Genomic DNA, 71,658 nt, shown 5'->3' on the forward strand with positions numbered 1-71,658 from the left:
CAGAATCACCAAGGCGAAACTCTGGCCTTCATTTTCCCAAGTGTTTGCTGCACAGTGAGTGTGAGTACACAGCTCCGGTGTGGGAGAGTAACCGCGTATGGACGGCACCTCCTGTGAACAAGGCAGGACAGCTCTTTTCCATCTTGCAAGATGGCGGGCGAAAAAGCCAAGAAGCCGGATACTAAGGAGAAGAAACCTGAAGCCAAGAAGGCTGATGCTGATGGCAAGGCAAAGAAGGGTAACCTCAAGGCTAAAACGCTAAAGAAGGGGAAGCCCCACTGCAGCTGAAACCCTGTCCTAGTTAGAGGAATTGGCAGATATTCCCAATCGGCTACGTATTCCAGAAAAGCCATGTACAAGAGGAAGTATTCAGCAGCTAAATCCAGGGTTGAAAAGAAAAAGGAGAAAGTTCTAGCTACTATTACAAAACCAGTTGGTGGTAATAAGAATGGTGGTACCCGAGTGGTTAAACTTCGCAAAATGCCTAGGTATTATCCTTTTTTTTATTTATTTTTTTTAATTTTTTTTTCCTAGGTATTATCCTACTGAAGATGTGCCTCGAAAGTTGTTGAGCCATGGCAAAAAAACTTTCAGTCAGCATGTGAGAAAGTTGCGAGCTAGCATCACTCCTGGGACCATTTTGATCATCCTCACTGGGCGCCACAGAGGCAACAGGGTAGTTTTCCTGAAGCAACTGAGCAGTGGCTTCCTACTTGTGACTGGCCCTCTGGCCCTCAACCGAGTTCCTCTGCGTAGAACACACCAGAAATTTGTCATTGCCACTTCTACCAAAATTGATAAGAGCAGTGTGAAAATCCCCAAACATCTCACTGAGCCTTATTTCAAGAAGAAGCAGCTGCGTAAACCCAGACACCAGGAAAGGGAGACTTTTGACACAGAGAAGGAGAAATACAAGATTACAGAGCGGTGCAAGGTTGATCAGAAAGCTGTGAACTCGCAAATTCTGCCAAAAATCAAAGCTGTTCCTCAACTTCAGGGCTACCTCCGCTCCGTGTTTTCTCTCACAAATGGAGTTAACCCTCACAAATTGGTGTTCTATATTTCTTACAAAGAACCTAATTAAACAACTGATCCATTAAAAAACAAAAAACAAAAAACAAAAAAAAACAAGGCAGGACAGTGGCTCCCTAGGAAACCCCCCAACAAGACAGGAAAACACAGAGTATTCAGTCGGTTCCCTACCCGAGCGCTGCTTCCTCCAGATCACAGCTCCAATCACCCCAGCACCACGAGAACCAGAGCAGCAATGCTGACGATGAGAATGCTGGACAGAGGGGAAGGCTCTGGAAAGGGGAGGGAGGATGAGGGCCCAGCCTCTGGCTTGAGTCCTGACTCTGCTGAAATTCTCCAGAAGAGCTCCACTTGCCCTGAGGAGAAGCTCTACCCTGAGGCCCTCCTTACCCCATCTCCGCGTGACAGGCTCTGCCAACCCCTCATGCTGCACGTGGCTCGTGTATCTCTGCTCCTGTCCAGAGGGCACCACCACGGCCGCCCACTTCTGGAAGGTCCCATCTCCTGCAGGCCTGGTGTCCACAAGCTCTGTGTCCTGGGTCTGGTCCTCCCCATCCCGCTGCCAGGTCAGGGTGATCTCCGCAGGGTAGAAGCCCAGCGCCCAGCACCTCAGGGTGACCTCATGGTCAGAGACGGGGTGGCGGGTCACACGTGTGCTGGGGGGTTCTGAGGAAGAAGAATTAGAAAATCCAAACTTTGGATTTTGCATGAAGCCTGCTTCTCCCTCTGCCTGTGTCTCTGCCTCTCTCTCTCTCTTTCTCTCTCTCTTGTGTGTGACTATCATAAATAAATAAAAGTTTAAAAAAAAGGGTTTCAGGTTTTCTCTGTGTGACATGTCAAGTTGCCAGATGGTTTCGAATAGATGATCCACCTATAGGACTTCTCTTAGAAGCATCTTGTGTGCAGCTGTGCAGAATTGAGAAGTGCAGTTACTGGGGATGCCACTTCCAATAACATGGTAGACAAAGTATTAAGGCTTCCTCTCCCCTCAAAACAATGAAAAATGATAGAAAAGATATAATAAATATTCAAGAGTATAGTAGAACAATCAAGAGAATAATCATTTAGGCCATAATATAAATGTGGCAATAAGCCAAAGAGAAAAGCTGTTCTGATCCTTAGGGCATTTTTCAAATGTAGATAATCTTAGCTTGGTTTTTCAGGTTCATGAGCTTAGTAGACAAGAAATGATGCCCAGAGATTATTCATGTGAGGATCATGAAAGACCCCCTCCCTGAAAATCTGGGAAACAGGTTCATATCCTCAGAAAAGAATGAAACATATCAAAATCTGATCTAACTTCAAATAGAAGAGTACTCTAAGGAAATTTGCCCTTGAGCCAGCAAAAAGTGAGCAAACAACAATTTCAAAGCATTTGCAATCATAGACTGACTAATCCTTCTGTGATCTGTAGTCCAAATTTGCTCCACCATTGGTCGTTGGGCCAAAATAACTTCATGTCATTAGTTTAGTTTGTAATAGTCCTGAAGTGGGAAGCCCTGGTGGCTCAGTGGTTTAGCACCACCTTCAGCCCAGGGTGTGATCCTGGAGACCCGGGATCGAGTCCCACATCAGGCTCCCTGCATGGAGCCTGCTTCTCCCTCTGCCTGTGTCTCTGCATCTCTCTCCTTCTGTGTCTCTCATGAATAAATAAAATCCTTAAAATATATATATATAATAGTCCTGAATTGATGGTGACCCCAAAATTGTAAGAAAGAAGCAAATTTCTGGGTAGCTGACTGGTGGTAAATGGTAGGGCAGGTAACTCTTGATCTTGGGATTGTGAATTTAAGCCTCATATTGGGCATATAGCTTACTTAAACTTTTTAATTTAATTTAATTTTTAAAAGAAATTATTAAAAAAGAAATTTCTCTAGATAAATCAATTTTTCTTATGTGTCAAAAAGTTTACACAAATAATTGCATAAAATAAAAGAGCAACTCATAGAAGAATAGTAAAGTACAAATAGAAAAAAGACCGATTGAGTAATGAGAAAGAATTAGTGGTAAAAAAAAAGTTTATGAAATCTAAAAATTGGAATCCTAAGACATAAAATATAGCATAACCAGGATTTGATGTAAATACACAAATATATAGCATTTGAATACATATTATATGTATGATATAAAGAAGAAATCACAAAATTGAAAACATAGGGGTGCTTGGTGCCTCCCTTGGTAGAGAGTGCGACTCTTGGTCTTGGGGTCATTAGCTGGAGCTGCACGTTGAGTGCAGAGATTACCTAAAATAAAACCGTTATTAAAAAGGAAGAAAGAAAGAAAGAAAGAAAGAAAGAAAGAAAGAAAGAAAGAAAGAAGAAAGAAAGAAAGAAAGAAGAAAGAAAGAAAGAAAGAAAGAAAGAAAGAAAGAAAGAAAGAAAGAAAGAAAATAAGAGAATGTAGAAAAGTGGCAAAAGCAAAAGCACCTTTTAGGGGACGCCTGGGTGGCTCAGCAGTTGAGCATCTGCCTTTGGCTCAGGGCATGATCCTGGAGTCCAGGGATCGAGTCCCACATCGGGCTCCCTGCATGGAGCCTGCTTCTCCCTCTGCCTGTGTCTCTGCCTCTCTCTGTGTCTCTCATGGGTAAATAAATAAAATATTTTTTTAAAAAGCACCTTTTAGAAAAATAACTACAAAGTATAGTGATCAATCATTAAATAATGAAAATATTCACTTAATAAGTAAAAGTGGAATGAGTGGTGGCATGAAAAAAAAAACAAAAAGTAAAATGGCATCATAAATCCACCTGTGTCAGTATTAACATTACATGTAAATGCTTAAATAAGTCAATCAAAGCACAGATTGTTAGACTGAAAACAAAACAAGATCCAACTATGGAGTCTGTGGTGGACACACTCAAAAATCAATTACAAATAGATAAAATTAAAAGAACAGAAAAGGCTGTGCCAGATAAACAACCATGAGAAAGCTAGAGTGGATACACTTAGTAAACAAAAGGGACTTTTAAAATGTTAGTAAACATAAAGAGGATCATTTTATAATGACAAAAGGGTCAAGTCATCAGGAAGATGAAACAATTGTAAACATACATTCACCTAATAACTCACCACCAAACATATGAAAACAAAACTGACAGAAATTGAAAAACATGAGGAAGATTTGAACCATCCTATAAACCAACAGTATAAATCTGACATTTATACAACACTCCACCCATCAACAGAATATACATTCTTTCAAATGCATACGAAGCTTTCTTGAAGATAAACCATATGCTAAACCAGGGTAAAAATAATACAAAATATGTTCTGTTATCATGCTCTGTTATCACAGCGGCATGATATGAGAAATCAATAATTGGAAAAATTTTGGGAAACTCACGAATATGCATAACTAACACACTTCTACATAAGCAAAGGGTCAAAGATATAAAAATAAAAAAATAGAAAATACTTTTAGATTAATAGAAATGAAGACAGAGCATACCAAAACCTAGAGAGTCCTACTAAAACAGTGCTGAGAGGGAAATACACTTTATGAAAAAGCAACATCTCCAATCAATTCCCTAAACTTCCACATTAAGTCAAAGAAGAAAAAGGAGTAAACTAAACCAAAAACAAGCAAAAGGAGGGGGAAAGTACAGATTATAGTGGAAACTAATAGAGAATAGACAACAAAATAACAATACATAAACTACTTAAGTCACATGTGATTCTTTAAAACAAATCAACAAAAGTGACCAATCTTCAACTAGACTCAAAAAAAAAAGAAAAAAGAAAGAAAGAAACCTCAAGCTACTAGGATAGCAATGAAAGAGGGGATATTGGGATCCCTGGGTGGCGCAGTGGTTTGGCGCCTGCCTTTGGCCCAGGGCGTGATCCTGGAGACCCAGGATCGAATCCCACGTCGGGCTCCCGGTGCATGGAGCTGGCTTCTCCCTCTGCCTGTGTCTCTGCCCCTCTCTCTGTCTCTCTGTGACTATCAAAAAATAAATAAAAATTAAAAAAAAATGTTTAAAAAAAAAAAAGAAAGAGGGGATATTGTGCCTGAACACACAGAAATAAAGAGAATTCTGTGACAATATGATGCCAGAAATTAACTTACCTAGATAAAATAGACAAATTCATAAAAAGATACAAATATGAAAGTTGACTCAAGAAGAAATGGACAATCACTTCTACCTATAACGAGGTTGAAGATCGAGTCTATTGTCAAACACTATTCTTTAAAAAAGCCCAGTTTCAAATGGCTTCGCTTGTGAATTATACCAAATGCTAAAAGAATAACAATTCTTTACAAACCCTTACAAAAAAGAGAGTAGGGAACAAGCATTCTATGAGACTAGGGTTATTCAGATACCAAAACCAGACAAAGATATCACAAGATAAGAAAACTATAGACCAATATCTCTTATGGATATAAATGATAAATATATAAATACATAAATAAATAAAATATCACCTCAACAAAATGTAGCAAGTCAAATCCAGCAACATATAGTTACATGTCATGACTACATTGAATTTCTTCCAGAAATTCAAGATTGATTTAATAGCCATATAAATCAATGTAATACACTATATGAACATAATAAAAAACAAAAGCCACACACTTATCTCAACAGATGGACAAGAAGCATTTGACAAAATTAGACACCTTCTCACTATACAAACCAAAGAAACCTAGTAACAGAAGGGAATTTCCTCAATCTGATTAAAGGCATTTATGAAACCCTTAACCTAACATCTTACTTAATGGTGAAAACTGGTTGTTTTTTAGCTAAGATCTGCAACATCAAAAGAATGCCCACCCTCGGCACTTCTATTAAACATTGTGCTTCTGGGGCAGCCCCGGTGGCGCAGCGGTTGGTGCTGCCTGCAGCCCAGGGTGTGATCCTGGAGACCTGGGATCAAGTCCCACATCAGGCTCCCTGCATGGAGCCTGCTTCTCCCTCTGCCTGTGTCTCTGCCTCTCTCTCTCTAATACTAATTAAAATCTTAAAAAAAAAAAAACATTGTGCTTCTATTAAACAACGTTATAGAGAGAAAATAAGATAAAGTGCATCCTGATTGGAAAAAAAAGTAAAATTATTTCTATTTGCAAATGACATGATCTTGTACTTAGAAAATCCTAGAGAGCCAACTAAAAAGCTATTAGAATTAATAACGATTTAGTAACAAGTTCAGCAAGGTTGCAGGATATGAGGTCAATATATAAATATCAGTTATATTTCCATACACTTTCAATAAACAAACATTGATGTTAAGAAAACAACTCCATTTACAATAGCATCAATATGAATAAGATACTAGGAACACATTTAACAAAAGAAGTGCAAAACATATCATCTGAAAACTACAAAACATTGAAAGAAATTTAAACACATCTATGTAAATGGAAAAATGGTCACGGATCAAATGACTTAATGTCGCTAAAGTGGCCATATTCCCCAAATCTATCTATAGGTTCAACACAATCCCTGTCAGATATCTAACTAGCTCCTTTTTAAGAACTGACAAACTGATTCTAAAGTCACAGGAAAGGGCAGCCTGGGTGGCTCAGCAGTTTAGCGCCTTCTTTGGCCCAGGGAGTGATCCTGCAGTCCAGGGATTGAGTTCTGCATGGGCTCCCTGCATGGGGCCTGCTTCTTTCTCTGCCTGTGTCTCTGCCTCTCTCTCTGTGTGTTTCTCATGAGTAAATAAATAAAAATCTTTTAAAAAATAAATAAATTCACAGGAAAATGTAAGGGACTTAAAATAGCCAAATTAAAAAAGGAGTCCAAAGTAGTAGGACCCCCAAATCTCAATTTCAAAACTTCTTGCAAAGCAACAGTAATCAAAGATGGTGTCTGGGGATGTATTCCAGATGGCAGCTTAAGAAGAGCCTGAACCCATCTCCTTCCAGGGACCCAACAGATTTACAACTACATATGGAGTAATCTCCTCTGCAAAAAAACAGCCTCCACAACAGAGGATAAAAGGGCAGCATCACAACAGGTAAGAGAGGCAGAGACACTCTTGCCAAAACCCAAACCAAAAACCCAACCCAGGAACAAGAATCCAAAATATGGTGGAAACTCAAAATTACAAAACTTCGCTGAGAAGCAAGGGCTCTGAGCTCCACACCAGGCACTAACCTTGGGTCCTGCACAGGAGAGACGAGCTCCCCATGTGCCTGGCTTGGAAAACCAAAGGGATCGTATTCAGGAAAGCCACACAACTCTAGGAAATGAAGAAGTCACTCTTAAAGTTTGTGTGCAGTCTCACTCACCTCTGACTCAGTTTAAACAGCAGTGGGAAAAGTGCCTCAGACATATGTGAAGGACACCCACTCACTAATCTTTGTTTTGTTTTGTTTTTATTTTAGTTCCAGCATAATTAGCATAGTGTTACATTATTTTCAGGTGTATAATATAGTGATTCAACAATTCTATATATTACTCACTGCTTGTCAGCATTAAGTGTACTCTTGATGCCCTTCACCCGTTTTACCCATCAACACTGACCCGCCTCCTCTCTGGTAACCATCAGTTTGTTTTCTATAGTTATAACTATATGTTTATATCTCATTTATATTCCATTGGTTTATCTCTTTTTCTCTTGTTCATTTGTTTTGTTTCTTAAATTCCATGAATGAAATCATATGGTCTTTGTCTTTCTCTGACTTATTTTGGTCAGCATTATACTCTCTTGATCCATCCATGTTGTTGCAAATGGCAAAATGTTATTCCTTTTTATGGCTGACTAACATGCCATTGTATAAATACCACATCTTGTTAATACATTCCTCTATCGATGGACACGTGGACTACTTTCATAATTTGACTATTGTAAATGATGCTGCAATAAACATAGGGATACATTTATCTTTTCAAATTAATGTCTTCAGTTTCTCAGGGTAAATACCCAGCAGTGGAATTCTGGATCATATGTTAATTCTATTTTTAATTTTCTGAGAAACTTCCATACTGTTTTCCATAGTGGCTGCAGTAGTTTGCATTCCCACTAACAGTGCAGAAGGGTTCCTTTTTCTCCACATCCTCATCAACACCTATTGTTTCTTGGGTTTTTGATTTTAGCCATTCTGAGACAGGTGAGAGGTCATCTCTCATGGTGGTTTTGATTTGTATTTCCCTGTATTGAGCATCTTTTCATGTGTCTGTTGGCCCCCTGGATGTCGTCTTTGGAACATGTCTGTTCAGGTGTCTGTCTATTTTCTAACTGTAAGAGTTTAATTATATAAGTTCTTCATATATTTTAGGGATCCCTTATCAGATATATCATTTGCAAATATCTTCTCCTATTCTGCAGGCTGCCTTTAAGTTTTGTTAATTGTTTCCTTCATGTGCAGAAGCTTTCTATTTTTTTTTAAGATTTTTATTTATTTATTCATGAGAGACACACAGAGAGAGAGAGAGATTGAGAGAGAGAGAAGCAGAGACACAGGCAGAGGGAGAAGCAGGCTCCATGCAGGGAGCCTGACATGGGACTCGATCCCGGGTCTACAGGATCACGACCTGGGCCAAAGGCAGACGCTAAACTGCTGAGCCACCCAGGCTGCCCCAGAAGCTTTCTATTTTGATGCAATCCTAATAATTCATTTTTGCTTTTGTTGTCCTTGCCTCAGGAGTTATATCTAGAAAAATGTTCATGTGCCTGAGGTCAGCATTGCCTGGACTCTCTTCTAGGACTTCTATGGTTGCAGGTCTCACATTTGGGTCTTTAATCCATTTTGAATTCGTTTTTGTCTATGGTGTAAGAGGGTGGTCCAGTTTTATTCCTTTGCATGTTATCCAGTTTTTCCAACACCTTTTTTTTGAATAGACAGTCTTTCCCATCGTTTATTCTTTCCTGGTTTCTAAAGATGAATTGACCATATAACCTTGAGTTTACTTTGGGATTTTATACTCTGTTGCATTGATCTGCATGTCTATTTCCTATTAATTTATTTAAATTCCATTAGTTAACATATAGTGTATCATTAGTTTCAGATGTAGAGTTCAGTAATTAATCAGTTGCATATAACACCCAGTGTTCATTATATCAAGTGCCCTCCTTAATGCCCATCACTCAGTTACCCCATCCCCCACCCACCACCCTCCTCCAGCAATCCTGAGTTTGTTTCCGACAGTTACGAGTCTCTTATGGTTTGTCTCTCTTTCTCTCTCTCTGATTTCATTTATTTTATTTTTCCATCTTTTCCTCTATGATCCTGTTTTGTTTCTTAAGTTTCACATGTGAGTGGAACCATATTATGATTGTTTTCCTCTGACTCGTTTATTTCATCAGTCAGAGAAAATAAAATACTCTCCAATTCCATCCACATTGATGTAAATATTAAGATTTCATCCTTTCTGATGGCTCAGTAATATTCCATTGTGTATTTATACCACATCTTCCTTATCCATTCATCTGTCATGGGACATCTGAGCACATTCTCCAGTTTGGCTATTGTGGGCATTGCTGCTATGAACATTGGGGTGCAGGTGCACTGTCGGATCATTACATTTGTATCTTTGGGGCAAATGCCTAATAGTGCAATTGCTAGGTCACAGGGCAGCTCTATTTGTACCTTCTTTGAAATCTCCATACTGTTTTCCAGAGTGGCTATACAAGCTTGCATTCCCACCAGCAATGTAGGAGGATTCCCCTTTCTCCTCATCTTTGCCAACATTTGTTCAACATTTGTGTCCTGACTTGTTCATTTCAGCTATTCTGACAGGTGTGAGTGGGTATCTCATTGTGGTTTTGATTTGTGTTTCCCTGATGTCAAGCGATGTGGAGCATTTTTTCATGTGCCTGTTGGCCATGTGTAGGTCTTCTTTGGAGAAATGTCTATTCATGTCTTCTGTCCATTTCTTGATTGCATTATTTGTTCTTTGAGTGTGGAGTTTGATAAGTTATTCATAGATATTGAGTACTAGCCCTTTAACTGATAAGACATTTGCAAATATCTTCCTCCATTCAGAAGGTAGTCTTTTAGTTTTGTTGACTATTTCCTTTGTTGTACAAAAGCTTTTGATCTTTTATTTAAAATATTTTATTTATTTATACATGAGAGACACAGGGAGAGAGACAGAGACATAGACAAAGGGAGAAGCAGGCTCCTCGCAGGGAGCCCTATGCGGGACTCAATCCCCAGACCCAGGATCATGGCCTAAGCCAAAGGCAGACTCTCAACCGCTGAGTGACCCAGGCATCCCCAAAACTTCTGATCTTGATGAAGTCCCATAGTTCACTTTTGCTTTTTTTTTTTCTTGCCTTTAGAGACATATCTAGCAAGAAGTTGCTGTGGCAAAAGTCACAGAGGTTGCTGCCTATATCCTCCTCCAGAATTTTGATGGATTCCTGTCTCACATTTAGGTCTTTCATCCATTTTGAGTTTATCTTTGTATATCGTGTAAGAAAGTGGTCCAGTTTCATTCTTCTGCATGTGGCTGTCCAATTTTCTCAACACCATTTGTGGAAGAAACTACCTTTTTTCCAGTGGATATTCTTTCCTGCTCTCTTGAAGATGAGTTGACTATAGAGTTGAGGGTCCATTTCTGGGTTCTCTGTTCTGTTCCATTGATCTGTGTGTCTGTTTTTGTGCCAGTGGCATACTGTCCTGATGTTCACAGCTTTGTAATAGAGCTTGAAGTCCATCATTGTGATGCCATCAGATTTGGTTTTCTTTTTCAACATTCCTCTGCCTATTCGGTGTCTTTCCTGATTCCATACAAATTTTAGGATTATTTGTTCCAGCTCTGTGAACAAGTTGACGATATTTCATAGGGATTGCATTGATTGAGTAGATTGTCCTGGGTAGTATGGACATTTTAACAATATATGTTCTTCCAATTCATGAGCATGGAATGTTTTTCCATTTCTTTGTGTCTTCCTCAATTTTATTCATAAGTGTTCTATACTTTTCAGAGTACAGATACTTTACCACTTTGGATTGGTTTTCCCCTAGATATCTGATGGGTTTGGGGTGCAATTGCAAATGGGATTGTCTCCTTAATCTTTCTTTCTTCTTCTCATTGTTAATGTATAGAAATGCAATTCATGGGGATCCCTAGGTGGCTCAGTGGTTTAGCGCCAGCCTTTGGCCCAGGGTGTGATTCTGAAGTCCCAGGATCAAGTCCCACATCAGGCTCTCTGCATGGAGCCTGCTTCTACCTCTTCCTGTGCCTCTGCCTCTCTCTCCCTCTCTGTGTCTCTCATGAATAAATAAATAAAATCTTAAAAAAAAAAAAAAGAAATGCAATTCATTTCTGCGCATTGATTTTATATCCTGCCATGTTGCTGAAATCCTATATGAGTTCTAGCAGTTTTGGGGTGGAGTCTTTTGAATTTTCAACAGAGTATCATATCATCTGCAAAGACTTTGACTTCCTTGTCAATTTGAATGCCTTTTATTTCTTTTTGTTGTCTGATTGCTGAGGTTAGGACTTCTAGTACTATGTTGAATAACAGTGGTGAGAGTGGACACCCTGTCGTGTTCCTGAACTTAGGGGGAAGGCTTTCAGTTTCTTCCCATTGAAAATGATATTTTCTGTGGGGTTTTGTATATGGCTTTTATGAAATTGAGGAATGTTCTTTCTATCCCTATATTGCAGAGAGTTTTTACCAGGAAAGGATGCTATATTTTGTCAAATGCTTTTTCTGCATCCATTGAGAGGATCATATGGTTCTTATTCGTACTTTTATTAATGTGGTATGTATCACATTGATTAATTTGTAGATGTTGAACCACTCCTGGAGCCCAGGAATAAATCTCAGTTGGTCGTGGTGAATAGTCCTATTAATGTACTGTTGGATCCTTTTGGTTAGTATCTTGGTTCATCAGGGATATTGGTATGTAATTCTCCTTTTTAATGGGGTCTTTGTCTGGTTTGGGGATGTTAGTAATACTGGCCTCATAGAATGAGTTTGGAAGTATTCCTTTCATTTCTACTTTTTGAAATAGCTTCAGAAGAAATTCATTCTTTAGTAGGATGCTCTTTAGCCTCCACATATTAGAGTGCTTTCCACAATCCTCTTGTGATTGAGTTCCAGTTGCAAAGCAGTGTGGTCCAAAAATATGCAGGGAATAATCCCAATCTTTTGGTATTGGTTGAGACCTGATTTGTGGACTTAGTATGTGCTCTATTCCATGTGCACTTGAGAAGAATATGTATTCTGTTGCTTTAGGATGGAATACTCTGAATATATCTGTGAAGTCCATTTGGTCCAGTGTGTCATTCAAAGTCCTTGTTTCCTTGTTGATCTTTTGCTTAGATGACCTGTCCATTGCAGTGAGTGGGGTGCTAAAGTGCCCTACTATTATTGTATTATTATCAATATATTTCTTTAATTTTGTTATTAATTGGTTTATATAATTGGGTGCTCCCATGTTAGGGCCATAAATATTTACAATTGCTAGATCTTTTTGTTGCCTAGACCCTTTCATTATAATATAGTGTCCCTCTTCTTTTTTTTTTTTTTTTTTTTTTTTTTTAGTGTCCCTCTTCATCTCTTATTACACTCTGGTTTAAAATCTAATTTGCGGGATCCCTGGGTGGCGCAGTGGTTTGGCGCTTGCCTTTGGCCCAGGGCGCGATCCTGGAGACCCGGGATCGAATCCCACATCAGGCTCCCGGTGCATGGAGCCTGCTTCTCCCTCTGCCTATGTCTCTGCCTCTCTCTCTCTCTCTCTCTCTGTGACTATCATAAATAAATAAAAATTAAAAAAAAATAAATAAAATAAAATCTAATTTGCCTGATATAACTATAGCCACCCCAGCTTTCTTTTGATATCGATCAACATGATAAATGGTTTGGCTGTCCACCCCCTTGCTTTCAATCTGGAGGTATCTTTGGGTCTAGAATGAGTCTCTTGCAGATAGCATGTCTGTAGGTCTTGCTTTTTTTTTTTTTTTAATTTTTATTTACTTATGATAGGCACACAGTGAGAGAGAGAGAGAGAGGCAGAGACACAGGCAGAGGGAGAAGCAGGCTCCATGCACCGGGAGCCTGATGTGGGATTCGATCCCGGTTCTCCAGGATCGCGCCCTGGGCCAAAGGCAGGCGCTAAACCGCTGCGCCACCCAGGGATCCCAGGTCTTGCTTTTTTATTCAATCTGATATCCTGTGTCTTTTGATTGGAGCATTTAGCCCATTTGCATTCAGAGTAATTATTGAAAGATAAGAATTTAGTCCTATTGCATTGCCTGTAAAGTCACTGTCTCTATATTGTTTCTGTTTCTTTCTGGTCATGTTACTTTGGGGATCTCTCTTCCCTTAAATATTTCTTGCATTGCTGATTAGTGATCACAAATTCTTTTAGTCTTTGCTTGTCTTTAAAGCTCTTTATCTCTCCTATTCCCAATGACGGGTTCCCTGGATAAAGTATTCTTAGCTGCATATTTTTCTCATTTAGCACCTTGAATATATCATGCCAGCCCTTTCTAGCCTGCCAGATTTTTGTGGATAGGTTTGCTTTCTAGCCCTATATTTCTCCCCTTGTAAGTTATCCCAAGTTGCTTTCAGGATATTCTCTTTATCACTGAAGTTTGCAAGCTTAACTATTGTGTGTCAAGGTGTTGACCTATTTTTATTGATTTTGAGGGGAGTGATTCTCTGTGCCTCCTGGACTTGAATGCCTATTTCCTTTCCTGATTAGGGAAGTCCTCAGCTATAATTTGTTAAATAACCCTCCTGCCTCTTTCTCATTTCTCTTCCTCTGAGACTCCAATTATTCTAGTATTATTTCACTGTATGGCACTGCTGATCTCTTGGATCCTCCCTTACGATCCAGGAGTTGTTTATCTCTCTTTTTCTCAGCTTCTTTATTCTCCATCATTTTGTCTTCTATCACTGATTCTCTCCTCTGCCTCATTTATCCTAGCAGTTAGAGCCCCCATTTTTAAATTGAATCTCACTAATAGCCTTTTTTATTTTTGAACTGATTCAATTTTAGTTCTTTTATTTCTCCAGTAAGGGATTCTTTAGTGTCTTCTATGCTTTATTCAAGCCCAGCTAGTATCTTTATAGTCATTGTTTTCAATTCTAGTTTCAATATCTTACTTATATCCCTACTGGTTAAACTCCTGAGTACTAACTCATTCTCTTTTGGGAGGTGAGTTCTTCCATCTTATCATTATGGCCAGAAAAGAAGAGATGAAAGAGAAAAAACACAAAAATAGCAATAACGACACCAGAAATATACACACTAAACAAATCAGAAGTGGGGATCCCTGGGTGGCTCAGTGGTTTAGCGCCTGCCTTTGGCCCAGGGCCATCCTAGAACCCCGCGATCAAGTCCCACGTCAGGCTCTCTGCATGGAGCCTGCCTTTCCCTCTGCCTGTGTCTCTGCCTCTCTCTCTGTGTCTATCATAAATAAATAAAATCTTTAAAAAAAAATCAGAAGAGAAAGAAACCAAAAAGAAAAGTAAGAAAAGAAAAAAAATGAGAATAAAATCAAACAAGAAGTTGAACAGAACAGAAAAATAAACTAGATCTGGGGTTATTTTATTCTCTTTGTTAGATGAAACTAGATCCTATAACACTATTTATCAATTAGAAAGATGAAACTAGATCCCAAAATATATACACACACACACACAAATGAAGTTGAATACAATAAGGGAAGCCAAAAATGAATATATATATATGAAATATAAGCATAAAAATAAAATTAGGAAAGACTTTAAAAAGGGATTGATGAAAGAAGAAAATAGCTGAATAGAAAAATAAAATATAAAACTGAAGGACTAAACAATAATGAGAAAAAAAAACCACGAATGCTATATAATTCTTTCCCCAAGAGCTTGAGCTTTAGAGTTCTGTATTATCTGTAAACTTGGTATCAGCCCGAAGTTCCCGGGCGCCTTGTGCAGGAGGGCCTTGTCGCCCTAATTCTCAGGTCTTCCCTGATCTCTAGCCCTAGAACTGAAAATTCACCCCCTTACTCTTCAGTGAGCCCTCACAGAAACGCAATTAATGACTCTTTCTCCCTTAATTCTGTCAGCACTCTGTTCACCGAGCCTGTGAACAAGTGTTTTTATCTCAGGCACGGGACCCTGCTTCAGGCCTCCAAGGCTCCGTGGTATCCTGGGGCCAAGACCTGCACTGCTCCTCCAGGGGAGGGGGTGTCTCTCCACGCTTCTGCCTCTTGCTGGGCCCCCGCTGGGGGAGTGCTCACCCGAGCGTGCAGGGGACGTTCACAGCAACGTCGGGCGGAGCGGACGCGTCGACTTATTGCTTCCAACTGGCTTTCCCCACCCAATGCCTGGGAACTCTACTGCACTCAGGCACCCTTGTTTTGTTTTGTTTTTTAAGATTTTATTTATTTATTCATGAGAGAGACAGAGAGAGGCAGAGACACAGGCAGAGGGAGAAGCAGGCTCCATGCAGGGAGCCCGACGTGGGACTGGGTCTCCAGGATCACGCCCTGGGCTGAAGGTGGCGATAAACCGCTGAGCCACCCAGGCTGCACCCTTGTTTTTTTGCGACCCTGGTGATCCTGAGACCATGCTGTCCCACCTGGATTCCATCCTGCTTTGCCTCCTGAGCGCCTTTCACACAGACTTCTAAAAGATCTGATTTTGCTCTCTGTTGCTTATAACACTTTCTGGAACCCAGCTTATGGAGGCTCCCTCCTCTCAGTTTACCTTCTGATATATGATCTTGGATTCACAGCTGCACAACCTCCTACCTTGCCAAAAGTGGACACTTTTCTATTTGTAGAATTGTAGCAATTCTTTTCTCAGATCTCCGGTTGATTTCACAGATGTTCAGAATGATTTGGTAACTATCTAACTGAATTCCAGGGACCAGATGAAATTAGGGTCCCCTACTCCTTAGCCATCTTAAGTCTCCCTCATGTCTACATTCTAACTTCTAACAAGAATTGGGGTGGTGGGCAGGAAATGGAAGCAAGTAATTTCTTTTTTAAGGGACATGACCCAGACATTGTGCACATCACTGCTGCTCTCTTCTTGTGGTCTAGAATTTAGTTGCCTCCCCACATCTGCAGAAGAGTGTGCAGTACAAGCACTAGCTGGGCAGCTGTGTGCCCATCTAAAACTCAAGGATTTTATTATTAAGAAGAAGGAGAGAACAGTTGTAGGGGATCCTTAGCAGTGTCTGCCTTATCTAATCGATATTTTGGATAGATGTCAAATGAATAAAGTAATTAATATCTGTTGTAGAAAATCAGATCATAAGCATATATAACCTCCCTCAAATGAAGTAATAAGATTATTAACTGAATATTAAAAGATTTTTGTCCTTGATCTACCATTATTTCAAGAAAGTTGGAGATTAAATCCTAGAACAGTATTTATCAACATGTGGGAAATATCCAAATTTGATTGTTAAGTTACCATTTTATTTGATACAAGATAAAAATCTAATTGAATTAAGTAATCTTTAATAATATACAAGAAACTTTTTAAATTTTTTATTTAAATTCAATTAGCCAGCATATCCTTAGTTTCAGATGTAGAGTTCAGTAAGTCATCAATTGCCTATAACACCCTGTGCTCGTCACATCACGTGGCCTACTTAATGCCCATCATCCAGTTACCCCATCCCCCCACCCACATCCCTCCAGCAATCCTCATTTTGTTTCCTTTCATTAAGAGTCTCTCATGGTTTGTCTCCCTCTCTGATTTCTTCTCACTCTGTTTTTCCCTCCTTTCCCCTATGATCCTCTGTGCTGTTTCTTATATAATACATATGAGTGAAACCATATAATTGTCTTTCTCTGATTGACTTATTTAACTCAGCATAATACGCTCCAGTTTGATCCATGTCGATGTAAATGCTAAGATTTTATCCTTTCTGATGAATGAGTAATATTCCATTGTATATATATATACCACATCTTCTTTTTTTAATTTTTTAAAGATTTTATTTATTTATTCATGAGAGACACACACACAGAGAGAGAGAGAGAGAGAGGCAGAGACACAGGCTCCATGCAAGGAGTCTGATGTGGGACTCCATCCCAGGTCTCCAGGATCACACCCTGGGCTGCAGGTGGCACTAAACCTCTGTGCCACGGGGCTGCCCCACATCTTCTTTATTCATTCATCTTTCAATGGGCATCTTGGTTCTTTCCCAGTTTGGCTATTGTGGGCATTGCTGCTATGAACATTGGGGTGCAGGTGCACTGTTGGATCATTACATTGGTATCTTTTGGGGTAAATATCTAATAGCGTTATTGCTGGGTCACGCGATAGCTCTATTTTTAGCTTCTTGAGGAACCTCCACACTATTTCCCAGAGTGACTGCAACAGCTTGCATTCCCACCAACAGTGCAAGAGAGTTCCCCTTTCTCCACATCCTCTGCAACATTTGTTTCCTGACTTGTTTATTTTAGCCATTCTGACTGGTGAGGTGGTATCTCACTGTAGTTTTGATTTGTATTTCCCTGATGCCAAGTGATGTGGAGCACTCTTCATGTGTCTGTTGGCCATTTGTAGGTCTTCTTTTTTTTTTAAGATTTATTTATTTATTATGATAGACACACATTTATTATTATTTATTTATATATTTATTATTATGAGAGAGAGAGAGAGGCAGAGACACAGGAGGAGGGAGAAGCAGGCTCCATGCCGGGAGCCCGATGTGGGACTCGATTCTGGGACCCCAGGACCGTGCCCTGGGCCAAAGGCAGGCGCCAAACTGCTGAGCCACCCAGGGATCCCTTTTGTAGGTCTTCTTTGGAGAAATGTTTGTTCATGTCTTCTGCCTATTTCTTGAATGGATTATTTGTTTTTTGGGTGTTGAGGTGGATAAGTTTTTTTTTTTTAAGATTTTATTTATTTATTCATGAGAGACACAGAGAGAGAGGCAGAGACACAGGCAGAGGAAGAAGCAGGCTCCATGCAGGGATCCCGATGTGGGACCCAATCCTGGGACTCTGGGATCACGCCCTGAGCCAAAGGCAGACATACACTCAACTGCTGAGCCACTCAGGCATCCCTGGATAAGTTCTTTATAAATGTTGGATACTACTAGCCCTTTATCTGTTTTGTCATTTGCAAATATCTTCTCCCATTTCATAGGTTGTCTTTTAGCTCTGTTGACTGTTTCCTTTGCTGGACAAAAAACTTCTTATGTAAATTTTTAAAAAACCAAATTAATTCCAAATAATGGTTGTACATGGTTCTAAACAAATCAGTAAATTAAGATGACAGTGCTTAAAAAGTAAAAACTATTATTAGAATAAATATAAATCACCGTTTTACTTGAATATAATCCTTTTCCTATTATTGCTGATTGTCACAGACTTACTAATCTTTTCTGACTGCCCCACAAGAAGATACACGTGTAAGAGGTATGGATTTATTGGCATTCTCACTTCAAATACCAATAAGAAAGATGTGCATCAGGACACCTGGGTGGCTCAGTGACTGAGCATCTTCCTTTGGCTCAGGGTGTGATTCCAGGATCCAGAGATCAAGTCCCACATCGAGCTCCCCGTGAAGAGCCTGCTTCTCCCTCTGCCTAAGTCTCTGCCTCTCTCTGTGTGTCTCTCATGAATAAATGAATAAAATATTTTTAAAAATCTTTTCTAAAAAAGAAAGATATGCATCAGAATGAATTTAACAGAGCACACTGGGGTTTATCCCTCCTGCTTCCTTCACATCTGTTAGTTGGTGGGAAACAAAACCATTCCAGATGTGTACATCACTGAATTGTTCTTGAGAAAGAAGAAAGAAAAAGAAGAAAGAGAGAAAGAAAGAAAGAAAGAAAGAAAGAAAGAAAGAAAGAAAGGAAAGAAAGAAAGAAAGAAAGAAAGAAAAGAAAAGAAAAAAAAAGAAAAGAAAAGAAAGAAAAGAAGGAAGGAAGGAAGGAAGGAAGGAAGGAAAGGAGGAAGGTGAAGGGAAAGGAAGGGAAGAGAAGAGAAGGGAAACAAAGGAAAGGAAAAGAAAAGAAAACATTATAGAGTTAGATCAGGTGTCAGAAACAGAAATCTCCTTCACAGACTTCCCAGCCAGGTGTTCTCTAGTCACTCAACAAAGATCTACTGACATCTACTCTGTGTTAGATGCCATCCTAGGCAGAGGCACAATGGTAGAGGCCATAGTTTATGCCTGCAAAATGTTCATAGTCCTCTGGTAAAGAAAAATAAGTACATGGGTTTTTCATCTCTACGTAATGTGGATTAAGCATATTTTGAGGCTTTTACCATAGTGGCCATTGTGTTTAATTATCCTGCCTTCCCTTTTATAAGAAAGCATTTAGAAGACTCTTTTCAGTACAAGGCACCTGGCTGGCTCAGTCAGTAGAGCATGCGACTCTTGATCATGTCATGAGTTCCAGCCCCAAGTTGGGGGTACTTTAAAAAAATAGGAAGAAGAAGAATTTGTTTTCTGGGGAATCTTATCAGCTCAAGAGAAAAGCCTAAAGATATCACCCCAGATTCCCTAATGAAATGGCCCAGTCAGTCTCCATACACTAAAGTGCACTCTTGACATGCCCTGGCCACATGCACAGAGCATCCATTTAATCAGCTGCATAGATAATGTGAGGAGACAGCCAAAGATTACCAGACATCTGAGAAGTGGGCCGGGGGGGAGGGGGTGCAGGAGAGTGGGGTGCAAGAGAGGCAGGGAGAATGGTGCCATTGCAACTGAGAGGGACAGAAATATAGGACTTATATTATTGTATAAACCCGTTAGTATATTTCCTGTTTGAAGATCCAATGAATGTTCTACTAGAAGGGTCAGCAAACTACAGCCCATTGGCCAAGTACAACCTATCTACCCTATCTACAACCTATCTACGAAATCTACAGATTTCATAAGTAAATTTTTATGGAAATACTGCCATGCCCATCAGTTATATATTACCTATGGCTGCGTTTACACGACAATGGAGACCATATGGCTCACAAAACCTAAAATATCTACTATTTGGCCCTCGGTAGGCAAAGTAGAGGTAGACCTCTTTTCTACAAAACAGATCATTTGAATGTTCTATTCAAGCAATCATTCCATTTTTTTTTTCTAGTGCCAGCTATACGAAGGAAGAAACAAAGGTGATTAAGGCATCCTCAAGCAACTTACGATTTAGCAGGAAGAGATAACATTTAACTATAAATATACATGAAAATATAAATATATGTGTATATATATAGCCATTCTAAAGAGTAGATAGGGCAAGTGCTATGTGGGATACAGATAAGATGATATTGTTGAGAGATGGGCAAATAGTTATATAGCACAGGGAATCAGCCAGCACTCCCAAAGTACATGATAGTTAAGTGAAACTTAAAGATTAGACATGTCCTTGAAGTTTTTACCTTCTTTTATGCCCTTTTCTGAGAGAGAGTACAGTTGACCAGAGAGCAGGTCGGGGGTGGGAGTCGGGGCGAGGGGCAGAAAGAGAGAGAAAAAGAATTCTAAGCAGGTTCCATGCTCAGCACAAACCCGAATGAGGGCTCAGTCTTATGACCTTGAGATCATGACCTGAGCCATACTCAAGAGTCATAGGTTCAACCAAATGAGCCTCCCAGGCGTCCCTTCTTTTATTCCGTTTAAAGTGCTTTAGGGGGGATCCCTAGGTGGCGCAGCAGTTTAGCACCGGGGATCAAATCCCACATCGGGCTCTTGGTGCATGGAGCCTACTTCTCCCTCTGCCTGTGTCTCTGCCTCTCTCTCTCTCTTTCTCTCTCTCTCTCTCTTTGTGACTATCATAAATAAATAAAAATTATAAAAAAAAATAAAGTACTTTAGGTATTATTTAAAACTATAGACTTTTTATAAAGATTTTTAAAAATGTATTCATGGGGATCCCTGGGTGGCGCAGTGGTTTGGCGCCTGCCTTTGGCCCAGGGCGCGATCCTGGAGACCCGGGATCGAATCCCACATCAGGCTCCCGGTGCATGGAGCCTGCTTCTCCCTCCGCCTGTATCTCTGCCTCTCTCTCTCTCTCTGTGACTATCATAAATAAATAAAAAAAAAAAAAAAAAAAAAAAAAAAATTTAAAAAAAAAAAAAAATAAAATAAAATGTATTCATGAAAAAAAATGTATTCATGAGACACACACACACACACACACACACAGAGGCAGAGACACAGGCAGAAGGAGAAGCAGGCTCCCTACAGGGAGCCCAACACAGGAAACAATCCCGTGACTCCGGGATCATGCCCCAAGCTGAAGGCAGACACTCAACTACTGAACCACCCAGGGGTCCCAAAACTACAGATTTTTAATTCAAATGTTTAAAAATAATTAGACTGTCATTTAAAAATATAATCTTTTATATAAGCTGTTTGTATTATAATTGTATTTAACTTCATTCCTATTTAATTCTTATTGTCAAAGACCTTGAAAATTTTGCCTAAGGAGACTAACAGTGAATTCATATACTGTCCACTACACTGCCCTGACTTCAGTAGGAACCATTTATTATGATATACTGTACAGCAAGGAAGGAGGAATAGTTAGGTCAAAGCGATTACAGCCAAAGTGTCTTCTAATCAAGAGGATACCTTTGGCTGTCTGACATGAATCTAATTGCACACAATATGTGATTCATTACTGCTGGTATAAAAAAGTATTTTTAAAAGAACACTGTAATTCTATGGCAACAAAAGAGTAAATCTTCTTTTCCATGGTTCAGGTTTTTAAATTGTTTTAGAAGTGGAAATGAACATCTCTTCTGAGTTGCTATACAGAAGTAAGCTGTTCACTGTTCACCCACATCAGTCTGGAATGATGGCTTACCACCTTCCTTTAATACAAAACAGCTGGGGTGTGAGCGACCACGGACTAGCTGGAGTAACTGAACCAAACCAGGCCTGGACTTGCGTCCCTCATTCACTCAAAAGGCTCGGGAGCCTAAAGGGTGAATAGTAAGTAGACGCTTGAGAAAGGGCTTGAGCAATGGTTTTCAGGGCTCGCTTGTGCGTGATCACCCACATTACACAATAGAGACAACTTATTCTGACCTGGTCATAAATGTAAATAAGGGTCTGTGCTGTCCCTGCTGGTCTGTTTACCATATCTAATATTCCTCTGAAGTATGCACATCTGGAGCAACAAGCTTATCTATTTACCAAGGTCTTCTGGCACCTGTGAGTCTATCTTGATGAGAAAGGGGAACTTTGGAGGGTTTCACAAACCTGTTAAAAATAGACACCTTCTTAGCTTTGTTTTGCTCATGCTATTATAAAATGTTGTAAAACTTTGAATAAAGCTGGCACTGCTTGGACATCATCCACTGTGTCCCTTCTGTCCCCATATCTTTACTTTTCTTTTATTTTCCTCATCCCCTTACCCTCGGGACCCTGATCGTGTTGCTGCAGCGCGCGCAGCACTGGAGCAACTGGGTGGCTCAGTCGGTTAAGCATCTGCCTTCGGCTCAGGTCATGATCCCAGGGTCTTGGGATCAAGCCCCATGTTAGGCTTTCTGCTCAGTGGAGAGCCTGTTTCTTCCTCACCCTCTGCCTGCCATTCCCCATTTGTGCTCACTCATTCTCTGTCAAATAAATAAAATCTTTAAAAAAAACAATAAAAAATAAAACAAAACAGCTGACTACTGCAAGCTTTGCAATAGAGAAAACAATCTCCTCTTGGGAAGGAACCCCTGCTCTTACCTCCAAATTCCCCTTTGAACATTCCTGCCACCACCTTACTGGCTTCAAGCATTACTAACCCAACCCTGAAAATTCACCAAGGCTTTATTAAAGACTGGAATAACAAGGAAGTAAACATAGAGTATCACCTGGGGTACCTGGGCTACTTATTCAGTTAGGGAGACTGTTTATTTCAGCTCAGGTCATGATCTCATGAGTTATGAGATGGAGCCTCTCCTTGGGCTCTGCACTCAGCAGGGGTCTATTGAAGATTCTGTCTCTCTGCCCCCCACCCTGATTGCACAGTCTTTCTCTGTGTGTGTGTGTGTTTGTGTGTGCGTGCGCACACACACATCAAGTAAATAGATAAATCTTTTTAAAAACACAGAGAATGACACATAACTAACAGCTCACCAGGATGTTAAGGCACTATGCCATCCTCATGTACTTTTGAGAGAAGATGGAACTACGGTTTCCACATTTACTTCCTTCAGCTCTCTCCCTCCACTGTTTTGTTTTCCTCTAAATTTCTGAGATGCAATCATTTCACTGTGAGAGAAAACTAAGAGACACAACTCTCTCTCTCTCTCTCTTTCTCGGGCTCTCACTCTTTCTCTCTCAAATAAATAAATATTTTTTTAAGTAACTTCTAACATCTAAAAAAATAAAAACTATAACCGTAATTGATTGTCTAGGAATTGTTTTCTAGGTATTAACATTAAACACGTTTACCTTCCCCTTTTGCCCAAGAGTTTCCCAGCTTTAGCACTGAAAGTCACACTCCCAGGAAACTCCATCTCAGGTAAACCCAGACAGTTGGCCAATGTAATCAACATCTCTGTGTTTTAGAAGGTATAAATGCTCTCTGTAAAGTCATAAGAGGATTGCTGGCACTTAGTTTTTCCTCAAGCAGGAAGATTTTAAACTTACGACTACAATTTCTTGCTTAAATGAAGAGGTTAAGAATCTGTGCTTCAGGGGTGCCTGAGGGATGGCTCAGTGGTTGAGCATCTGCCTTTGACTCAGGGCGTGATCCCAGAGTCCGGGATCAAGTACCACATCAGGCTCCTGCAGGCAACCTGCTTCTCCCTCTGCCTGTATCTCTGTCTCTCTCTGTGTGTCTCTCATAAATAAATAAGTAAAATCTTTAAAAAAAAAAAAAGAATCAGAAACATCACTATGAACTCATGTTTAATTTAATATAAACACAAAGAGATAGATACAAACATAAGCATAGAGGTATGTATATATATGGGTTAGTATACTACATGTATTACCTAGCTCAGTCTGCAGAGAGGGCCTAGAAGCAGTGACACCCCAGTAGCAGTCAGCAATCCAGTTCCTGATCTTAGGTCTACAAGCAAACATAAAAGAGCTTTCAGTAACCAGAGCTGGAACAATTTGTGTGACAAAAGAAATAACATGGTATGGGATCACAACTTAGAATACAACATAAATTTAACACTAAGTTTTTAGTAAGGAATAAAAGAAATGGCTGAAAAGGGGAATGGATATAAGCAACAAATATTTCTGAAAAAAAAACTACAGAAAAAAGAAGACAGCCGGAAGGTTCTGGTAATTGATTAATGAAGATGGAAACAAACATAAACCACATCGCTCATAGAAGGAGTAGAAACATAAAGGTGACAATTCAACAGGGATTCCCACTGTCACCACTATTGTCACCATCTTACGAGAAGTCCCTAGCCTCAGCAATCAGACAATGAAAAGAAATAAAAGGCATTCAAATTGGCAAAGAAGTCAAACTCCTCTGTTTGCAGACTACATGATATTTTATGTGGAAAACCCAAAAGACTCCACCCCAAGATTGCTACAACTCATACAGGAATTCAACAATGTGGCAGGATATAAAATCAAGGCACAGAAATCAGTTGCATTCTATACACTAACAATGAGACTGAAGAAAGAGAAATCAAGGAATTGACCCCATTGACAATTGCACCAAAAACCAACAGACACCTAAGACTAAACCTAACCAGAGAGGTAAAGGATCTGTACTCTAAAAACTACAGAACATTTATGAAAGAAATTGAGGAAGACTCAAAGAAATGGAAAAACACTCCATGATCATGGACTGGAAGAACAAATATATTTTTTTAAGATTTTATTTTATTTATTCGTGAGAGACACAGAGCGAGAGAGAGAGGCAGAGACACAGACAGAGGGAGAAGCAGGCTCCATGCAGGGAGCCCGACGTGGGACTCCATCCTGGGTCTCCAGGATCACGCCCGGGCTGCAGGCGGCGCTAAACCACTGTGCCACTGGGGCTGTCCTGGAAGAACAAATATTGTTAAAATGTCCATGCAACCCAGAGCAATCTACACATTCAATGCAATCCCTATCAAAATAGCACATTTTTAACAGAACTGGAACAAATAATCTTAAAATTTGTATAGAACCAGAAGATCCCAAATAGCCAGAGGAATGTTGAAAAAGAAAACCAAATCTGGTGGCATCACGATGACAGACTTCAAGCTCTATTACAAATCTGTGATCATCAGGACAGTATGCCACTGGCACAAAAACAGACACATGAATCAATAGAACAAAATAAATAACCCAGAAATGGACCTTCAACTCTATGTCAACTCATCTTCAACAAAGCAGGAAAAAGGACAGTCTCTTCAATAAATGGTGTTGGAAAAATAAGACAGCCACATGCAGAAGAATGAATCTAGACCACTCTCTTACACCGTACACAAGGATAAACTCAAAATGGTTGAAAGATCTAAATGTGAGACAAGAATCCATCAAAATCCTAGAGGACAACACAGGCAACAACCTTTTTAAACTTGGCCACAGAAATTTCTTTCAAGACATATCTATGAAGTCAAGGGAAACAAAAGCAAAAATGAACTATTGGGACTTAATCAGGATAAAAAGCTTCTGCACAGAGAAGGAAAGAATGAACAAAACTTAAAGGAAACCTACAGAATGGGAGAAGATATTTGCAAATGATGTATCAGATAAAGGGCTAGTATCCAAGATCTATAAAGAACTTATCAAACTCAACACCCAGGAAACAAACAATCCAGTCATGAACCGGGCAGAAAACATGAACAGACATTTCTCCAAAGAAGACCTACACATGGCCAGCAGACACATGAGAAAATGCTCCGCATCACTTGCCATCAGGGAAATACAAATCAAAACCACAATAGATACCACCTCACACCAGTGAGAATGGGGAAAATTAACAAGACAAGAAACAACAAATGTTGGAGAGGATGTGGGGAAAGGGGAACCCTCTTGCACTGTTGGTGAGAATGCGAACTGGTGCAGCCACTCTGGAAAGCTGTGTGGGGGTTCCTCAAAGAGTTGAAAATAGAGTTGCCCTGTAGGGTACAACCCAGCAGTTGCACTACTGGAGATTTACCCCCAAGATACAGATGCAGTCAAAAGCCGAGATACCTGCACCCCAATGTTCATAGCAGCAATGTCCACAATAGCCAAACTGTGGAAGGAGCCTTGATGTCCTTCAACAGATGAATGGATAAAGAAGATGTGGTCTATGTATACAATGGAATATTACTCAGCCCTCAGAAAGGATGAATACCCACCATGTGGTTCGACATGGATGGACCTGGAGGGTATTATGCTGAGTGAAGTAAGTCAATAAGTCAATCGGAGAAGGACAATCATCATACAATTTCACTTATACATGGAATATAAGAAATAGTCAAAGGGACTATAACAGAAGGAGGGGAACTGAGTGGGAAAAACTAAGAGAGGAAAACAAATCTGAGAGACTTCTAATTCTGGGAAACAAAGGGTTGCAGAAGAGGAGGAGAGGGGGATGGAACAACTGGGTGACTGGGTGACTGGGTGGTGGGGATTAAGGAGGGCAATTGGTGGGATGAGCACTGGGGATCACACTACAAGTTGCCAAATTGAATTTAAATTTTTTAAAAAAGAAAAATAAAGATTCTGTGCTGTAGAACTGGCCCCGATACTCTAAAATATAGAATTTTATTCTTTTTTTAAAAGATTTTACTTATTTATTAGATAGAGAGAGAGAGAGGCAGAGACTCAGGCAGAGGGAGAAGCAGGCTCCATGCAGGAGCGTGGTCTCCAGGATCAGGCCCTGGGCTGAAGGCGGCACTAAACCGCTGAGCCACCTGGGCTGCCCTGCACCTCTCGTCCCCAACTAATGACTTACACGTACCAAGATGGGCCTTATTTTACACCAATATGGCCTATTACATCATTCCTAAATGATTCTCAGGGTTATGTACTGTAGACAAACTAGGATTATTACTCTTCCCAGCCCCAGCAACCCATTACTTACGAGAACTACCTCATCTGCCTCCCAATTCCCATAATATGGTTCTCATATCAGACAGGGGAACACCAACTTTACCTTCTTCTTGGTGGGTCTCCCAGCTCTGGGAAAGGTCTTACATCATGAGATAAAACAAACTGCTTGCTCAACAGAACCTTAAATGACACATCCCAAGTCCTAGATGCTCTAAGTCAAGAACTAAGTGGAGTTAGGGCAGGATTTCTGGAAAATCAAGCAACTATCATTATTCACACTTCAACATCACTCACTTAGGTTGTAAAGAGTTTTTACACACGTGCTGTTTTAACATAACTGACAATTCTTACAAGGTCTCATGATTAATAAACGACATTCAAGCTCAACTGGACAAAATCCCATTCTCTCCAGGACTGTTTGATTGCCTCAGAAACCACGGTCAATATTTCAGAGATGCCGTTTTACTGATGGAAAGAATTGTTGGATTTTGTCTTTCTCTGTTTGTTGGTGCCTGTTGTTTGGTGGCCTCATGCCTTCCAGCACATCCCGGGAGCCACACCATGAACTCTTGGCCTTGGCCGATCCCTGAGAATACTCTGCCTAGAGTCCCTTAGTGCCATCCCTTTTCAGCCTGAAGCAGCCAGAGCGGTCATCGTCCCACTCCCCAACAACAGTGAGGGTTACTATTCCAGGGGGAGGAATGAGTTAGGGACAGGAGGGGCTAGGCACGGAGAGATGGATGGGGATCATGGAATCAGGCTCACTGAAATCCCAAGGATGCTGAAATATAAAAACCAGAGATAAAAATAGACCAAACCACCAGGTCCCAAATATTAGGGAGTCTCTTTCTTTGATGGCTACACAGTAATCACAGGACTCACCAGACCAAAAAAAGCCATATGTCATTCACCCAAAACGGCACAAGAATCTCAAGGCCACAAGGTCCCTGATCAAATTTTCAATAAGACCAGCCTAAAAGATGTCAGTGGCAAACCTGATGGGACCCGTCTCCCTCCTTGAGAGCCCTTTTTTCTGCATCCTTGCTTAATAAACTTCTATCCCCTTACTCACTCTTCTTTGCGAGATTCATTTTTTTTTAAGATTTTATTTTTCATTAATGAGAGACACACACACAGAGAGAGGCAGAGACACAGGCAGAGGGAGAAGCAGGCTCCAAGCAGGGAGCCCGATGTGGAACTTGAACTCAGGACTCCAAGATCACACCCTGGGCCAAAGACAGGCACCAAACCGCTGAGCCACCCAGGGATCCCTGAGATTCATTTTTCAACTATGTGAGACAAAAACCTAGCTCTCCCACTGTGGAACAAGAACCATTCAGTGTGCAAGTTGGGCCTGTGGATTTTAATGTAACGAGAAGGACATAGTCAGTGATACTGCTTCAGGTGCCACATTGCCAAGAACCTTAGAGAAAGTACAACTTGTGTAGTTTTGGGGAACCTGGATGGCTCATGGTGGAGCCTCCGCCTTTGGCTCCTGTTGTGATTCTGGGGTCCTGGGATCTAGTCCCACATCCAGATCCCTGCAGGGAGCCTGCTTCTCCCTCTCCCCATGTCTCTGCCTCTCTCCGTTAAAATATTAAAAAAGAAAACTTGTGTAGTTTTAAGGTGGTATCTAAGAGGAGTAGGCATAATTATCTGAAAAGGTTATGAAATATACGATTCTCCCCAATTTGTGCAAGGATATAAATGTATTCATACACTTCAACCAAAACAAGACAGTAAATGAAGTAAAACTGAACGAGTAGTGATCTTCGGAGACAGACAAGAGACAGACTTGCAAAAATGTGAAATGCGACAAAACCACTTCACTCACTTTGCTGTTTATTCCCGGAAATAGTTATTTTTCACACAAATAATATTTGTTTTCATGCCATGAGTTAATATCTTTCTAAAGGAATTAATGAATTTTTACACCGGCTTTGTTCCTATTCTGGTAAATGCGATAGCCAGAACCCACAGCCACAACGTTTTCCTGGGATCCTCAGTAATCTGTGAGACTGTGTAGATGCCCGGTGGGAACAGAATGTTCCAGACTCACTGCCTCACACAACTCCCGGGCCAGGACTCAGGGAGACAGTGCGACAAGAGCCCTGTGTGCCCTAGGTGAGGAGTCAGGGCAAGGTCTCAGGACCCCCGGCTGCCTCTCAGGGTCTCAGGCCCCAGGGCGGGTCCGGGGCGGGGTCGCTCAGGCTGCGGAGTCCCCACCTCCCGGGGTTTCACTTCTCCTTCTCCCAACCTGGCTCAGGGCCCCCTGCCTGGAGACTCGTGACGCAGACACAGCTCGCACTCCCATTGGGTGCAGCGTTTCTGGAGGAGCCAATCAGCGGCACCGGGTCCCGGGCTCGAAAGCCTCCGCCTCCGCCCCCGATTTGAGCGGCGACGGCCAGTGTCCCGGGAGCCCGGAGATGAAGGTGGTGATGCCGCGAGCCCTCCTTGTGCTGCTGTCGGCGGCCCTGGCCGTGACCCCGACCCGGGCGGGTGAGTGCGGGCGGGAGCGAGGGGACCGGCGGGCGGGGACGCGGGACCCCGGGAAGCCGCCTCTCCGCCCCCCCCCCCGGGCATCTCCCCCTGGGCCCCGGGCCCCGCGGCGGGAGGGGGTCGGGCGGGGTCTCAGCCCCTCGGCTCCGCAGGCTCCCACTCCCTGAGGTATGTCTACACCTCCGTGTCCCGGCCCGGCCGCGGGGACCCCCGCTTCATCGCCGTCGGCTACGTGGACGACACGCAGTTCGTGCGGTTCGACAGCGACTCGGCCACGGGGAGGATGGAGCCGCTGGCGCCGTGGGTGGAGCAGGAGGGGCCGGAGTATTGGGACCGGCAGACGCGGATCGCCAGGGACACCGCACAGATGTACCGAGTGCACCTGGACACCCTGCGCGGCTACTACAACCAGAGCGAGGCCGGTGAGCGACGCGGGCCCGGGGCCAGGGCACGACCCCCATCCCCACCGACCGGCCGGGGTCGCCCCAGTGTCCGGGTCCGGGCGTCACCCCGAGTCCGAGGTCCCCGCCCCTCCCCCTCGTCCCCGTCCCGAACCCGCGGGAACTCCCGGGAGGTTTTACTTTCTCTTTGGACTGAGTGGCGGCCTGTCGGGGCGGGGCCAGGGTCTCACACCCGCCAGACCGTGTTCGGCTGTGACCTGGGGCCCGGCGGGCGCCTCCTCCGCGGGTACTGGCAGGACGCCTACGACGGCGCCGATTACACCGCCCTGAACGAGGACCTGCGCTCCTGGACCGCGGCGGACACGGCGGCGCAGATCACCCGGCGCAAGAGGGAGGCGGCAGGTGATGCAGAGTTCTGGAGGAACTACCTGGAGATGACGTGCGTGGAGTGGCTGGGGAAGTACCTGGAGATGGGGAAGGAGACGCTGCTGCGCGCAGGTACCTGGGCGCGGGCCTCCCCGATCTCGCCTCCACTAGGGAGGGCTTCCCACCAGGAAGGGAATATGGACTCAGGGTCAGAACACCGCCCCTCCCACGGCTGGGGAGAGGGGATCCGCCTGGGTGTTGATAGTCCTACTAGGGTGACTCACCCAGAGGCCGCTTTTCTCTAAGGACAATGGAGCAATCCAGGGTCTCCGGGGAGACAGGTGGAGGTGGAGGCCAGGGAGGCAGGTGGAGGCCATCCTGAGATAACCATCAGCGGTGCCCTTTGACCTGGAAACCACGTGGGGACCATGATTTTCCCCGATGGCCTTCTTCTCCATGAAAACATATTTGGAGCTTGAACTGGGAGTTTTCTGACTCCTTCAGCCTCCACCACGGTCAGGACCGTGTGTGCTCTCCACCTTAGACCTGCAGTCTCCCACCTTGGGCTCTCTCCTGATTCTAGAACTTCTAAAGATTAGGACAACCCAAAGGCTAGGTTGGTGACTGGGTTTTGTGCTTCTTCCAAGTGAACCAACTGCCCTGTCCACCCTAGGATGGTCACACAAATGCAGTCTCAGTGGACCACGCAGTCAACCAAAGTGTGGGTTTTCCAATTCTTCTTCCTCAGAACCCCCCAGCACACGTGTGACCCGCCACCCCGTCTCTGACCATGAGGTCACCCTGAGGTGCTGGGCGCTGGGCTTCTACCCTGCGGAGATCACCCTGACCTGGCAGCGGGATGGGGAGGACCAGACCCAGGACACAGAGCTTGTGGACACCAGGCCTGCAGGAGATGGGACCTTCCAGAAATGGGCGGCCGTGGTGGTGCCCTCTGGACAGGAGCAGAGATACACGTGCCACGTGCAGCATGAGGGGCTGGCGGAGCCTGTCACGCGGAGATGGGGTAAGGAGGACCTCAGGGTAGAGCTTCTACTCAGGGCAAGTGGAGCTCTTCTGGAGAATTTCAGCAGAGTCGGGACTCAAGCCAGAGGCCTGGACTTTCATCCTCCCTCCCCTTTCCAGAGCCTTCCCCTCTGTCCACCATTGTTGTCGTCAGCATTGCTGCTCTGGTTCTCCTCGTGGTCGCTGGGGTGATTGGAGCTGTGATCTGGAGGAAGCAGCACTCAGGTAGGGAACTGACTGAATACTCTGTGTTTTCCTGTTCTGTTGGGGGTTTCCTAGGGAGCCGCTGTCCTGCCTTGTTAACGGGAAGCACCGTCCATACCCCTTTACTCTCCCACACCGGAGCTGTGTACTCACACTCACTGTGCAGCAAACACTTGGGAAAATGTAGGCCAGAGTTTTACCTTGGTGATTCTGGTGACAGGGACTGATTCCCAGGCGTCACAGGACAGAGTGGAAGGCCCCTGCTGAGGACAGACCTTCAGCAAGTCAGGTGGTCCAGTGACCCCTCTCCTCATGTCATGTCTCCTGACCCTGACCTGGGCGGTCAGTCAGAATTCTGCAGACTCACTCTGCACCAGGACTGGGAGCTTCCTCGAGGATCTCCTGGCCCAGCCCTGTGCCCGGCCTCTCACATGATGTTTTCTTCCCACAGGAGGAAAAGGACCAGGCTACTCTTATGCTGTACGTGAGTATGGACAGGTTGATCCCTGAGACCCCGGGGGAGTGTAGACAGGACCCCATAGGGAGCTCACCCCCACAGCTCCTCCTTTAGTCTCACCTCCTGTGAGCTCTGACCACGTCCTGTTTATTCTCCTCTAGGTAATAACAGTGCCCAGGGCTCTGATGTGTCTCTGACAGCTCCTAGAGGTGAGACCCCAGAGACCCTGAAGTGGGGAGGGTTGGGGCCCTGGGGACCTGATGAGCCCAATGGGGACTATTGAGAATGTCAGCACTTATGTGACCGACCTCAATTTGTACTTGATTGTTTTTCACAGTGTAAGACCAGCTGCCCTGTGGGGACTGAACGATGCAAGATGTGTTCACATCTCACGTGATGACATCAACAACCCTGGCTTGTCTTGTCTCTGCAAACACTGTCAGGATGTGCCTGTGTCGCTAGGAGCATAATGTGAGGAGATGGGGAGATTGGCCCACCCTGCCCACCATGACCTGTCCCTAATCTGATGTGCACTCTCTTCTCTGATGTGCTTTCCTGTCCAGGAGAGGCAGGGCTGGACCACCTCCATCCCTGTCTTTGTTTTATGTTGAGTACTAATGACTTACTACCCTATTGAAAATAAGAATCCAGACAGGAGTTTGTGTTTCCTCAGTCTTGGGATGGTGGGGCAGATGAGGTAATAAAAGGAGATTTGTAAAGTTGAGAGAGCAAATAAACGGAAGCCCTGAGAGCCTTCCAGAACCCTCATGTTTGCTGTGTTGTATCTGTTGCAGTTGGCGGCTGAAAGCTGTCAGGAGCCCAGGGGGAACAGTGCCTGTGCCCAGTAGGTGCTCCGTGCATCCTGGGTGTGCCCCTCAGCTGGGTCATTTCTCTGCTCCCTGTCCTTATGTAGAAGCTTGTCTCACCAGCATCTGTGATCACCGGGACTTGGACATCACCTGTCACTAGGACCTTCTGTAGCCACAGCTTCCTGAGACTGCATCACCCTAGACTCAGGTCTGGGTCATAGCATAGCCCCCATTTTCTTTTTCTTTTCTTTTCTCTTTTTTTTAATTACTCCTCTAGAGGCTCATGTCTGCTCTTCTCTTGTGTCCGTGTTCCTGTCCCATTGTCCCCTGGTGACCCCATTGGTTACAGCAGCAGGTGTCCTTTGGGCTCCCGTCCCCACCAGCGTAGGTCATCCCCTGCACACTGGAATCCCCGAGGTTTGCAGAGATGAACTTCCAGATCCATCCATCTCTCCCCCTCCCTCCCGAGCTGTTTTCTGGATTATTGTCACATCCTGAGGTAGAGAGGAAAGGAATCAAAGGTTCTCCTCCTCATAAGTGTCCAGGAGTTTCTGCCTCCCCTGCTGCTCCCCCCTCCCTCCCCACCCTGAGCCCTGTGATCCCCGTGCAGGCTCCCCTCCGAGGTCGAGGATTATAAAGCAGAGTGTAACGTAGATTTCTCTGTGGCTGGAGAAGAGGACCCAGGAAGCCCAAGTGCAGGGTGCCTGAGGAGTGAACTCTGTGCGTGGTGTGTGCAGGACAGACGGTGTGGGGGTGGGGGCTGACCTGAGGGAGGGAGGTGAGGGCAGCCCTGTGAGGAGGGAGAGGTGGCAATGATGACCAGTGGCTGCGGGGCGGGGGCGGGGGGGGGCGGGGGCTGCAATGGAACAGCTGTGCCCCAGGCGCTTCTAGAAGAGGGAGACCTTCTTCCTGCGCATTCATTCAGCTGTAACTGTCCTGTGTCACATGCAGGACACACTGTTTGCATCTGGGCAGCTCAGTGAGACTCAGGTGAGGCAAACCTGCTGGTCTCCGGGAGAGTATGTTCTAGTGGTCGGGGGAGACTACACCTGACCCAGGCTGGTGGGTGATTGGGGCAGTGACCCCCTTCTGTCGTAGGAAATCTGAGTGTAGCTCATGTCTCCCCCAAAACATGCCAGCTAATAGCGTGCTCGTGACTGGAAGCCTCACGGAGAACATGAGCAGTTGCTTACACTGCGTGTTACGGGTAGTGTGTACTGTGCTCTTACGATGAGCGAAGCTGCAATAAATTAGTAAATCATAAGGAAGGGAAACACCGTGGATAGTACTTACAGTAAAAAGTCCTCATACAGGTGCACACGCACAGTCCCAACCCGTGTAATTCAGACATGAACTGTGTGTGTGTGTGTGTGTGTGTGTGTGTGTGTGTGTGTAAGCACAGTAAGTAAGGGAGGTGTAGACATTGGAAGTAGGTAGGAGCTTTGAGGAAGGTGACCCAGAAAGAACCTGCTCTAGGACAGGGACGGTGGCCACCTTATTGCAGGGAATGGGGGAGCCTCCCTGAGAAGGCGACCTGGGAGAGATTGGAGGACATGAATTGTGTAAGAGGATGTCTGGGGGAAGTTCTTTCCAGGCAGGGAACCTCCATGCCCAAGCTCCAGGGCAGGAGCCTGTCCCATGTTTGAGGGAGGGTGAGGAGGCCCCTGGGGCTGGAGCAGAGAGCAAGGGGGGTGACATGACGTCATGTCATGGAGGCCTGAGGACAGTAGAAGGGTTTTGAGTTTTCTCTGAGTGAGATGTGGAGTTATAAGAATGAACAGATCAATTCATTGAATTTCTTTACCAGCACCTGTTTGCTGCTGTGCAGAATTGAGAGGTGAAGGGGAGCAACTAGTAGAGAACCTGTAGGACCCAGGGCAGTGTCCCAGGAGAGGGATGGGGGCTGAACATCTGGAGTGTGGGGAGGGAAGATAATAGGAAATGAGTGGGTGCTGGATATGTTTACAGGTGAACTTTGCAGCATTTCCTAAGACATTCCTTCTGGGGGGTGAGAGGGAAGGATCAAGGAGGGCATCCGGTTTTTCAGACTGCAAGGAGAAGTGTGTAGTGCCTTCCATGGAGATGAAGGAGACACTGGAATCAGGACATTGGGAAGCAGCATCCCAGACATCCACTTAGGAATGTGGAATCTGGGATCTATAAGAAATGCAGCTGATGTCAGTTGGATACAGAGATATCAAGATTGGAGAATTATACTTGGGAGGTGGCTCCACATCAATCAGTTTCAGAGCCTTCAGCAGAGATGAGGACACCCAGGGTGTGATGGCCATAGAGAGAAAGGAACAGGCCCAATCCCTGGACTGCTCGGGGCTAAGCAAGCTGATCAGGGCGCACCCCCACAGAGCGTACTGCTCTGTCTGGTTCTGCATCTAGTAGGTGCATAGAATAGAGAGGCGCAGCCTTCAGTGAGCACAGGGATTTCCTGGACTGTGCAGATCTAGAGAGGCTGGAGCGCAGTGTGAGATTCGGGGTTTCTACAAGGTTGCTGCTGCTGCTGTTGGTCTTCAGATCACACATTGAGTAGCAAGCACATGAAGCAGGGTCCCCCGAGTCCCAATTTGAAGACTTCTGGCAAAGCAATGGTAATCAAGGGGGTATCGGGGGATTGGTTCAAGATGGCAGCTTACAAACATCCTGAACCCATCTTCTTCCATGGACCCAATAGATTTTCAACTACTTGTGGAACAATCTCCTCTAAGGAAGATCTAAGCCTCCACAGCAAAGGATAAAAGGGCAGCATCAACACAGGTAATAGAGGCACAGTCATTCTTGCCAAAACCAAAAAACTAGAAAATCCACCCCAGGCCTGAGAATCCAAAATATGGTGGCATCACAAAAATACACAACCTTGCTGAGAAGCAAGGGGTCTGTGCTCTGCACCAGACACTAAACCCTGGGTCCTGCACAGGAGAGACGAGCCCCTCATGTGCCTGGCTTTGAAAACCAAAGGGATAATATTCAGGAAAACCACACAACTCTAGGGAATGAAGAACTCACTCTTAAAGTTTGTGTGCAGTCTCACTCACCTCTAACTCAGTTCAAACACCAGTTTGAAAAGTTCCTAGGACACAAGTGAGGAAGATCCACTCACTAATCTTTGTTTTCTTTTCCTATCAATTCCAGTATTGTTAGGATATAGTGTTATATTAGTTTCTGATGTACAGATTCAACAGTTCTATACATGACATCATGATTGTCAGGATAAGTGTACTGTTATATCTGATAAAGGTTTAGTATCTAAAACTTAGGAAGAACTTCTCAAACTCAACACCCCAAAACCAAATAATCAAATTAAGAAATGGGCAGAAGACACGAGTAGACATTTTCCCAAAGCATCCAGATGGCTTGCAGACACATGAAAGATGCTCAACATCACTCACCATCAGGGAAACACAAATCAGAACCATGATGAGATACCACCTCACACCTGTCAGAATGGAGAACATTCACAACGCAGGAAACAACAGATGTTGGTGAGGATGCAGAGAAAGGAACATTCCTGCACTGTTGGAAGAATGAAAACTGGTGCAGCCAGTCTGGTAAACAATATGGAAGAACAACAGAAAGGTAAGAATAGAGAGAGCTACCCCATGATTCAGCAATTGCATTGGTAGGTATTTACCCAAAGGATGCAAAAATGCTGATTAAAAGGGGTACATGCACCCTGATGTTTATAGCAGCATTTTCAACAATAGCCATACCTTGGAAAGAGACCAAGTGTCTGTCGACTAATGAATGGATAGAGAAGATTTGTACACAGTGAAATATTACTCAGCCATCCAAAAGAATGAAAGTGCCATTGCAGTGACATGGAAGGAGCTAGAGGATATTATGCTAAGCAAAATAAGTAAGTCAGAGAAAGACAAATAACATATGATTTCACTCATATTTTGAATTTAGGCAGCAAAACAGATGACCATGTGACACGGAAGGGAGAAAAGAGAGAGATGGAGAGAAGGGGAGGCAAACCATAAAAGACTCCCAATGATAGGGAAGAAACAGAGTTGATGGGGCTGGGGGTGGCCTAGCGGTGGCATGGGTATTAAGGAGCGCACTCGGGATCCACGGGTGGCTCAGTAGTTTAGCGCCTGCCTTTCACCTAGGGCATGATCTTGGAGTCCCAGGATCGAGTCCCACATCAGGCTCCCTGCATGGAGCCTGCTTTCCCTCTGCCTGTGTCTCTGCCTCTCTCTCTCTGTGTCTCTCATGAATACATAAATAAAATCTTAAAAAAAAAAAAAAAAAAAAGAGGAGCGCACTCGCTGTGAAGCACACTGGGTGTTACATGTAAGTGATAAATTACTAAATTCTACTCCAGAAACAACAAAAATTATGTTCACTCCTACCTGACAGAAGCTGTGTGTTCAATGAACCTTAGGGAATAAGAAGTAAATGCCAATCTTGAGTTCCTAAATCATAAACTAAAAGGAAATTCTAAAAATCATAATGATCCTGTTCTTTTTTGGTAAACTAGCTCCAGGTAGAGTGAGTGATTGCAGGTGTTTGTGTGGACAGGCTTTCAACTTCTTTGGGTCAATAGCGGGAAGCACAGCTGCTGGATCCTATGAACATAGGGTCTTTCCATTGATTTACACCTTCGTTACCTTCCTTAGTCAATGTCTTGTAATTTTCAGTGTACAAGTCTCTTATTTGCAAGTTTAAAAACCAAGTATTCTATTCTTTTTAAAAATGCCATCATCACTCTTAATTCTAGGAAACAAACTGAGGGTTGCTGGAAGGAGGTGGGTGGGGATGGGGTAACTGGGTGATGGGCATGAAGGAGGGTATGAGATGCCATGAGCGCTGGGTGTATATGAAACTGATGAATCACTAAACTCTACATCCCGGAATAATAATACACTATATGTTAATTAATTGAATTTAAATTAGTTAATTAAAATGCTATTATAAATGGAATTCTCTTCAGAACATCATGTTCAAATTGTTCATTGTTAGTGTAGTGTGTGGAAGTGAAAATGATTTCTGCGTCACCTTTATCCTGAAACTTTGCTGAACTTGTTTAAAATGTTCTACAAATTTTGTGTCTTTGTGTGGAATCCTTAGGGATTTCTACATACAAGAATATATCATCTGGGAACAGGCACAAATTTACTTCTTTCTTTCTGATTTGGATGCCTTTTGTCTTTTTTTCTAAATGATTTGGCTAGAACTTTTAATAATAGTTTGTTGAACAAAAGTGGCAAAAATGGGCACTTTTGTCTTGTTCCTGATTTTTTTTTTAAGATTTTATTCATTTATTCATGGGAGACACAGAGAGAGAGATAGAGAAGGAGACAGAGAGAGAGAGAGAGAGAGAGGCAGAGAAACAGGCAGAGAAGCAGGCTCCATGCAGGGAGCCCGATGTGGGACTCGATCCTGGGTTCCCGGGATCATGACCTGGGCCGAAGGCAGGAGCTAAACTGCTGAGCCAGCCGGGGATCCTCCTTGTTCCTGATCTTTTTTTTTTTTTTTTTTTTTTTTTTTTATGATAGTCACAGAGAGAGAGAGAGAGAGGCAGAGACACAGGCGGAGGGAGAAGCAGGCTCCATGCACCGGGAGCCTGATGTGGGATTCGATCCCGGGTCTCCAAGATCGCGCCCTGGGCCAAAGGCAGGCGCCATACCGCTGCGCCACCCAGGGATCCCGCCTTGTTCCTGATCTTAAAGGAAAAACTTCCATCCTTGTTCGTTTCATATAAAGACACCTGGAGCATATTCATCTCTGGCTTTTATTATGTTGAGGTAGTTTCCTTCCATTCCTATTTGTTGAATGTTTTTATGATTAAAGAATGTTGAGTTTTGTCAAATGCTTCTTCTCTGCGTCAATTGAAATAATCATGTGTTTTCCCCTTCATTCTCCTAATGCGCTGTATTAGATTGCTTGATGCTCACATGTTGACATGTATTTGCTTTCCAAGAATAGTCAGTGTATCGTGGTGCTGCTGCTGAGTTCCGTTTGCTGGTATTTTGCTGGTGATACCTATGTGGATATTCCTAAGAGATACTGGCCTGTAGTTTCCTTGTATTGTCTCTGTCTGGCTTTCGTGTTAGGCCAATGCTGGCCTCATGCGATAAATTGGAAGTGTTCTCTCCTCTGCAGTTTTGTGGTAGAGTTTCATTACTTTTTTTTTTTTTTTTTTGTTTCATTACTTTTTTAAAGATTCATTTACTTATTCATGGAGACACAGAGAAAGAGAGAGAGGCAGAGACATAGGCAGAGGGAGAAGCAGGCTCCCTCCGGGCAGCCTGAGGCAGGACTCCATCTCAGGACCCTGAGATCACGATTCAACCAAAAGGCAGATGCTCAACCGCTGAGCCACTCAGGCATCCTGTGGTCAAGTTTTAGAAGGATTGGTCTTCTTTAATGGTAGGATTCACAGTGAATCCATCAGATCCGGGGCTTCCTTTTGTAGGAGATATTTGATGATTGATTCAAAATCCTACTGGTTATGGTTCTATTCAGTTATTCTATTTCTTTGTGATGCGGTTTTGATAGGTTTTTTTGTTTCTAAGCATCTGTTCATCTCATCTAGGTCATCCAGTTTGATGCTACATACCTGTTCATTGCCCTGCTAATCATCTTTAATTCTGTAGAATAGGCAGTAATATCCCCACTGACATTTCTGATTTTTAGCAATTTTAGTCTTGTCTCTTTGTCTTGTCAATCCAGCTAAATGTTGGTCAGTTCTGTAGATCTTTCTAAGAACCAACTCTTGGGTTCATTGATTTTCCCGATTGTTTTTCTATGCCCTGCTTAATTGATCTCTACTCTAATACTTATTATTGCCTTTCTTCTACTAACTTTGTGTTTTGTTTGTCTTTTTCTACTTCATTAAGTTTAGAGTTTGGCTGTTGACTTGAGATCTTTTTTTAAAAACTTATTATATTTTAATTGAATTATAATTAACTCAGAGTGTTATATTAGTCAGATGTAGAACGTAATGATTCAACAATTCTATACATCTATATGCATTGCTCATCTCATCACTATAATTGTTCTCTTAGTCCCCTTCACCTTTCATCCCTCCCCAACGACCGCCCCTCTGGCAGCATCCGGTTTGTTCTCCACCTTCAAGAATCTCTGTTTTACTTTGTCTCTTTTTTTCTTTGTTTTGTTTCTTAAATTCCACATAGGAAAGACATCATATGGTGTTTGTCCTTCTTGGACTTATTTCACTTAACATTATACCTTCTACATCCATCCATGTTGTTGCAAATGGCAAGATTTCATTCTTATTCATGGCTCCATAATACTCATACCTGTAAATGCATACATAATATCACAACTTCTTTATCCCTTCCCTCTGTGTATGGACACCTGGGCTGCTTCCATATCTGGGCTACTGTAAACAATGATGCAATAAACATAGGGATGCATATATCTTTTCAAATTAGTGTTTTCATTTTCCTTGGGCGAGTACTCAGTTGTGGAATTAATGGATCATATAGTAATCATATTTTCAATCTTCTGAGGAACCTCCGTACTGTTTTCCACAATGGTTGCACCAGTTTGCATTCACAACAGTGCATGAGAGTTCTTTGTTCTACACATCCTTGCCAGCACTTGTTCTTTCTTGGGGTTTTGATTTTAGCTATTCTGATGGATGTAAGGTGATATCTCATTGTGGGTTTTTTAAATGTGTTTAAATATTTTTAAGGTTTAAAAAGTGGTTATAGTTTGTAATTCCTAGTTGGAAAACATCATCTGAATGAATACCCTAGTGGCAAACCACTATAGAATGCTTCAGTTGCATGTGGGGCAGAGGGGTAAGGATTCTCTTCACAGCACCCAGCTTTCTTCATGAGAAGGTCAGAGGTACACTAGTTTGTATTACAGCGACATCTATTAGGTGATCGAAGTTACTTTTCCTTCAGCAAGGGCTTTATTTGTCAGAAGGGCATTATGCATCACCTCCAAATTTGGCAGAAAATTTTTTAAAGATTTTATTTATTTATTCATGAGAGAGAGAGAGAGAGAGAGAGAGAGAGAGAGGCAGAGGGAGAAGCAGGCTCCATGCAGGGAGCCTGATGTGGGACTTGATCCCAGGACTCCAGGATCCCACCCTGGGCCAAAGGCAGGGGCTAAACTGCTGAGCCACCCGGGAATCCCCTTGACTGACAAATTTCTAATGAGTTTCATAACCTTTGGGTTGCTCTAATATTTTGACATATTTGCTGGGTTCTGGACTCCATCCTGGAAGGCCACCCTAACTTCTGGATCCTGCATGACTGCAAGAACTTCTGAGTCACCAAGACTCTCAGTTGAACCCAGATATTTATTTATTTATTTATTTATTTATTTATTTATTCATTCATGAGAGACAGAGAAAGAGAGAGGCAGAGGTACAGTCAGAGACAGTTTCACCTCTTCCTTTCCAATTTGGACGCCTTTTATTTCTTTTCCTTGCCTCAGTGCTCTGGCTAGGTTTTCCAGTACTATGATGAATAGACATGGGGAGAGTGAGCATCCTTGTCTTGTTCCCCATCTTGGAGTAAAGGCCTTTGCTTTTCACCATTGAGGATGATGTTAGCGGGCGCTTGGCATATATGGCCTTTAATATGTTGACAAACATTTCTTCTATACCCAGTTTCTTGAGAGTTTTGATCATGAAAGGATATTGACTTTTGTCAAATGTATTTTGAAGCATCGCTGGATCCCAGGCATAAATCTCACTTGATCATGGTATATGTTCCTTTTAAACAGCTTTTGAATTCATTTTGCTGGTATTTTGCTAAGGATGATTGCATCTTCATTCATCCATGATATTAGCCCGTCATTTTCTTTTCTCATAATGCCCTTGTCTGGCTTTGCTATCAGCATGGAGTTGGCCACATTAAATGAGTTTGGAAGTCTGTCTTTCTCTTTAATATTTTAGAAAAGTCTGAGAAATATTGGTATTGATTCTTCCTCATGCTTGATAGAATTCACCAGTGAAGTTGCATGGGTGCTTCCCTTTGTAGGGAGACCTTCTATTCTCGATTCGCTAAATTTCATGATTCAGTCTTGGTAACTTGTATACTTTTAGGAATTTATCTGATATTTCTATTCTAATTTGTTGGCATTTACTCTCAGAGTCTTATGCTCATATATACCTTTGTGGAATAAGTGGTGATGTCTCCTGCTTTGTTCATAATTCTATGTATGTGAGTGATTACTATTATTATCATATAATTATTATTTATATTATAACTATATTAAATTACATTTATGTAAATGTAAATTTATAAATGTTTTATGTAAGTATAAATATATATATTTTATTTAATGAAAATTATACATTTTTTCTTAGTGTAGCTAATTGTCAATTTTGTTTCTCTTATCATAAAGTCAACTCTTCATTTCATTGATCTTTTCTAATGTGTTTTTCATTGCAATTTCATTTCTTTTCCATTCAGATATTATTTTCACCCTTCTAATAACTTTGGGCTTGTTTGTTCTTCTTTTTCTAGTTTCTTGAGGTGTCACATGAGGTTGTTTATTTGCGATCTTTCTAATGTAGGCATTTATTGTCATAAACTTCCCTCTTAAGAAATGATTTTGCTCCATCTCATAAGACTTGATATGTCTGTATCCATTTTTATTATCTCAAGATAGTTTTCTGATTTCCCTTTTGATTTCATCTTTGACTCGTGATTGTTCAGATGTGTCTTGTTTCATTTCCACATATTTGTCAATTTTCCACTTTTGTTACTGTTACTGATTTCTGGATTCATATCATCCTGACTGGAAATTATACTTATATGATTTCAAGTTCTGAATTATGTTAAGGCTTGTTTTGGGACCTACACTATCCTGGATAATGTTCTGTGTGCACTTGGGAAGAATGTGTATCCCTCTCCATTGAATGTAGTATTCTGGACGTGTCTGTTAGATCTCTAGTTCAAGTCCGAGATTTCCTTATGGTTTTATATCTGAATGACCTATCCCTTGTTGAAAGTGGGGCAATGAAGTCCTTCGGTTAAAACATTTTTTTTTAATTTATTTATCCATGAGAGACATAGAGAGAGGAGAGACAGAGGCAGAGACACAGGGCAGAGGGAGAAGCAGGCTCCATGCACGGAGCCCGATGTGGGACTCAATCCCGGGACCCCAGGATCACACTCTGGACCGAAGGCAGGCGCTAAACCACTGAGCCACCCAGGGATCCCCCAATGAAGTCCTTGTATTATTGCATTGCTGTCTATTTTCGCCTTCAGATCTGTTCATAATTGCTTAATATATGTAGGTGCTCCAGTGGTGGGTGCATCCATATTTATAGCTGTTATCTCCTCCTGCTGAATTGACCCCTTTGACATCATATAATGACCTTCATGGCTTACACTTTTTGTCTGATCCAACTGTAGTAACTCCCGCTCCTTTTTGCTCTCCACTTGCATGCAATACTTTATCTATCCCTTCACTCTGAGCCTCTGAGTGTCCTTAAAGCTAACAAGAGTGTCCTTTTAAAGACAGCAGAGGGCAGTCCAGGTGGCTCAGTGGTTTAGTGCTGCCTTCAGCCTAGGGCCTGATCCCAGAGACCTGGGATCAAGTCCCACGTCAGGCTCCCTGCATGGAGCCTGCTTTTCCATCTGTCTGTGTCTCTGCCTCTCTCTTTGTGTGTCTCTCATGAATAAATAAATAAAACCTTAAAAAAAAAAAAAAAAAAAGACAGCAGAACCTTGTCTTAATCCATTCCAGAGCTCTGTCTTTTGACTGGGGAATTGAATCCATTCACCCTTAGAATCACTGTTGATAGATAAGAACCTACTATTAAAAAAAAAAACCAGAAAACTACTATTTTGTTAATTGTTTTCTGCTTCTGTTTTGTTCCTTTGTTCCTTTCTTCCTCCCTTTCTGCCATCATTGTGAGTTGGTGATGTTTTGCAGTAGAATGCTTTGGCTCTTTTCTCTTTATCCCTTGTGTATCTACTGTAGGTGGGTGCTCTGTGGTTCCCAGGAGGCTATCATATCCATCCTTGCAGTCATCACAGCCAATTTTAAGCTGATATCAACTTAACTTCAACTGCACAGAAAAGCTCTACACATCTACTCCTCCGCCCACATTTATGTTGTTGATGTCACAATTTACATGTTTTTTGTGTGTATTCATTAACCAAATATTGAAGCTCTAGTTAACACTTTTGTCTTTTAAGTTTTATACTAGAGTTAAAATGATTTATACTCCACCATACAGTGCTAGAGACTTCTGAGTATATATTTACCTTTATCATTGAATTCATACTTTCCTATACTTATATGTCAATACTTAGTATCTTTTCATTTCTTTCTTTTCAATAAAATTTTATTTATTATTTGAGAGGGAGAGAAGCACGTGTTGGGTGAGGAGTAGAGGGAGAAGCAGGCTCCCTGCTGAGCAAGTAGCTTGATCCTGGGGCTCCATCCTAGGACTCAATCTCAGAACTCTGGGGTCATGACCTGACCTGAGGTCAGATGCTCAACCAACTGAGCCACCCAGATGCCCCTCTTGTTTCATTTCTATTTCAAGAAATCCATTTGGCATTTCTTCTAAGGCAGGTCTAGCAGAGATCAACTCCTTTAGATTTTATTTGTCTGGGAAAGTCTTTATCTCTCATTCATTTCCGAAGGACAATTTCACTGGATAAATATTCTTGGTTAATAGCTTTTGCCTTGAGCATTTTAAATATATCAAACCCATACACATGGCCTGTAAGGCTGAAAGTTAATCTCTTCACTTTTGCTGAGCTTCTTTAAAATAATCTTTTGGAATTCCTTTTCAGGAAACACAGATGTCCAATTCTTTGTGGTCAATGCTGGAAAATGATTGTGTTCCTTTGGGACTGTCACAACTCCTTGGTCTTAGGTGTTTTACGGCTCTCTGTTGATGCCTATGCATTGGAGAGTAGTCAGCTCTCCCAGCCTTTTCAGACTGGCCTCAGTGGTGAAAGACCTCGATATGAAGGTGATACAAGGACACTGTCTGGGTAGGTGAAGCATTTTCAGTTATGGAGAGGTGCTAAGGATTGGTTTCCATGTACCTCCATCAGCTGAGGTCAACATCTATAGAGGCCATGGGATCTCCCTGATTGGCTAGTTGTCACCTGTCTGTCATGGCAGGTGGAAGCTGAAGCAGTTGGAATCCTCAGTAGTAAAGAATGCTACAGTCCTATTCTTCCTGCCTGTGGAGAGAAGTTGGAGTAAAGGGGATTCCTGTAAGTACCAGACCTGATGTGCTGGTGGCAGTGAAGCTGGGGTCTCAATCTTAGAGGTGTACAGAACTATCAGAGCACTTGGAGCCTGGACACAGGAGCAATTACTGTGGCAATCAATGGCACCAGTGTCAGAAGTCTGGGCATGTGCATAGAGATGAGCCACAGAACCAGATGCACGGGATCCCTGAGTGGCTCAGTGGTTTAGCACCTGCCTTCGGCCCAGGGCCTGATCCTGGAGTCCCAGGATCGAGTCCTACATTAGGCTCCCTGCGTGGGGGCCTGCTTAACCCTCTGCCTATATCTCTGCCTCTCTCTCTCTCTCTCTATCTCTCTCTATCTCTCATGAATAAATACATAAAATCTTAAAAAAAAAAAAAAGAACCAGATTCTCTGTGGCTTACAGAAGTGACTCAAACTGTAGGGAGAGATCAAGACACTGTGGTGGCAGGGACCTGGGGATGACAGGGGATGGCAGAGGCTGGGATCCAGGGGACACAGCACAGAAGCAGCATGCCTCGGTGATGGTAGAGCAAAGCCTCAATTTAGGTCCCTTCAGTGCAGGACAGAGCGTTAGCAGTATTGCCCTGGTGATGGTAGGACAGAGCTGTGACTCAAGACCCAGCAGTCAGGACAAGAGCAGCAGCAACATGGCCCCAGTGATGGCGGGTCAAAGCCCCAATTTAGGACACATGAGGTGGTGCACAGACAACAGGACTGCCTAGGATGGTGGGTCAAAGCTCCGAGTCAGGGTCCGGGAGAGGAGTGTAGAGAAGCAGTTTGGTCAAACCTCCAGTCTGGGACACCTGGGTGGCTCAGCGGGAGAACATCTGCCTTTGGCTCAGGGCGTGATCCTGCGGTTCCGGGATCGAGTCCCACGTCGGGCTCCCTTTGAGGAGCCTGCTTCTCCCTCTCCTTTGTCCCTGTTTTCTCTCTGTGACTCTCATGAATAAATAATTAAAATCTTAAAAAAAATAAAATCCAGTTCTGGACCAGGGTTGGAACACAGTGCAGCTGCATCTCTAACCCTTGTAGATGGTGAGGTTCTGTGGTGTCCTAACCCTGTAGAGGGCAGCAGAGCAGGGACTGGGCCCCTGGGGGCAGGTCTCCCCACAGCCAGAGCTCCAGTGCTGGGAAGGAGATGAAGGGACTCTGGGCAGCTCTATCAGTGAGGCCCAGCACTATTGAGACTGTGTGGGTCCTTGGAGGCAAAGGATGCAGATTCCACAGGGGAGCAGGGTGGCTTACAGTCCTCTTGTTCTCTTTTCCCTGCAGGTGAATTCCCTCTGAGGGCATCTTCCTGGTGCTGAGCTGCCCCAGACTGAAGGTTGGAGGAGATATGGGGGAAATGCTTCCTGTGCTTTTCTTGCAGCCATCCTTGGTTTTTGTGCTCTAGAGGGTTCTGCTGTCTCCTCGTGATAGTCCAGAGCTTTCGCAGAGGCGCTGCCCCCAATTTGTGTTATTTATTCTTTGTTGATGTTCTTACAGAATCAAAGTTGGTACACTCTTATTTATTTATTTTTACATTTTTAACACTTGATTTTTGTGTTTGTTGTTTCTATGGAGAAATCAGCAGTGGGAGCTCCTAGTCTGCCGTCACCTGACTTCAGCGGGAACATCTGTAAGGCTGTTGCTTTAACATCTTTCTCTAGCAGGTTTGCCATCTGTTCTTTCTCAGACAGTTCTACTCATTGATTTTTTCCTTTCAATGGTCATACTTTCCTGATTCTTCATAGGCTCGTGATTTTTTTGTTGTTGTTTTGAAAACTGCATATTCAAATCCTCTGTGATAACTTTGGAAATCAGACTCTTCCCTTCCCCAGAGTTTGCACAGTTTTGTTGGTTGCTATTTGTCGCTTCTGTTTCTTGGTCGTTCTGTTGCGTAGTGTCCTGTGGGAGGAATCCACCTAAGGTGTCAACTTGAGAACCTCTCAGATCATTTAGGAGCCTGTGCCTTTCCCTGGGCACATGTAAGGCCGTAAAGTCCCTGTATTTGCAGCTGCTTTTCCATGTTGTAGTCCTTATATCTTGCCTCCCAAAATGGAAAAAAAGGAGGAAATGAGGGGGAAGTCCCCAGGCGTTTCAAATACCCGTGAAGTTCCTTCAACCACAGGAGCAAGGTTTGTCCCGTGGGCGGTGGGCGTTGCAAACACGGTTGCCTGCATCTTTGCTGCATCCCCGTGACCAAAAGCAGCCAGCAGCGATCAGAACATTTATTCCTGATGTTCACAAACAGCGCCCTAATTGCTCACCTTAGCTTCCACTACCTGTGCCAACTGCTGTGGGGACTCCTGCCGGCTGTTGGCCACAGGCCTAGAGGCCAGGGGACGGTTGCCTCATCTATGGCACAGGCTGGAAGTGCCTGAAGTGACCCGCCCTCTACCCTCCCAGCCTTCCCCCTGCAAGAGCAAGCCTTCAGTAGACCCCAGCTTTCCCCGACAGCTCTAAACCCTCAGTGCACCTGTTGTCCAGGAGGACACGTGGTCCCAGGTGCTTCCTGACCCTCCAGCCACCCCAACATCACCTCTTCACAGCCAGTCAACATGATGGGAGGTTCTAGTGGATTTAGCACATCATCTCATTGTAGGTTTGTTATTACAGCTTTACTGAGATCTTATTCACTCTCCATTCACTGATTTAAGTGTACAATTCAACGGTTTAGGATGTTCACAGAGTTGTGCGACTATTGCTACAACCAATTTTATTTTTTTTTTAAGATTTTACTAATTTATTCATGAGAGACACAGAGAGAGAGGCAGAGACATAGGCAGAGGGAGAAGCAGGCTCTTCTTCACGACCTGAGCCAAAGGCAGATGCCCAACTGCTGAGCCACATGGGCTTCCTGTTACAACCAATTTTAGATGATTTTCATCAGCCCTAAAGAAACCTTGTGCTCAGGATCTCTGGGTGGCTTAGTGGTTTTAGCACCTGCCTTTGGCCCAGGGCGTGATCCTGGAGACATGGGATCGAGTCCCACATCAGGCTTCCTGCATAGAGCCTGCTTCTGCCTCTGCCTGTGTCTCTGCTTCTTTCTCTGTGTCTCTCATGAATAAATAAAAATAAAATATTAAAAAAAAAACAAAAAACAAAACAAAAGAAACCTTGTCGCCCCGTGCTTCTCCCATCGCCTCTTCCTCATCCTGGGCAACTAATCTACTGTCTGTGTCTGTTGATTTGCCTTTTATGGACATTTCGTAAAATTGGAGTCAAACAACACAGGAGGTCGTCTCTGAGATTAGGTTTCTTCACACAGGACATCGTCAGGTGCATTCACACTACCTTTAGGCTGTTCATTTGCATTGCTCTCAGCCAAAGAGAAAGCACATTTCCACATGCATGTTTATCACCTAGATTTCTTTGTCACTTTCCCATTAATCCCCTTTCCCACTACTCACCATGTCTGCGCCCTGGGAGACCATCCTCCACCCACCACTTAGGGAGTGGATTCCTGTATCTCCAGATGCTCCTGTGCCTTCTGCCTGCCACTTGAGTTTGGCAAATGGGAAGCTCCAGCCCATTTACTCAGTAAGTAGTGTGTCCAGTGCTCACTGATCTGAGCAGCGTTGACATGTTCTGTGTACTAATCCTTGGTTGCTAGCATGCGTGGCAAAGATTCCTCCCAATACATGGCCTGTCTTTCCATTTTCTTGATGACGTCTTTAGATGAACAGCACTTATTAGTCATAACTAATAACATAGAGGAAATATTTCTCTCTTTTTTTCAGACAAAAAAATCACATTTATTTCAATTGTTCAAAGTGCAAATACAGCAAGTAAGTTCACAATGTTTTAAGATACAGTTTTAAGTATAATGAAAACTTGATTTACAAAAATGAAAGGGTAAATAGCAGAAATAAAGCTCAATTTTCTTAAAAAAAATTCAAGTAACCGGAAAACCTTTAGACTAAAATATCCCATTTATGACAATTCGGAAACACCTTAATTTATAGATACCAGTAGCACATTGCCATCCGAAAGGGCTTCTCAAAGAAGGAGAATCACCCCAAACCAGTCAGCTCAGGACCAGAGTGGAAGTTCTTGGGGCGGGCTATTCCGGATTTGGCTGCCTCACTCTCACTGTCGATCCATACGGTTCAACCCATGATACTTGGATGTTTAGGCAAATTCTAGAAAATGTTTAAAGTTCAATATGAGGCCAACACCCTGCTAAGAGATATTGAAATGGCCACTATATTTACAAGATTTTAAAGACCCATCTTAGTTTCAGGCTTCTGGTGTTAGGGGGGAAAGAGAGACTGATACTTCTTCCATTACTTAGAACCTTTCTGTAAGGTTAGCAACACGACCTTTACAACCTCCTCGCGAAAATCATACTTCGTTATAGATTTACTTATTTCTACACATACAGAACTTTTATGTAAAGTAGAAAAAGTTCCCGCTAGGAAGATAATTAAAGGTTGTTAATGTTCTTTGTATCACTTAGCAGCCAAGACAGGTTTATTTCTGCTCCGCAGAAGCAAGGTTAGCTATTCGCTTCAATTCAGGGAGGTGTGTGCTTTCAGGATGGTGGAGAGGAGATATTTATTGCATCTTTTTCTCAATCTTCTTCATCTTTTCATTATAGGCAGTAAATTGAGAGTCTGTTCCAAAAATTCTATCCCACCATGTAAATGTGGAAGCATAATTTCCGATGAAGTTCATGTGGTGGAAATCATGATGCCGAGAACCAGCATAGAAAGGGATCAGATTTAAAGGGTTCAGGGGAATGTCATAGCCACTATGGACATCAATAGTTTCTATCAGGGGATCCCTGGGTGGCGCAGCGGTTTAGCGCCTGCCTTTGGCCCAGGGCGCGATCCTGGAGACCCGGGATCGAATCCCACATCAGGCTCCCGGTGCATGGAGCCTGCTTCTCCCTCTGCCTGTGTCTCTGCCTCTCTCTCTCTCTCTGTGACTATCATAAATAAATAAAAATTAAAAAAAAAATAGTTTCTATCAAACGAATGGTCACCCATGCCCAAAGGAGAATGACATGATCACATAAAAGCATGATTCCAATGAAAAATCCAGTTCCAAGAATCAGAGTTTCCAAAGGATGTGCATATTCAGCTTCCATTCCAAATGGAGCCTGAAACTCATGATGAACTTTATGAATATATTTATATATTCTTTTGTGATGCAAGAGCCTATGCAGGAAATAGTGCCAGGTGTCCTCAATCACAGCACAGCCAAAGCTCTTGCCAAAAGCATATACCATCTTGGCATTCTTTCTCAATCATAAGGTATATTAAAATACTCTGTAAAATAATAAGTTCCACAGATCAAAGGAAGCTGGATACAAAAGTGATTAAAGAGAAGTACTTTAAAACATTTCCATTGGTTTTCCCAGGTTTCTGGTTTATCCTTTTGAATTTTGTACTTTTTCATGAAAGGTATAAATTGAAACAAAAATCCAGGTAAACAGAACAAGAAATAAAGAACTTCGTGAACTATCAAGGATCCCCATGTTGCAATCTGGAACTTTGTATAATTATTCAACATATAGTTCCAAGCATTTTTAAATGGTTCTTGTAGAGGGTTCTCAGGTAAAAGTGAATCTACATACTCCACAGCCAAGGATGCTGAACTAAAGATGCTGATACTTTCATTTGTTGCCATTTTTCAAATCTCTGCAGAAGCCTTAGAATTCTGGCCGAGTGGCGGGAACGCCGAGGAAATATTTCTCTATTGCAAATGTCTTCCGAGTTCTGCTAACCAAGTTCTTTCTTTAAAAAAAAATTATTTATTTATTCATGAGAGACACAGAGAGAGATATGCAGAGACACAGACAAAGGGAGAAGCAGGCTCCATGCAGGAAGCCCAACCTGAGACTCAATCCCAGGTCTCCAGAATCATGTCCTGGGCTGAAGGTGGCGCTAAACAGCTGAGCCACCTGGGCGTCCCCAAGTTCTCTTTTTATCAGAATCATAAAGATCTTTTTCTGTAATCTTTTCTGAAATTTTATAGATTGTAATATATTCGTTTTTGCATGTGTATGGTGTGAAAAAAAAAGGTTCACATCTATTTTGTTGCTTCACAAATAGCCAGTAGTTGGTTCACTTTTACTGAAAAACTCCATCCTTTCTCCTCTCTCCTCAAGTCCTATCTCTATCAACAATCCATATCCACGGGCAGCCAGGTGGCTCAGCAGTTTAGCATCGCCTTCAGTCCAGGGCATGATTCTGGGGACCTGAAATCAAGTCCCATGTCAGGCTCCCTGCATGGAGCCTGCTTCTCCCTCTGCCTGTGTCTCTAGCTCTCTCTCTCTCTCTCTCTGTCTCTCATGAAAAAATAAATAAGTAAAATATTTTGAAAATCCATATCCAAAAAAAAAATATCCACATATATGTGGGATTATTTCTATTTTCCTTAAGTGGTAGGCTGGTCTCCTTTTTCATCTCTGACTATTCTGGATATCCTAGCTTTATATTTCTGTTGGATTAAATAAATACATAAATGTTCTGATCTGACTTCGAGAATGTCTTTGCAACCACTGAAGATTGAAAAGCACCTTTCCAAGTTCAAAAAAGTGTTTCATCTCAGCTGACAACGTGCATGTCAGGTAAATGTTTTTGGCTGCTCTCGTGTGTCCTGAATGACTGTTACACAGTCATGAGTATTGATTTTCAGGTTAAAACAATTTTAGCAAGTAGGTGAACTTGTAAATATGCAACCTGTGAATGCTAAGGCACGACTATAAGTGTGTTGTTTGGCCAAACAGGTGATGTGTCTGATTGATGCCAAGGGGCTGAGCATGAGTGAAGAGGGGGCTGCTTTTAGGTTCTGTGGCAGGCTCTGTGGAAACATTGAAAAAATTAAAATCCCAATAAAAAAAATCAAACCTCATATATAAAAATCTTTTTTTCATATATAAAAATCTTGAATGGTTTTAAATTCTTAAAAATCCGGGCAGTCCAGGTAGCTCAGCAGTTTAGCGCCACGTTCAGCCCAGGGTGTGATCAGGAGACCTGGGATCGAGTCCCACATCAGGTTCCCTGCATGGAGCCTGCTTCTCTCTCTGCCTCTCTCTCTCTCTCTTTCTCTCTCTCTCTTTGACTCTCATGAATAAATAAGTAAAATCTTTTTTTAAAAATTCTTAAAAATCCCAATGTAGATTGGCCCCATCGGAGTTCTTAAATTTGTTTATTTCTCCTTGTATCACTCCCTGAGGAGCATTCTGACAGCTTACTGTTGTGTAAACTGTTCACACTAAAACGACATCCCAGGATTCCGGTAGGTCTTCGGTTTCACGTTTCGTAGTAGGGAGATAGATGTTGGTCTTTCCAGACCCTAGTTCCAATATTTACCCCTTTTCCATGGAGCATCTGATTCCCGCCTCCTAACGCGTCTGCCCGATTTCCTCCTGTTCTCTGTATCTGCTCAGAGGCCAATCTGCTCAGAGAACCAAAGGAGAGAAAGAAGGAGTAAGTTATAGTGGGAGCACAAGAGGAAACACGTGGGGGGAAGAGGAGACTCGGAGGGCCGCGGAGAGGAGTGCTCGTGCTGAGCCCTCCCACTCGAGCACACACCCTCGGTCCCCTACACACCGCCCCGTGGACCCACCCCCTGGCCTCCACACACAGGCAGAGATCTCTGGGGGGTCTGTGCAGGGCTGCACTGCGTTGGCCCAGCCGCGGGAGAAGCAGAACTTCCCAGCCATCGCCATCGCCCCCACAGAGGCCCCCCGGGGGAGAGGGAGTCACAGATGAAAGATGTCTCCTGTGGAAACATCCTGGAGGAATCAGACCCTTGTGAGGAGGGACTGCTCACATTCTTCTAATTTCCTTTCTCACAAAGGCCTTGTCCGTATCCGAGTTTAAGGAACTTCGAGGACAAGTTCATGTGGCTGCCACCCTACCTGGCCGGGGCCGGGACACTGAGCAGGGGAACACCGCCTCACTACCAGGTGCCGAGGATTCCCACACCTACCTGCATGGGGTGCGCTCCAACCAGCGGCACCAGTGACCCCGTCCCCCTGATTTCCTTGCCTTCATACCTGACATCTTCACCCCTCCTGTTGGGTGTCCCTCTACTCTGGGGTCTCCCCAGAACTACCCTCTGTCTCCTTCCAGGTGACCCGAGCAGGCCGGTTTGGCACCAAGGGCTTGGCCGTCATATTTGTGTCAGAAGAAGATGATGTGGGGATCCCTGGGTGGCTCAGCGATTTAGCGTCACCTTTGGCTCAGGCCGCGATCCTGGGGTCTTGGGATCGAGTCCCACATCGGGCTCCCAGCGTGGAGCCTGCTTCTCCCTCTGCCTGTGTCTCTGCCTCTCTCTCTCTCTGTCTCTCATGAATAAATAAATACAATTTTTTAAAAAAGAAGAAAATGATGCCAAGATCGTCACTGAGGTGCAGGGAGGTGCTGAGGGTAGAGCAGTGAGCTGCCCAATGACACAGACACTTCCTCCTACAGTGAGGATGGGCCTCAGGCAACTGGCCCCTCAACTCTTCAGCCGATTTGTTCCTTAGCGTGTTTGTTCTGAACCATATGGTGCCTATACCGGGCACCCGAGGCATGAGGGGCCTCACAAGTTTCTGCCCCCGATCTTGGGATGTTTATTCCTATGTGGGGTCCCTCTTCTCTCTCATCCAATTATTCCTCTTTCTACACCCCGTGTCTCCCCTCTGACCCCACATCCCACACAAACACCCGTGTGTATAGGGTCTGAGTGTCTGCCAATCCACGCGGCCTCTTCACACCTCATTGTCCCTGTGTCACATTTCCTCTGCGGATGTGCGGCCACGGGAGAGGGCTCACCCGTCCTTCTGGGATGTGACACTCTGTTCAAGACACAGGCTGAGGGACACACTGCTGCCACCTGCCCTGGGACCCCCACCCCCACCCCATGGCTTTGCCCCTGTGGTGCATCACCACCACTCCTGAAACCTCATTTCCTGATTTCTCAGAATTTTTCAAACAATATTAAAATGAACCGTGCATGCATCTGTGGTACCTGTAAGTGAGTTTGGGGTGAGGTTGGTTAGGGCATGATTCGGGGTTGATTCCTGTAAGGGCTTCGGGCTCATGTACCGGGCTGTGGAACCCAGGTCAGAGGGCAGTTGTGTGGTTTCCTTTTCTTCTAGACTCTTTGTCTTCCTTGGGGATCTTGGTCAGGCTGGCACCACGGACAAGACAAGAAGTGTTCTCTCCTTTTCAAGTTTGGAAGACTTTGGGAAGGATTGGTGTTGATTCTTCCTCAGTGTTTGGTAGAGTTCACCGCTAAAAGCATCTGACCAAGGGCATCTCTGTGGTTCGATTAGGGGTTTAATATTCTTACTAGTTATGGGTCTTGTCACGGCTGTTTCTTCATAATTACATCTTCGCAGGTTGCCTGTTCCTAGGGATTTGTTCATTTCATGTAGGTTTTCCAATTTTTTTCATGTATTCATGTTATTTCCCTAAGGCCTTTCCACACTCATTAACTGTAGGTTTTTAATTGTTAACCTATTGTACTTCACAAAATGTGTAGCTCTTAAGTTATGTAATTAAGAGAGGTTTTTCAAAGAATGGAAGGATTACCCAAATATCCCTGGCCATAAATAAAAATTGGTATGTTTTATAGATTAATCTTTCCAATTAATTTCTTTAATTTTTTTTTATTTGGACATAGTTAACAGAAAGGTTAGTTAGTTTCAAGTGTAAAAGAGAACAACTCCACTTCTCTGCTTCCCGCAGTGTAGGTAACCCCACAGAATGGTGAGCCAGTACCACTGATGGCATTCCCTGTCTCTCTCTGCCTTTATTCCTAGGACTTCTTCATTCTAGAACCTCTACCTCATGCTCTCCTTCACCCATTGTGCCTGTCCTCCCACCTGCTTGTCTCTGGCAATCACCCTGTTCTTGATATGTATAGATAGGAGTCTACTTTTGTTTTGTTTTTTTTTTTTTTATAGTCACAGAGAGAGAGAGAGGCAGAGACATAGGCAGAGGGAGAGAAGCAGGCTCCATGCACCGGGAGCCTGACGTGGGATTCGATCCCGGGTCTCCAGGATCGCGCCCTGGGCCAAAGGCAGGCGCCAAACCGCTGCGCCACCCAGGGATCCCTACTTTTGTATTTTTTACTCATTTGATTTGTTCTTTAGATTCCACATATGAGTTAATCATAGGGTGTCTGTCTTTCTCAAGTCTGACTTGTTTCACTTGGCACACAAACCACATGTAGGTCCATCCCTGTTGTCACAGATGGCAAGATCTTATCCTGATTTATGGCTGCAGAATATTCTATTGTGTGCATCCGTGCGAGTGTGTATATAACCAATCCTCCTTGTCCTCCTGTCTCTGGGTGGACACAGGGGGCACCCGTGTGAATTTGAAGAGCATCACATTCTCATCATTAGCCGGGATGAGCGCCCCCTGGTGTCCAGAGCCCTGTCCAGGTTCTAGGAGCTGAGAGAAACCCTGGAGAGGGCCTGGGAGGAGAGACGGCCGCTGGCTCCTGAGGTCCTGGGTCCTGGCGTCCTGGGTCCTGAGGCCGCACCTGGGGAGGACGGTAAGGAACCTGCCACCACCCTCTGCTCTCAGATGGATTCTGACTGAGAAGCCTGGGTGGGGTCTGAACTGAAAGTCAGGTGGAGATGTCAGAGCAGAAACCTGGGCATCAGAGTAGAGATGAAGAAGCTTCTGGGCAGCCCTGGGCTCCACAGGGGTCAGGCTCTGGGCTGTGGCAGGGGCTGCAGAAGAGGAGAGCTCAGGGGATTCTGAGGATTCTGTATCTCTCTGCAGCTCCTCTCTCTGGCCCCTCAGTGGTCAAACCAGGGAAATTCACTGAGTAGAGACTCTTTTTTGGACTCCTTCTTTCTAAATTTTTCAAAACTCAGTTAAACCAAAATCATTTCTTACACGACTCAGCAACTCACTGTCTACATCCTACTCCATGGTGTGGACGTGAGGACTGGGTTACAGGCCTGAGATCCCAGCTCCCCGGGGCCTCCTGCCCCCTGAGAAGGTCCAAGAGGGGTCCCTTTGCTGGCCTCACCCCTGGTACCCAGAAGTCTCTCTCCCAGTGCAGGGATGGGGCAGAGCTGGGAGTGTACATCTGCTGGGAGTGCACTCCGGCCCCACATGGCCAAGAGTAAATCAGGGATTTCGTTTGACACCCCTCCACCCCTGGTACTGACCCCCATACCTGGGCAAAGTCCACAAGTACAACTAAGGCCCAGTCACCCTAAACATCCTTGTCCTGTTGATAGAACCCATGTGAGCACCCCAATCCCTGCTCCTCCCCGGCACCTCTCACACACTCAGCACCACCATCTGCCTGGAGTCCACCAGGACCAATGACCTTAAGTCCTTTCCCTCCCCTGCATTAGTCACCCTGGCCCCCCAGGATCTCCTGCACTCTCACTCCACAAGGCTCTGCACACTCCTACCCTGCCTCCTCTCATGCCCCCTCCCCAGCTCCTGAACCCTCCACTGCACCCCAGGAATGCTCAGCTATGACCAGCAAATACCCAGGGTCCCCTCTCCTCACAGCTCTAACAGAATCCAGGTCCCCCTGAGGACCCGGATCCCCATGCAGTCCTCTCCCGTGGGGTATATCCTCTCCCATGGACCTGGCACCCCTGGGATGGGAGGTGGGTAAGCCTTTGGTACCTCCAAACCCAGCCCCCCTCTTCTCTCTGCTAATGATCTTTTTTCCTAATTCACTGAACACATGGAACACATTAGAGGACAATTTTACAGATTTCTCCCACCATCTACTCATGTCCTAGCACCTGTACCCACTTGATGGGCCTTCCTGTCCTTTAGCACAGGTGACCCATCCAGTTGTGCGAGCCAGAGCCAGTCCCTCCGCTGCTGCCCAACACCTCATCCCTTCTTATCGACTTACAAGTCCTGGTCCAGAAGTTACTTCCCCGTTAACATTTTCCTCATCCGTGTTGGTCCTTAACTAGATCATTGTAGTGGCCGTGACAATACACGACCCTGACTCTCAGCTTGAGGGAGTGTAACTGAGCCATGACCTCGGCTGTGTGCTCTCAAATCTGACGCCATCTCTGCCCAGAGATGATACTTCCTATGGAATTCCTCCAGCCAATGCTTGGGAACAGCAAGGAAACTGAGGCAGGACTCTTCCTCTTCTGCAGGCTGACCTGGGCTCCGGACTCCCCGACACCCTGGTGAGCTTGCCTTACTCTGCACTGGGTCTAGGGTGCTTCCAGCCAACCTCCCTTTTCTCTCTCCTTCCCTCAGCTTCTGACTGGCATCAAGATCTGATGTCTCCCAGCCTTTCGGGCTCCTTCCCCATGTCTTCTCACAAGGGGTTCTCCTAACCAATCCAATTCCTGGCATTATCATGCTGTACTTGTGGCTGTTCACATGGGACACCAAAACGCAAGTGGCATCAGGAATGGCCCAAGAATGGGGACACAAAAGGGGATTTGGGACAAGATGAGGAGCTCACGTACTGTCTGGCAGGACAGGAAGACACTATCCAGGTGTGATCTTTGGTGTATTTTGTTTTACAATTTTCATAAGTTCTAATACAGTAATATTTCATTGATTCACTCAACAACAAGCAATTTAGTGCCTACAATGCAGCAAGAATGAATTTCTATGCTGGGGACACAGCTTTCACCAAAATAGCTCAAAGCCCCTATGCTCGTGTGCCTTGTGTTCTAGATGCTTCACAAGAGTGAGATGGAGCCACTGGAGCATTTTCAGTGAAGACATGACACAACCTGACTCACATCAGCATGATCTCTGTCCCCAGTGGCCAGAGTGCCCTGGGTGGCAGATGTTGGGGTGGCATCAGGGCCCCAAAGAGGAATGAGGGGGGTGGAGACGCAGGAGGAGAGGCCCTGAGGGATGAGAGACAGAGAGAAGGGCTGCAGACACAGGCGGAGGGAGAGAAGCAGAGGTGAAGGTTCTACAGCAGTGGAATCCTCACGTTTAAATCCGTGGTTTTACAGATTTTTAATAAATCCCTATCTATTAAGGGCTTAGCAAGATGTTCGCATCTAGTACGTTGCTACCCTGTGTGCGGCTGCCTGAAAAGCAATTGCCTCCTTATGATAATCAGATAATACATGTGCCCTTATCTTGGCCTTCCTTCCCACACGGGCAATGCGTGGACACGGGTGGGGGCCCGGTGACGGCCAGAACACTTGCCACTTCCAGGTGATCAACGCTTCTCCAGGCTTCCAGCTGAAACAGCAGCAACAGATGTGCGTCCGTGCCCTGAGGAGACGTCCCGGAGGCGCACAGACAACCTGGGGCTCGGGAATGGAGGTAATCGGGGGCGCGGTCACTGATCTAGCGTTTGGGACAACCGAAGAGCTCTGCGAGGCTGAGCGCTGTGCTGTATGGTCCCCGTCTGTAGGAAGGGCCAAAGTCACCCCACAGATCAGACTGCCGCTGTTCAGGCGCTAGGAGGTTGTGCCAGCACGCCTGGGGTCAGCAGGAAGGACACGGGCCTCAGTGGGACTCGGTGGCTGCCGCCTCAGACACAGCTTCTCCAGGTAAAGAGAAAAGCCCTGTCTCTCCGTCTCTGTTCCCAGGGCAGCTGACTGTGTGCTGGCAGAGTCCCTGGGGATGCGTTTTCTCCTAGAAGAGTCCAGAAGGAGACAGGTAGGCGGTGGGAGGTAGGAGAGTCCAGTTCAGCGAGTATTCTGGAAAGGTCAGTGAGGACCAGGGCCAGAGTCCAGCCTGAGAGTCTCTCCCTAGTAGTGTCCTCAGAGCCCCTGGGCCAGGACTCAGGAAGACGGGGTGACAAAGTGGTCACCTGGTCACCGTGCAGGAGGAGAGGGGTCAGGGCAAAGTCCCGGGTCCCTGGATGGAGGGCAGGTGAGGTGTAGGGAAGCCCAGCGCTGGGGGTCCCCACCTCCCGGGGTTTGACGTCATCTCGCGGCCTGGCTCGGGTCCTCCTGCCTGGAGACTCCTGACGCGATCCCGGCTCGCACTCCCATTGGGTGCGAGGTTTCCGGAGGAGCCAATCAGCGGTCCCGGGCCCCAGGTTCTAGAGTCCTCCGAGATCTGCGGGGACGCCGCTGCTCCTCCCACCCTGAGGGTCTGGGTCGTGGGCCCCCAGCGCTCGTCCTGCTGCGGTCGGGGGCCCTGGCCGCGACCCTGACCGGGCCGGGGAGTGCGGGCGGGAGCGGGGGGACCGCCCGGCGGAGACGCGGGACCCCGGCAAGGCGCCTCTCCGCCGCCCCCGGCCCCCGCGGCCAGGACTCCCCCGTCCCTCCCGCCTCCGCCCTGCTCCCCGCCGCCCCCCCCCCCCCCGGCCGGCCCCCTTCGGCGCCCACAGGCTTCCCATCCCTGAGCTATTTGAGCACCGCCGTGCCCGGCCGGGCCGCGGGGACCCCGCTCCGTCGCCCCCGCGCCCCGCCCCCACTGCTCTGCGCCCTGCTCCCTCCTCTGCTCCCCTGGCCCAGCGGAGGGGGGGTCTCGGCCCGTCGGTGCTTGGTGTCCCTCGGAGCTGCTGCTCTCACTCCCTTGCTGAGGGTGAAACTCTGGATGCGTGGGGGCGCCCGGGTGACTTAGTCGTTGGAGGGAGAGACTGGAGGGAGAGACCTGCTCAGGTGGGGATCCCGGGGTTCTGGGGTGGAGGGGGGCTCCACACTAAGCTGGAAGTTGGCTTGAGATTCTCTCTGCCTCACTCTCTCATATTTAAAAAAACCGGATGCGAATTTGTTTTCTTCCTTTCCTGCGGGGAGGGGTTGACGGGTTAATCTGAAAAGAGGATTCCTGAAGTCTGATAGAGGAACTAAACAGAAGTCCTGGGAACCTTCCAGAGTCTGATCCTTGCTGTGCTGGGGGGGGGCGGGGGGTGCAGGGCAGGAGAACCTGTGAGGAGCCTGCATGGAGGGGACTGTGCCCAGCCTGTGCTCAGTGCATCCTGGGCTTTGACAGGGTCACTCTTCAGCTGGGTCATCGTGGCTGCTCCTTAGTCCCTGTCCCTCCAGTGGACCCTTGTCCCACCAGGCTTGGGATCACAGGGACTGGGACTCTCCTCCTCCAGGACCTTGTGCGGCAAGGGCTTCCCATGACCAGGGCAGCCTAGGCTCAGGTCTGGGTCAGGACCCAGCCCCCAAGTTTTCAGTGTCTATTTTTTCTTTGTTTCTTGGAGATTTTGGCCTGTTCTTCTTCTTGGGTACAAGGCCTGGTCTCATGCTGCCCAACTGTCCCCCAGTCTGGGACAGCCGCAGGGGTCCTTCGGTCTCTTCTCGTGTCCACGAGGCCCAGTGAGTCCCTGCACAAAGGAGTCGCTGTGGAATTGCAAGATGACTTTTCAGGCCCATCCATCTCTTCACCTCCTTCTGGGGGCTGTTCTGGATCATTCTGTCCATCTTTCCCTCATATCTTTTAAAAAGCAGATTCTGGAGTTAGAGACAGGAGCGGATCAAGGATCCACTCCTTATTAGATTTCAGTTGGTTTCTATCTTCCTTGCTCACCTGCCCGGGCCCCCTGCCCCTGACTCTACTGAGCCTAGTTCTGGCTCCGCTCCTAATTCATAGCACGATGAAGCAGAGTCTGAGGTGAATCCACATTTGTCTGGAATGCATGACCCATAAGCCTGGGTATCCCTTTTCTGAAGGGAGAACTGTAGTTGTTTCCTGTGCTGTGCAGGAGGGATGCTGTGGGAGGAGGACATGAGGACATCCTGGAGGAGACCAGCGCTGGTGAGGAAAGTGGTCGCTGCCATGAGAACTGTGGCCTGGGGGTCATCTAGAAGAGACAGGTGCTCTATGCTGATCCTTTCCCCAAGTGGCAATTGAGTGCGAGACACAGGAACACTATTGAGGCATCTAGGACACCTCAGGGCAGCAAGAACAGGCTATATGTGCCCACCTGGTAGGGCACATCTTCTGGTAGTGAGGGGCGAACTGTGTGCTAGTAGCTAAGGAAGTGTGTGTGAGAGGTTGGTAAGTGCAGGGAGGAAGGGGACTCAGAGTGGACCTGTGTGGTGACAGGGAAGATGGCTATTTAATGATGGCATGTGTGAGCCAATCAAATCACTTAACCTCTGCGTGACTTTGGTTTCCTTGACCATGAATTGGGGTTGGTACCTTTCGCCATCTCACAGGGTTATTATGAAGCTTTAAATGATTCGATTCACCTAATCCCTTAAAACATTGCCTGAAATTTTTATCAACCAGAACCCCGGAGAAGGGAGTCCCACCAACGTAGCTCCTGTTTTCTTCTTCTTCTTACACTGAATACCGGTTCTCCCCATCACTCATCGCCCGGAGCCCCCGTCACCTGCTGCCAATGGGAGCTGTGCTTGTACCCCTTGGGGTGGCGATGGAGCAAGCATGAACTGGCTGGTGGCGGGGAGGAGGAGGCATCCTGAGAGCAATGCTCCCTCTCTCTCTCTGTCTCTCTCTCTGTCTCTCACATACACACACACACACACACACACACACACACACACACGCTTGTACATGCTCAACGACACACATATGTACAAATCACACACATTTCTACAGGATTGTGAAACCCCCCCCCCCAGACACACATGCACATGACACATTCCCTTCACATTTGCCACTTCCATTGGGGTCTGGTTTCCTCCCACATCATTCTTCTAAAAACTCCAGGATCCTGAGGGCAGATGTCCATTGACAGATGAACAGATAAAGAGGATTTGCTGTTTAAACACACACACACACACACACACACACACACGAATATTACTCAGCCATCAAAAAGAATGAAATCGGGCAGCCCCGGTGGCACAGCAGTTTACAGCCCAGGGCGTGATCCTGGAGACCCTGGATCGAGTCCCACGTCGGGCTCTCTGTATGATGCCTGCTTCTCCCTCTGCCTGTGTCTCTGCCTCTCTCTCTCTGTTTCTATGAATAAATAAAAATCTTTAAAAGAAAAAAAAAGAATGAAATCTTCCCATTTGCAATGACCTGGATAGAACTAGGGGGAATTATACTACATGAAATAGGTCAGTCAGAGAAAGACAAATTCCATACGATTTTGCTCATTTGTAGAATCTAAGAAACAAAACAGATGAACAGAGGGTAAGGGGGGGATTAAGAAAAACACAGAGGGAAAAAAGAAAGAAAGAAAAACATAGAGGGAAGCAAACCATAAGAGACTCTTCCCTGAGCATTGCTGGAGGGAGGTGGGGGGGTGGGGTAACCCGGTGATGGGCATTAAGTTAAGGAGGGCGCGAGATGAAATGAGCACTGAGTGTTCTATGCAACTGAAAATTGCTAATTCTACTCCAGAAACTAATAATGAAGTTTATGTGAACTAAATTGAATTTAAATAAAACATTTAAAAAATATTTAGGATCTTGAGGGAGAAGGACCTGAGAATTTTTTCCCACCAGAAGGAGGCACTTCCCAGGATATCTGGTACTCTCTGGATCTGGTGCGTGCCTGCTTCTGGAACCCTCCTACAGGAGCAGGAGATGTGACCTCAGTTCAAGATCCTGGAATCCAGAGACAGCCCTGTGTACTGCCCAGCTGGTGTTGGGCTCCAGGGGTCCAGCAGCTCTCCAGCCTCCCAGCACCTCCTAGCCTGCCCTCCCACCACCAAGGGGTACCCCTGGGTCCCCCAGGCTTTGCTGAACAGCAGGATGTCTATGATTTCCTTCAGAACTAATAGGAGCAGGACTTTCAGTCGACCTCTTGTAATGAGACAGCTATAGATCAGAATGAGGAAACTAGATCTCCTCCTCATCTGAGTTCTGATTGTTCTAGAGGGCAGTTCTAGCAACGACAGTTCCAAGAATCTAAACTGCTGCTAAAATGACCCCAAGGATGAGAGAGCCAAGGGGAACCTGGCCAGCAAATGCCCTCTTGAGCAGCATGGTGGGCTGGGAAAATGGATCTGAGGAGGAAAGGAAATGTGAAATTGGCCTCAGTGCCCTGAGTCTGCTGAAAGTCTCTAGAAGGCTCCTGTATCCCTGTATTGGTTCCACTCCTCATCCCTTTCCTTCCTCTGTCTCAGGGTGATGGGCACAGGTAGTCCCTCATGCTGCACATGGCATGTGTATCTCTCCTCATCTCAGAAGGTAGCACAATGGCCACCTACTTCTGGATGGTTCCATCCCCTTCTTCCTGGTCCCCACAAGCTCCCTGTCTTAGGTCTGATGCTCCCTGGCACACTGCCAGGTCAGGGTGATACCTGCAGGGCAGGAGCCCAGGGCACATAGCCCCTCAGGGTGACCCTATTGTCGGGGGTGGGAGTAGTGGGTCATGTGTATTCTGGGAGGCTCTGTGGGAGACCAGACAGGGAGGCTAAGGCTAGGCCTTCTGGAAAAGCATAGGCTCCACAAACCAAGATGCCATGACTCCTGAGGGTTTGGCTGCTTATGGGGGTGAGGCAGGGGTGTTCCCTCTCAGGAGGTAGAAGGAACCCGCTCTAGCCAGGCCTGGGCTGAAGACAAGGGGTGGGAACCCCTTCTGACATTTCGCGCCAAGAGAAGAGCCTTTTCAAAGACTCTCCACCGTCTTACCAAGCCTGTAACTCAGTATTCCTAGGTAAGTATTTATAGGTACTCACAGCTACAGGATCTCTGGGGGGAAGAGGCTGAAAGGTGAAAACACGAGCCTCAGAGCTAGTCCTGTGCTCTCCTGAGAGAACTTTCTCCCAGCCTGGGCCTAAGAAGAGTGAGTGACATGGCAGTTCCCCAGGGACTCAGGATGGGGGAGCTGCCCTCAGCACATGCCCCCCCCCACTAGCTGTCCTGCACCTCTGTATGTGATCACCCCTGGGCACCCCCCACGGCTCTGGAGAGAGGGCTGCCGCACACTGGGGCTGGGCAGAGCTGCAGGGCTGGCCTGTGGGAAGTCCTTCCCAGTGGGGTTGGTGTTCCTGCCCGCAGCTCCCAGTACCTGTGCAGCCACAGGAAGCACTGCTCCTCCAGTACATCTTGTCCCTCCGCAGAGTGCCACAGCCTCCCCTCTGTGCTGCTGAGAGCCAACAAGGAGCCACCAGAGGTGGCCCTGTGTCCAAATTCGGGTCACCGCCCTTGTCATAGCCATCCTGCCACTGCCCCAGAGTCCTGATGTCCTCCTGGAGCTCATGGCCATGGGGCGCTGCCGGGTTGGGGCCTGCCCACCTCCTCCCCGGGACCAGGCAGGGTCGGAGAGGGCGGAGCCTGCCTCCGGAGCCCCTGCAGCATCTGCCCCTGCAGCTGCCCTGGCTCCTCCGTGGGGAACATGCACTTTCTAGACTGGATGTGGTGATCCAGCAGGAAGGATGGTCGTGGTCTTGCTCCTGCGTCCCACACATGGCTCCTAACACCTTTGTCATCCCCTGAGTGATGAGAGTCACAGGAGCATCTCTTCTGAGATTGTGTCCCCAGGTCCGGAAAGCTCTGGGATGGATCCCGGTGCCACCGTCAGCCTGCACCGGAGCTCAGGGCAGAGCATGGCCCTCCTGTCTGATGGGAGCCCTCAGACTGCAGGACTGCATCGGTGGCTGTGCTGGACCAACTGGCCAAGTGGGGTCCCCCTGCTCCTGTAGGACCCGCTGGTCCGACCTGAGCAGCCTCCCGCTCGCCTCTGGTTGTGCCTCTCCCGGGGTCCTGCCTGCATTCCACATGCAGCCCCTGCCCTGCCCCTCTCCTGGGCTAATCCCTCATGACCTTAACTAGAAATTACTAACCTCCGTCCTGACCCCCTGGGCCCAGTGCCACCCAACCTCGCTTATGCCAACTGCTGACTGCTTGGAACCCCCACCATCGACCCAGATCATCCGCACACATCAGAGTCTACGCAGCCCACCTGTGAGGACACTTCCCCTGAGCACTGGGCTATCTGGCCTGTGAACTCTGTGAGCCAGGTCTCTGCTTCCCGTGGGACATTCAGGACGAGCCTGTCGCCCAGCGCTGTCAGGATGCCTCACCAGCTTAGGCACGCGCTGGCAGGAGTATGGGCACCTCCCTGTCTCAGCCGTCAGCTCTGTGAGGACAAACGCCAGGGATCCCGCCTGGTTCCCCGCAGACAGGGACCTGAACCGAGTCCGTGACCCACGGAGTCTGCCTAGGTAACAACTTAGTGATGTCACACAGCTCCCGCCCCCTGGGCACTGGACCAGCCTCACTCTGGAGGGACAGCTTGTGCACCTGCTGCCCCGCCTGACCCTGGGGGACACTCGGCAGGAGGGTCTCCCAGCCCCAGGGGTCGGGGTGAGGGCTGGGCACGGTCCCCCTGCTTCTCCCCAGGCCCCAGGCTGCTCCCCCGGGGCTGCGCCCGTCCAGACTGAGCCGATGGTTGGTGGGAGGACCGCTGCACACTCTCCCATTCTGCGGCCCCTCTTCACCTGGCCTGTGAAGATCTGGGTCTGGTTGCCAGAGGGACTTGGCTCCTCCATCAGCCCCTGCGCTCCACACTCTGCCTCCACCTCCTCAGTGTCGTGGCAGAGGAAGGGGTGCAGCTCCAGGGAGCCCGCGGGCAGGAAATGCAGGAGCTTGGGTGGCTGGGCGGCCTGGGGAGATCCTGCCGCCCTCCTGAGGGAGGAGGCAGCGGGTTCAGACGGAGGACCTAGTCATGCACGTGTGGGGAGTGTGTGTGTGTCCGCGTGTCCGTGTGCACGCGTGTGTCGTGTGATGGGAGAGACGCGGCCGACGCCGTGAAACCCCGGGAGGCGATTACCCAACGCCCTCCCTGCCCCCGCCCCTGCCATAGACTAACTCAAGCCCACACCCACTGTGCACCCGCAGAATTCAGTTTGGTGTATGACTTCCTTCAAAGGAAACACTCCTTGGCGTCTTTCATTAAAAACCAGTTTCTGCTGCTGTGGTGCAATCTCCCTGGCGCCCTCTGCGGCCGGTGCGAGAGCTGCGCGCGGAGCCCTTGCTGTCTGCGCGCAGGACGCAGCGGAAATCATCAGCGAGCATCCGAGCATCCGAAGAAAAGTCGAAGAACTTCATAAACGAGCCTCACGCGGGCACGTCTTGGAAAGTAGAGCTTTGGGTAGGAACGCCGGCGGGTGGGAGAGAAGCGAGCGCGGACGGGGCCATCCGGAGCTGGCGCTCTCTGAGCAGCGTCGCAGCATCGGACGCGGTGACCGTGACCGTGACCGTGACCGTGACCGTGACCGTGGCCGAGGCTGTGAGAGCCTGGGAGCCGCCCTCCCCGCAGCCTCTGTCACTGCTTGCGCTGCTGCCAACCAGTGTGGGAAAGGCTACCAGGTGGGCCGCAAGCCGTCATCACTGCACTTCCCAGTATGTCCCAAGAACGTCTTTTACTCCCGTATTTAAATGCTAAAGTTAAGGCTTATAACAACCAGGGGTTTTCTTGATGGGGGGAATTCAGTGTATCAGGTGGCCGTCCTAGCTGAAACCCTTACATGGTGGCACGGGTGCTGCCCCTGTTGCCACAAAGATCAGGGTTTCAGACAGTTCTAGAGAAATTTCTGGATGGTGTCACTTGGTGCTGCAGAAGTCACTGGAGTCAGTGATTTCAGGGCGATACAGTAAAATGTTAAATTCAAACAAATCACTGTATAGATTTACTTCAGGTGGGTGGGGAGATGGGGTCAGTGGGTGACAGGTACCAAGGAGGGCAAATGATGAGATGAGCACTGGCTGTTGCACTCTAGGTTGGCGAAAATAATTTAAATAACGTATTAAAAATGAATGACTTATTTCAGTACACATTTTATTCACACGATTATCTTGTTCACAGGTATTGCTCATACAGTAAATGATCATCTGAGCCGGTTGCCAGAGGGGATGGTGTGGGGGCTGGGAAACTAGGAGGGGGGCAGTGGGAACCCTGGCTGCCAGTCCCAGAATGAGGAAGTGTGGGGGTCAGAGGCCCCACACGAGGGCTACCGTGGATGATACTGTAATAGGGCTGGACTGGGGCAGGCAGGAGTACACCCGTGGTGAGTAGAGCGTGCTGTGCGAACTCGTCAGATCACTTTCTGTACACCTAAAGGAATGGAACATGATGCGCCAATTATACTCAAAATTTAGAGATTTTTTATAATTTTTCTAGTACAATTTGGGTTGCTTTCTGACGTTTTACATTAAGTGTATATGTATATCAGATTCTAATCTGGGTCTGAGAATTGATAAATAAAATGTATAACGATGGCATTTAACTTACACAAAGTTATCTGTAAATATATATAAAGAAATAAACAGCTGAGAAAATTAAATACCGTATCTGAATATTTGCACGGAAAGCATGACACTGGGCAGATCTGGGCCTCCCATGGGGCTAAGATGCCAAAGCAGCTGAAAGTGGTATCAAACCTCTTAGAGTCACTTTATTAAGAAATTGTACAATCAGGGCAGCCCGGGTGGCGCAGCAGTTTAGCGCCGCCTTCAGCCTGGGGTGTGATCCTGGAGACCCGGGATGGAGTCCTGCGTCGGGCTCCCTGCATGGGGCCTGCTTCTCCCTCTGCCTGTGTCTCTGCCTCTCTCTCTCTCTGTGTGTGTCTCTCATGAATAAATAAATAAAATCTTAAAAAAAATGAAATTGTGAAATCAGAGTATTAAGTGTCTGGGAAATAAACATTTTTTCAGAGTTGGCTTTAATGATTTGTCTGTGAACAGTGATGTCAATACTATCTCTAGCCTTACCAGAGGGATATGTTACTCATTACAGAATCTGGATTAATTTGAGAAAATAAGAATTAATTTACATACAAAAGTAATAAAGAAATCCAAAGAAGAAAAAGGAGAGGATACCCTTATTCAAGAATTAATATGACATAGCATTTATTTTATTTTATTCTATTTTTAAGATTTTCTTATTTCAGAGAGAGAGAATGCCTGTGTCTGCATAAGCCGGGAGAGGGCAGAGGGAGAAGGAGGGAGGAGGCTCAAGCAGACTTCCTGCTCGGCCTGGAGCAGGACATGGCACTGGATCCCAGGACCCCGAGATCGTGACCTCAGCCAAAAATCGAGAGTTGGCTTCTGAACTGACTCAGCCACCCAGGGGCCCCCTGACACATTTAAAGAAAAATGCCCATATCAACAGAAAAAGCAATTTGATTATTTAATAAATGATCTGACTGCAATGATAATTTGAATAATAAAACACAAAGTTTTATCTTAATTTAATTAACCCTGATTATTTACAAAATGATATCGATTTAATTAATTAAATCAATAAAATCAAACACATGGATCAAATACGTTATAATAAATAATTTTGGGGACTGAGTGAACTACTGTGACATTAAACATATAAAACTTTCAGACAATATTACAAGGGGGAAAAGTCTAAATGCAGTTGTTAAAGTGATGGAGGATATAGGACCATGAAGAATAAACTTGACATTGTATATGTTGTTACATAAAAGACATTTTAGAGGGGAACCCATCGAAAACACTTTATGGGGCTCCCTCAAACCATGACTCACACTGGTATATTCCGCTCCTAATGACAACTCTATAAGAATCACTTGGAAATAGTTTGAAAACTTAACCTCTACCTGAGCCATATTTATAATAGTTGAAGAAATAAAATAACTACAATTTATACATTTGGAAGCAGTTTTATAATACACCCTCCTGTCCCTCATGCCCAGCGAGCCTCCTGCCTAACCCGTGGAGCATGTGCATTGAACAAAGATGTGTGACATACCTCCCGTGTTCACTTTGGGATGGACACAACTTCAGGAGTGCCCCCGATGCCCCAAGGCTCTCTTCGCACAGAGAAGGGGCTGTGGGTGAGCTCTGAGAGCCGGTATAAATGGGATGGGGTCCTGGGCTCCTTATCCTAGTTGAGGAATGTGGGACCTGGCGTGTTCACAGGCCAACCTGTTGACTGACCTTGAGCCCAGGCTTACACAGGGTCAGCTGGTGTATCTGTTAGTGGGTCTGCAGGAAACAAGAGCTCCCTGGGGAGAAAGAGTTCTCTGAAGAGCCAGCTCTCCACTGGGTGTTATGCTATATGTTGGCAAATTGAACTCCAATTAAAAAAAAAAAAAAAGAGCCAGCTCTCCTGCCTCAGGAACACTCTGGGGCCTGGTTTCAGTGTGCTTCTGTGAGCAGCACAAGGAAAGGGCCTTTGGCCGTTGCCAGGAGGCCCAGCATTCCTGTGTGTGGCTTGCAGTCTCTCACAGAGCAAAATTGCCCCCAGTGCTGCAGAGGGAGGAAGATGCCAGCCTCGGGGCGTAGGGAACCCTAGGCTGTCTTGTCTGAATTTGGGACAGGTCTTTGGTGGCTTGCACTATTATTGGCTTTAGAACTAATAAAGGAAATTTTCAACTTTTAACAGTCATGGTCCCTGTTGCTCCTGGGCTCCCAAGGAAGCTACACTTCAACATTTGCCAAGGGCCGAATAACTTGATTTAATCAAACTTCAAAGCAGGGGCTCTGTTTCTGCCCTGAGTACACACTGTGCATCTGCTTCCCGAGCAAATACCCTCAAAGAGACATTCTTGATGAGAGAGAACAAACTGATGGTCACCAAAGAGGAGTTGGGTGGGGGATGGGCTAAGTAGGTGATGGGGACGAGGCGTGCACTTGTGATGAGCTCTGGGGGTTGAAAGGAAACGTTGAATCACTATGTTGCACACTCGAGATCAATATTACTCTGTATGTTAACTAGCTGGAACTTAAATAAACACTTGAAAAAAAAGGAAAAAAATCTCCCTGAGTTCTGCTCTCACACCTGGGATGTCTGCCACCTTGCACATACTAAAAGCATAGCTCAGTTTGTACCATTCTGGAATGTATTTCATCGGGATAATGATAGTTTGTAACGCTTTATGTAAAAACAACTACAACGCTGCTCCAAATGTTCCTTCCCCCAGCATCTCTTTTTCCTGAGGATTGTGTATCGCTGTCATCTGTCCCTACTTGGGCTCCAGTGAAACTCTCTTCCTTTCTTTAAGAAACTCTGAAAGGTAGGGCACCTGGGTGGCTCAGTAAGTTCAGGTCTGGTTTGGGCTCAGGTCATGATTTCAGGGTCCTGGGATCGAGCCCCCTGTTGGTCTCCCTGCTCAGCCCAGAGTCTGCTTCTCCCTAAACACAGGAATCCCCCTAAACCACTGTATTTTAGACAAAAAATAATACATCGAGAAGTTTCTCTTTTATCCTAGTAGGAGTTTTCCTCTACATACACACCTGAGAAAAAGCTTAATTTATAAATTGGGGACAGGAATAAATGAACAAGAATCACTACTAATAAAAGAGAACGGATAAATAAAAAAAAAAAAAAAAGAGAGAGAGAGAGAGAACGGATCCCTGGGTGGCGCAGTGGTTTAGCGCCTGCCTTTGGCCCAGGGCGTGATCCTGGAGACCCGGGATTGAATCCCACGTCGGGCTCCCGGTGCATGGAGCCTGCTTCTCCCTCTGCCTGTGTCTCTGCCTCTCTCTCTCTCCCTCTCTGTGACTATCATAAATTAAAAAAAAGAGAGAGAGAACAAATACAATGATACACGGTAATCAAACATATGCATTGCCTCTCTCTGTGTGTCTCTCACCTACTCCGACTGCACCGCTCAACCTGCGCCTTCCTGTGAAGATGTGAGATGATTAAAAGGCCTAAGGGTGGGGATCCCTGGGTGGCGCAGCGGTTTGGCGCCTGCCTTTGGCCCAGGGCGCGATCCTGGAGACCCGGGATGGAGTCCCACATCAGGCTCCCGGTGCATGGAGCCTGCTTCTCCCTCTGCCTGTGTCTCTGCCTCTCTCTCTTTCTCTCTGTATGACTATCATAAATAAATAAAATTAAAAAAAAAAATTTAAAGGCCTAAGGGAGGAGGTGAGGGAGGGGAGTGAGGCCACCCTAGGGCTGTAGCATCAGGCTCCTACCGACCTCTGACCTTACGTCCGCAGGAGGGCCCTGTGCTTCCAGAGCCCGGTGGACCTTGGGCCATGGGAAGCACAGACGTCGCGTCCAGGGCAGGAGGGACAGCTGTAGTGACTCTCCCACGGCCCTGTGCCCTCAGCGTCGGGGCCCAGGTCCTTCCTTCCCAGCGTGATCATGCGCTCAGGAGAAGGACGACGCAGCCAGCAGACTGCAGCACACGGGGACCTTGTGGCGAGGAAACAGTCCTCAGCACAACAGCACCTGTGTTCAGATCACAGGGCCCAGGCCGGTCAGCCAGGGCTCTGTCTCCGCAGCCCGTTGCCGCCGCAGCCCCTGCCACGCACCCGGGCCGGGTCAGCCACAGGCAGAGCAGGTGCCGGCAGCACAGGCCTGGGGAGCGGGGCTGGGGGACAGGCCTTGCTCGCCCCCCCAGCCCCATGTCACTGGCAGTGTTGTGGGACAGACGTGACGCAGACAAGCGGGGGACAGGGACTGAGAGCCATCCTGTGGTGCCTCTTCAGCACAGACCCCCACCCTCACCCGCACCCACACCCGCACCGGCAGCAGCAGCAGCAGCACAGCCTCACCCCCAGGGAGCCGGGATGCAACTCCTGCTGCTGGGGATGCTGTGCTGTGCTAAGGGTGTGTGAGAAACAGGAGCGAGCGGCTGCAAGGGACACGAGGCTGAGGAAGATGTGGGGACAGGGAGCCTCAGCACAGCATGGCCCTAAGACCATGCAGCCTCTACCAAGGGAACACAGGGAGGAGGCGTCCAGGTGGCTGCAGCCCTGACCCTGCGCATGATGCTCATCACTGTCCCTACCCAGGGGCTCAGCCTGACCTCACCATGGTGGTTCCATGCCCCGTCTCTGGGGAGACCGTGGGTACCGGGCCCGGGACTGCAGCCACACATGGGTGGTGGGAAGTGGGGACCCCCTGCTGAAGGGTGTGTGCCGGGCATCCCTGACACCTCCCTGCTGTGCTCAGGCCTGAGAGACTCATGCTAAACAATGCAGGTGAGGCTACAGAGTCACGAGGCCGGAAATGCTGTGACCACGAGCTAGTAAGACCTGAAAACTTATCTAAGTGTAAGCCAAGGGGCACGACTTTAAAGGCCGTTCAGATCCTTACAGGGCAGAGTGTGTGTGCGAACCCAGGCCTCCTGACTCCCAGGTCAGGACACTTGCCATGGTGC

General features: G+C 45.8%; 1 protein-coding gene and 3 pseudogenes across 2 annotated transcripts; 2 read left to right on the forward strand and 2 right to left on the reverse strand.

Moving 5' to 3' along the window:
• The window catches only part of LOC121489401, a 2,772-nt pseudogene extending 1,015 nt beyond the window's left edge, over positions 1 to 1,757 (reverse strand).
• On the forward strand, positions 130 to 1,186 carry LOC121489412 (annotated as a pseudogene).
• Positions 1,758 to 29,194: 27,437 nt separating the features above from the next.
• Positions 29,195 to 32,549, forward strand: LOC121489374 (DLA class I histocompatibility antigen, A9/A9 alpha chain-like). Of its 2 annotated transcripts, none has more exons than XM_041752380.1 (8): positions 29,195 to 29,330; positions 29,483 to 29,752; positions 29,954 to 30,229; positions 30,846 to 31,121; positions 31,241 to 31,345; positions 31,776 to 31,808; positions 31,943 to 31,990; positions 32,119 to 32,549. In XM_041752380.1, exons 1-8 carry the CDS (start codon positions 29,258 to 29,260, stop codon positions 32,121 to 32,123), a joined length of 1,086 nt encoding a protein of 361 aa, XP_041608314.1. In that variant the 5' UTR covers positions 29,195 to 29,257; the 3' UTR covers positions 32,124 to 32,549. The 2 variants fall into 2 exon arrangements, with proteins under 2 accessions (XP_041608314.1, XP_041608324.1); XM_041752390.1 differs by having other exon boundaries at positions 29,243 to 29,330; positions 31,776 to 31,804.
• Positions 32,550 to 49,070: 16,521 nt separating this feature from the next.
• On the reverse strand, positions 49,071 to 50,410 carry LOC121496481 (annotated as a pseudogene).
• Between the last annotated feature and the right edge of the window lie 21,248 nt (positions 50,411 to 71,658).

This window comes from Vulpes lagopus, chromosome 1, assembly GCF_018345385.1.
Source record: "Vulpes lagopus strain Blue_001 chromosome 1, ASM1834538v1, whole genome shotgun sequence".
NCBI lineage: Eukaryota > Metazoa > Chordata > Mammalia > Carnivora > Canidae > Vulpes > Vulpes lagopus.

Bases quoted from the DNA above. Each gene is read 5' to 3' on its own strand.
- LOC121489374 (XM_041752380.1), top strand. From the start codon at position 29,258: ATGAAGGTGGTGATGCCGCGAGCCCTCCTTGTGCTGCTGTCGGCGGCC. The intron at 29,331-29,482 runs GTGAGTGCGGGC...TCGGCTCCGCAG, and splicing joins CGTGACCCCGACCCGGGCGG to GCTCCCACTCCCTGAGGTAT. The intron at 31,346-31,775 runs GTAGGGAACTGA...TTCTTCCCACAG, and splicing joins CTGGAGGAAGCAGCACTCAG to GAGGAAAAGGACCAGGCTAC.